At 38.4% G+C, this 72,089-nt stretch overlaps 2 long non-coding RNA genes across 2 annotated transcripts; both read left to right on the top strand.

Moving 5' to 3' along the window:
• Positions 1-43,289: 43,289 nt before the first annotated feature.
• LOC145807469 (uncharacterized) lies at positions 43,290-47,718 on the top strand. The gene is made up of 3 exons (XR_014350598.1): positions 43,290-43,642; positions 43,926-44,042; positions 45,887-47,718. It is a non-coding gene; the product is annotated as an uncharacterized LOC145807469 (long non-coding RNA).
• A 452-nt stretch (positions 47,719-48,170) lies between these two features.
• On the top strand, positions 48,171-50,464 carry LOC145807558 (uncharacterized). The gene is made up of 3 exons (XR_014350771.1): positions 48,171-48,254; positions 48,468-50,248; positions 50,351-50,464. It is a non-coding gene; the product is annotated as an uncharacterized LOC145807558 (long non-coding RNA).
• The last annotated feature ends 21,625 nt before the right edge of the window (positions 50,465-72,089 follow it).

Genomic DNA, 72,089 nt, shown 5'->3' on the forward strand with positions numbered 1-72,089 from the left:
ACATTTCCAACATCACAAAGACATTGTTATAAAGTTTCTCTATTTAAACCTGCTTCATCATCTTTTGACTGGACAAAACATTCAACCAACCATTCAGTTATTACAGTCAGCTTATTCTTCTCCTTCATTGTCATCCATTCCCAAACTGTTAGTTACACATATCAAATGTTTATGTGTATATATTTAGATCTCTCTATGTATAGAAAATATACAGGGGACTTTTTAATTCTTTTACTTTAGAAGCAAATTATTAATATTAGAACTACAAACAAGAAACAAACAAGATAAGGACTCAGTTCAATGACCCTAGACATACAACAGAAGTGATCTTTTTCACAATCTGGACAGTTTTAGATGAGGAGAGGCAACATACACTGATCTCTTTTTTAGTAAGTGGGGCAAAGGCGGTATCGTCTTTCACACCAGCAATTATGTAGAGCCGCACCCTCTGTTGTCCAAATATCATCTCAATATCGTCATCTTTATTTAGGAATTTTGAAACATCAAAACCTATTCCCTCAAGGACCTACGTCAAAAGAGAGAAGTTAGAATGCAGCATCAGAATCTAAATTTGTAAATCCATTTTTTTTAGTAGGTTTTTTTTCATTAGGAAATTATGGTTGGGCTTTGGTTCTTAAGTGCAGTTAAGTACTCATTTCAGTTTGAAAATGGATTTTAAGATTTAATTTAAAACAGAAATTGAAAATTCAAATGATGAAAGGTGAATGGTAGTGTTCCAAATGAGATGTAAAAAATGAGATAGCATTGAACTAGAGGTGAAGGAAAACAATGTTGGTGGCAGAAGACAGTTAGTGTGGCATATTGAAGCAGTTATTTGGGGTAATAGTGATGGAAAAATGGTGATGGTGCTGCTGGAGGTAGTGGTTGAGCGGGCAATGGCAGTACTAGGGATGTCAAGAAATGCATGATGCTGGTCATGGTTGGAATGTTGGCAGTGGTGATGGCAACATTAATGGGAGTGAGGGTGGTGGTAAGTAAATTGTAAAAATTGTAACACCCATGGCAGCATGAGTGTTGGTGGCAGTGCCTATAGTTACAATCCTTCTAGTGGCAATGACACCTTTCTTTTTCTTTTTCTTTTTCCATTACTACACAGCAGTCCAATTATCAATCGAAGAATCGGTGAGTTAAATCTATTCATTGGGATTTATGTATCGTCATTATATCTAGAATACAATTCTCAGATTTATGATGGAATTCCAAATCAAAACCACAAGCAATGGTTACTAAAAGGCCCCAAATCCAATTCCACCCCCAACTACTTGATCAAAGAGAAGCCTAAAAGGCATTGACTAGGTCATTGCAAGCCTCGATAAGGAACATTATTGTAATTTTGTAACCAACTTACATGAAATGCAAACTCACCATTCCAACTTCAAGTGGTAGAAAAGTTAAGACACCTTCGGAATGGCTTTCTTTGCAGGGGCAAAAGGGAATGGTTTAACTATTGCTTGGTAAGTAGAAGAGCACAATTTTAAAAGTATCTAAAAGGAGGTCCAGACTCTGAAGATTTTATCAAGGGTTTCGGGGGGGAAAACGTTCTGGAGATTCATTTCTTAGTAATAGAGAAGAAAAAGTAACAGTGGAGAGTAAAAAGAAGCCAGATAGCTAGTGAGAAAGAATCATCATGGCATGTTAAGTTGAATTTCAATGAGGTGACTGTTAGCTCAGCTCAAGATTGTAGATCCAAGAAGAGCAATGTGAGCAATCCAAAGCAGTCATACAGTCGTTTACAATGAGTGGAACTATCAGTTTCATTTTGTTATTAGAGATGGAGACCCCTTCATGGGGATCCAAATTGATCAGTCAGCACTCAGCACCCGCCCAAAAAAGAAGCCTTAATTGAAGAATATTTATTCAAGGTTCAAGAAAGGTGCTCTAGTTTCAAGGCTGACAGCTATTTTGTTTGATTAATAGTATGCATCCCATGGACAACCTATTAGGTAAGCTTGATGCACTGTAGAAATGATGAATCAGCAAATCAAGCATATTACCCTTTCATCTCTTCCACAGGCGTTTAGGAAACATGGAGGATTTCAAAACCGGCATCAGCAACAGCACATTTCATATATAAATAATAATTAAAAAGAAAATTATGCCCTCTCCGACATTTTGTTCAATTTTATATTAATGGAATAAGTTTCTACATCGATTAATTAATTAAGTTGAACTCTTTCTGTTTCTGGCCTAAAGCTAAAGAATAAAGAATGTCAAGAGAAAGGAAAAAAAGTTCTCCTTAGTGTTCAATACGAATTGTTAATTACTATAAATATGAGAACAACTAAGAATTCCATAAGAAACAAGAATATTTACTTCTCTAACAGCACATGCATGGTCTTCCTCATCTTTGTTCTTTTTCCCACGGGGAAAACTCCATCTTGTTCCCTTCCATCCTTTCACTAGCAAGCACTGCAGATTGCACAAATTTAGCATATAGGTAACAAGTTAAAACAGTTGCAGATTGAAAATGAAAACACATGCAACATATTGAATAACATTTTCATGACATATAGTTTAAGTTTTACAATGGAATTAACATAACACTTCTAATGATGTTAATACCCAACAAAAATGCCACCTACAACATTTTGAATTGAATAATGTGTAAATTCTTTTCGAAGACATCACTAGTCGAAAATCAGGTGCATTTTGGGGTCCATACTAGTTGAAAAGTGTAGTATATTTTTGTCTTCATCTTCAGAATCCTCTACCTTTCAACACCCATGTTTTAATCTGCTATCTCGGAGACATCACAAATGAGTTGGACACACCCATGTTTTAATCTACTATCCCGGAGACATCACAAATGAGTTGGACACAACAAGTAATTTGAGCGCGACTCATATTTGATACATTAAGAGCATATTTAAATGAGCAAATTATAATATAGAAATAAAATTATTAAATTATAGGACTCACATTTTAGTATTTGATTTCAATTTCTATTATTTGAATTAGATTCCGATGAAAATTTCATTCAATAAAGTTGACAATTTTTTAATCATACAATTAATAACACAAGAGAATGTCCCACTGTAAAGTTGATTTATTAGGTTGAAAGTTAAAGTTGATTTATTAGGTTGAAAGTTAAGATATAATGTCCCACTGTAAAGCACCATAAGAGAACAAATATAGACAGCACAGAGAACAATTCCACTGTCATTGTTTCTATATAATGGGTTAGGCTTGTGGCTTAGAATTTTGGAGAAGCCTAACAGACATTTTATCAAACAGTTTGAAGGCAAGAAAAAAAAAACAAAAAAAAAAAAACACAAATCCTTTGTTATTAAAGTTTTGCTTTTAAAAAAATGTACATACACAATCAATTTAAGTTGGGGCTTTTAAAAAAGTGTACATATTCAGTAAAAAAATGGTTTGAAAGCACCTTCTGATCGTCCAAGAAGACCGAGATGCTAATCTTTTAAGCGAGTTCGACGCATCAAGATTGTCTGGGATGTGAGTGAAGAAGATCAGGACGGGAGAGTGGATTCCCATATCTCTATCCTCATCTGATTGTTTGAGATAGAGTGAGGGTGAGAGTGAAAGATCAATCGATTGATCGTGAGAACAAGAACATAACAACAAAAGCATGAGAATGCAACTGAGAGAGAGGGAGAGTTGACTGTTGGTGACAAAGTTCAGAGATCGTGAGAGTTGAGAAGAAGAGGCACTGTGAATTTGTTAGAGATTGCCGATTGATGAAGGGCAAGTGGAGAAGAGATGGACTGTTGCACTCAAAAAATTTTCAAACAGAGAGAGAGTAAGAGCGGGAGATATTTTATATGGATGGTTATTGGATCAGCTGTAAAATGATCTTATTTTGCATATACGGACACATTTCAGAGTCTCCTTATGATGAGTGTGGTCTGAGGATATGAGGATCAACGAGAGATCAATGTGGTCGTAGGTCGAGTGTGGTCTGAGGATCTGTGTGAGAGAAAGACAGAGGGGAATGGCAAATTTCAAATTCCCGCCCCACGTTTCAAATAACCCCCCAAATTTTTTGCGATCAAAAGACTAAATTAGTCGTAGAAAAAGGATGTTTCGCCGACAAACGTTTTTAGTCGCCAAATCTCAATCAACAACGACTAAAATAGTAGTCGCTAAAAGTACTAATTTGGCGACTAATTTTTTTTGGTCGCCAAAATGTGACCTTCCGCGACCAAATTTATAGTTGGTCGCCAAAAGCATATCACTTTCTGCGACCAACTCATTTTTGGTCGCCAAAATATGACCTTCTGCGACCAACTCATTTTGGTCGCCAAAAATAATGATCATTCGCGACTAATTAATATTTTGGTCGGCAAACGTCATTTTTTTGCAACCAAAATTTTTTTGGTCGGCAAATGTGTAAATTCTTGTAGTGCTCGTCTATTTTTGAAATGAAAATGTTAATAAAATTATCTAAACATGATTATCAGATTAATTCAGTTTTTTTATTTTATTTTTAATGTGAATGATCTATATATATGATCACTATAAAATGAATGGATCAAAATCTACAATGAGCTTCACTGACCCCAATAATATCGTTTGTGGACCGGAGAGAGGTTGCTTTCTTTTTCTATTATTACTAGTTGCAAAATATTGTGTAATTTCCTTCTTGATGAAATGTTGATAAGAAATATTATATAAAATGAATTTTTATTCCAGTAATTATTTTCAATATTATGTGTATAACTAGTTGACTTGGTTGGTGTTTTGTCTGGAGATGAAAAGATCACGACCATATTATTTGATGTAGAAGTTCTCTTTATATTATAGGATACAGTAGTGATTTAGACTTCCTCAAATTTCAACCCCCACTACCCCCACACACACGTGGCGGGTGGTGATTGAAGGAGGAGAAAAAAAAAAAAAAGTGACCAATCAAAAAAGAAAATGGGTCAAAAGGGGTGGGGGAAATGGGGTCTCAATCTTTATTCACAAATACACTTTTGAAGTTTATTTAAAGTACAAATTATCTTCTGTGATTTGAAAAATTATAAATACTTCATTGTTAAAAAAATTTATTTAACAAAATTAATTAAAAAATTAAAATTCATAATTGTTCTCTTATATAATAATAAAATTACCTATTAATTGAAACATATTTCTAATATCATTAAAATTTATTAATTGATTTGATGATTTATTAATAAAATGAGCGATTTGTTATAAAATTAAAAATCTTAGAGGGTGGAATGTAATTTTTAGAATTACATGAGGTAATTTGTATTTTAATCAAACTTCAGGGAGTGTATTTGTAATTTACCTTATATTATATTACATCGGTTGATATTATGTATTCGACTTATCAATTTTTTTTTATTTTATTTGATTCAATTAACAATTCAAATTTAATCTAGATTTGATCTTAAAATTTTGAAATACAATCTAATAATCCAATATACCTGAATCTAATAAATTTGATATGTAATTGAATTATTGATCAAAATCAAATTTGATCCAATTTATTGTTCTGATTGTTTTTTTATGCTTCATCCTTAATGCTCTGTTTGGTTGGAGGATTTGAGAAGGGATTTGGAAAAAGAAATGGAAAAGGTAGGTGAAATGTAAATAAAATATACTTATATTACACATAGTTTCACTCACCTTTTTTCTTTCTCTTTCCAAATCCCTTCTCAAATTTTCCAACCAAACACAGCATAAATGAAATAAGTTGGAGCAATTTTTTGGGAAAAAAATGAATTGGTGTAGACACCCCATTTTTGATCGCCCTTAAGACTTAGGCACCACCGATGGTTTACTTGGTGGAGAAAGGTGTGCAGGGCAAATATTCAGTTTCTTCGGCAAGGAGAGAGGCAAATCTTTCAAAACACTTTGTTTAGGGGTTTGGAGTTGAAGAAGAGAGGAAAGGAAAGGAGAAAACTAGTTTGGGAGAAGTTCGGCATGGATCCGGGTAGAAGCGAGTTGAGCAGCCCTCGCTGAATCGGGCTCATCTGTCTGTACACTTGGCGTTAATCTATGAGGCCACCACCGTTGAAAACAAGACTTCCGTGGCTTCATTTTTCATTCAAGAATCTCTTAAATCCGAGTCCGGAGGGCGGAGATATGATTGGTTGAAGTTGGGCATCATCCTGGTTGGACCGAAACTGAGCAGCCTTCACCAAAACAAGCATAACTTTTTTCACAGTAGGAATTTTGATGCACGGCGGGTGCCATTGGAAAGCTTACTTCCGGGGCTTCAATTTGGACAGAAGATTGACATAAAAAGGAGTTCATATGAAGAAGTTATGCCCGTTTGAAGTTGGACCTGCAGAGCAGATTTTTCCTGCCGACCGACCAAATATATGGCCGACCGGCCAAATAGATGGCCGACCGGCCAGAACAGATGGCCGACCGGCCAAATAGATTGCCGACCGGCAGATTAAAGTAGCCGACCGACCTTTTTTGCTAGCCGATGACCTTCCGGAGTATTCTACAGATTGAATGGATGCCAGCTGTGGCAGCTGGAATGCACAGACCCTGCTCCCCATGCACGTGTGTGGCTGTTTTGCACCCTTTGCACACCCTTTGAACCCCCTAACCTTCTAGAAGCTTGAACCCTTTGGCCAAGCTTCTTGGAGAAGCTTGGCCAGCTGTTTTAGCTTCCTCTAGAAGCCTTGCACCCCCCCTTGAACCCCTTTGACCCCTTTCCCTTTACTTAGCTTGTAAGTTAAGTGCTTCCCTTGCCTTATATAAGCACCATTCCTCTCCCTTTGTCTAGGTTGGATGGTTTGAAGCAAAAAAACCAGAGATATACCATGTATATCTGATATAGATACATACAACCCTCGATCTCTCTCCTTATCTCTCTCATTCAATCATCAAATACCCTTGTTCTTGGGCCATTTCTTCACCAACCCATAGCACCACACCCCTACACTTCATTCCAGCACATTGGAGGTCATTTACAGAGGCTAGGAGCACCCAAACTTCAACCAAAAGCTGCTGGTTCATTGGTCTACAAAGGTGAGTCATCTTCTTCCCTTTTCTAGCCTATTCTTGCATCATATCTAAGCCATAGTTGCTTGTATATTTGAGCTCCGGCCAAACCTGAAAGTAGCCTTTTTTTTAGCTTTATTTCATCTTTCACTAAGGGTCTTACCCTGTTTGAGCCCCCCATCTTGCACTTGCTTCAATATCTACTTGTATGTCAATATTCTTGCATGCTTCACTAGCCTATCATTTTTCTATTTTTGGACCATGATCAGAACTGAAAGTGGCCTTATTTTGACCTTCTTAACATAATTTATTAAGGGTCTTTGCTTGTTTGGTGAATGCTTTGTATACCTCATGTTATAGCCACTTTTGAGCCTCATTTTGCATTGCATTTCTAGCATGTTTGTATACTGATTTCGGGGCTGCCATGAACTGTAAATGTGCATATTTTCGGTCCCTCTTAAATGTTGTAGAAGGGCATTTTTCAGTTTGGGCTTTGCATATACCACTTGCTTCTTTGGCCACCTTTTGGCCCATTTTCTTGCATCAGAGCTTAGCCATATCTATGTTTGTTTTTGGGGTTTTTACAGTTCTGTAAAGTGGCTTATTTTGGGCCCCTCTTCAATGTTGTTGAAGGGCCCTAACATGTTTGGGGTCAGCAACTGTCAGTTGCTTCATAATCTCATGTTTAGGGCCGTTTTTGTATGCCATTTTAGCCCTATCTTTGCTTGCTGTTTGGCCATGTCATAAACTGTAAAAATGCTTGTCTCAGAGCTGTCTTGCTTCTGTCTTCATGCTCCATGTCCATATTGTGCATGCTTTGTATAGCTGTAAGCCATTTCATGTGCCTAATCTTGCACTTCGGGATTTATTCCATGCGTTGAGTGTCGTTTCGTTATGTTTCGGGGCTGTTTTGCATCACCTATCGCCTCTGAAATTTGCATGCAAATTGTCCATGTTTGTGCCTTTCAAATGGGTCGAAAAGTTGCTTCATTACGCTTAAGTCTTGGACCATGTATCTATGCATGTTTGCATGTCATTTGCCTCCATGCACTTAGCATTTTGGCCACTGTTTTGGGCCTAACTAGAGCTGCCTAATTCATGTTTAAGACCATCCTTTGCTTATTTGCATGCTCACCTTGCATGTTTGCTTGTATCGGCATGTTGCATCCTTAGCTCGTATGCCTAAGTTGCATTGCATCTTGCATGCATCACCTTGCCTCTTGAGATGAGTATGATAGAGGTTAGGCCCCCTTGTGTGTTTATTTGGTTTGCATGCATTTTTAAATTGAAGTTGCACACTTGATTCTTTGGGCCATCATGCATGGAAATGCGTGATTGGTGGTCCGAGAATCGGGGCACATCCTCCTTTGAGTCATTAACATGATAAGGAATGTGATAGGTGCATAAATTGCTTGAATTGCATTGCCATGCAAGATTTTGCCCTCTGCTGCTGTGAGTTGCAGGTTCTGCAGGAATTTATTGTCGGCCGGCAGTATTTAGTGCCGACCGGCAGTTAATCGATGGCCGGTGGATCTATTTTGTGCCGGTGACTAAATACTACTGCCGGTGGAAATTCTGCTCAGCCGATGATATCCCCCAGTGTCCTGAGAGGCATTCTTGAGACTTTGGCAGTTTTCAGAGGAGCAGAGCAGGGAAAACAGAGGCAAACTATGCATGGCAATGCGATTCCGAGCCAGTCCCAAGCATGTGTTGCATCTAGCCCTCGCCTCGAGGCGGTTTACTGTTTTTCTTTAGTTTAGTTAATTTGTTAATTAATTAAGCAATTTGTAATATTTAATTAGCTTGCGTAGTTAATTAATTTGTATTATTATTTTGGTCCCTCCGAGTGAGGGCATATTTGTAATAAGTGTGCGTGCGTGTGATGTATGTCTTCCAACCCCACTTCTTTCTTCCCTTTTATTTACCTGCTTATGATGGTAGATTAGGGCACATTTATTTTAGCATACCTTATGCTATGCATGCATGCATTCATGCATTTGTTGACATGCATCAGGCTCGGCACATCATGCTAACTGTATTTGTACTTTAATTTCAAAATTGAATACGTGCATCAATTGATTGCATCTCACATGCCATGCTTAGGTTAGCCGAGCCTACTTCAATTGCATCCCGTATGTGTTGCATTAGTCAATCTAACATGAACTGGGACATGCATGTTTGCTAACTAGTTTATTGTTTTGGCACGGAGTACGATGTAAGTGTTTATGCTTTAGCATCCCGCATGCGTGTGAGTGTTGCCATGACAGTATGCTTGCCATGCGGCCAAATGCTTACATGATAAACTGTTTGAAATGCCTGTGGGTGGAGGTTGGATTGTTTGAGTTGGAAGAACTCATTGAAATCCGTGTTTTAGCCTACTTGCGAGTAGCAAATCCAAAACATTTTCCAAAACAAACGGATATGCAATGCTTATTTCCAAATTAGGCAATCTAGTCTATACTTGTTTGTTGCGCGCATAACATAGTAATTCTAGGCTAATAAATGGAATAAGAACACGTAATGTTTTCAAAATCGGATATCACGGTTAGTAGAGGCCGGTCTCCGGACCGGGCGAAAGGGGGTGCTCATAGCTGACCTTCCCCGATCGTACCAAAGCTCCCGAGCCGAGACAACTCTGGTGATGACGGACATGTGGCCTTCGGCACCGAGTCAAGGTTTCCTAAATTTCCCCATTTTAAAAAAATATTTAGGTGGCGACTCTGTATCTGGCAAAACAGTCCATGTTTGGCACTACTTTTTCAAAAATCTGTTTCTCAAAACGATTTGCCAGATTTGGACTCTTTGGTTCAGATTAAGAACCGCGACAACAAAAATCGCGAGTCCGAACTGTAGTAGCGAGGCCCCCTCGCGGGACGCGTCTACAGTTTCTGGCGACTCCGCTGGGGATATTTAGAGAGCTTGACTCGAACTCGTGATATCCTGTTTTGATTTCACTTATGTGTTTCTTTGCATTGCGTGTGCATTGGTGCGCCTAGGAACACAGTGTTTGCCATCTGCCATTCCTGAACGGTTTGCCGGAGGCTTGTCTTGTCAAGACATGACCATAAGGCTGACCGGTTATGGGCTCTGACAGCATGGGAACACAAACCCCGGTTTTTCCAGGGCACCCTTTTGACCATTCGACCTAGTGCATATTCGGAATCCATAGTGACCATTCCAAGCTAGGACAGGTTGCTTACCCGATTATAGGTTATTTGAAACCGCTGCGTGCATAGTGAAACCCTAGCTCCTGACAAAATAGGACAGGGAAACCCTACCCCAACATAGGGGTGTTTTGGCTCTCATTACTTGCTATGTGCTTTAGAGTGTATCTCTACAGGAGCGTACATACCAGTTTGCAAGTCTGGGGCATCAGGCCTAAGGGCATTGGTATCAGAATTCGAGAATCAGTTATATCCGCGGGTATCAGATTCAGTATTTTGGGAACAGAAATTTGGGGAACAGTGATCAGTATTGAGTACAGTCATTCCGCTATGCTCATATCCGTTCCAGTGAAATTGAGCTGAGATGCTGTTTTCTCTTTTGCAAGGTCGTGGAACTATAGCTTCGGAGGGCTCCAATATCCCCCGAGGTTCATTGGATTTGTACTGATAGACTTTGTCAGGTCAGAGACTCAGTTCAAGGATAATCAGGGCCAGAGAAGGCTAGTCAGGCACAGACCACCTGTACAACAGCTACCACATCAGTGATCTTTGAGCAGTCGGGCTGAGATTTCCAAGCCTGCTACTGACACAGATATACCGGTTGTTCAATTAGATTAGAACAATATGTCGAGTCTGGAAGAGATGGTGTGCCAACTCCAGGATAGTATGAAAGCCATGCAGCAAAACGCTGTCCGTCAAGCGGAATTCGCCAAACAACAGGCTGTGGCCATAACCCAACAGGCAGAGACAATTGCCAGATTAGAGCAGCAAACTGGAGTATCTACTTCGCACCAGACTCCTCCCCCACCAAGAGTTCCCATACTCGGGGAGGCAACCCACGTCCAGGAGGATACCGACCTTCCAACGGGGCCAGCTCCGCCCCCGATCCCGCCTCAACTATCCAAAGCACCCACTCCTATCAATCAATCGGATTCTCCCTTTGAGTCCGAGGTGGACCCCATGGCATTAAAAATGAGCAAGCTTGAAAAGCTGTTTAAGAAATCTCAAGGCGTGAAGTCCATCCCGGACATTGGGGACGGATACACTGACGCAGCCGTGACGCTGCCAGACCGGTTTAAGATGCCACAAATTGATCGTTTTGATGGATCTGGGGATCCTATGGTGCACCTACGACTGTTTTCAGACATCCTAAGGCCAATGGGCCTCACTAGACTACAGAAGCTGTCTTTATTTGGCCGGACCCTGTCGGGTGTAGCGGCCACATGGTATGCCAAATTGGAGGATGACATCAAGAGAAGTTGGGACGAGATGGCTGAGGCCTTCATCCTGCAGTACTCATACAATACGCAAATCGAGATCACGACCCGGGATCTCGAGACAACGAGGCAAGAACCCAAGGAGAACTTTTCAGAATTTGTAGCCAGATGGCGGGCTAAGGCCTCGATGATGACCACTAGGCCCACTGACAAAGATCAGATTCGGATGATTGTGCGCAATCTCCAGCCCAAGCTCATGCAGAAGATGATCGTTCTTCCCTTCCCCACCTTTTCAGATTTGCATGAGATAGGGGTACAAATTGAGGATGCTATGAAGCAGGGCCTCATTGACCAGGAGAAGGAGCAGCCCAGGAGGGCGTTTTCCCGCAGTTCGAATGCGACCACTAGTGGTGATGCAGGTGCAAGATCTTCTGAAGTAGACATGGTTACCACCACTGCATCAAAAATAGCTACCCCATTCACCGGTGCATCCGGAAGTAGCTCACAAAAAACCAAATATCCACCTCGAGTCAAGAGGGTCTTTACTCCACTTCATATGCCTTTGTCAAAGGCTCTAGAGGTCTTACTCTGGAAAGGACATCTGAAACCGTTGGAACAACGGCCCCTACCCGATCCTATCCCTGCAAAGCATGACCAGACTAAGTACTGTGCGTACCACCAACAAACCGGTCATGAGACCGATAGCTGCTTTCGCCTGCGCCATGATGTACAGGATTTGTTTGACAACAAGGTCATTGCCGCACCAGCTCAGTAAAGTCTATCACCACTGGATCAGTGAACTCGGGGGATAGTACGAATATGTGATCAGGGGATGAACCACCTGTGGGCGGCACTCAGTTTACCCCAGATGTGGCGTGTGGCACGCACTGTTTTGAGCATTTGCGAATGCTGGTTTTTGTAGCTTCTGACTTGGGTGTTGAGTCAGTTTTGTGGTTTTGTTTTGAGTCTGTCTCTTTGTTTTGAGTCAGTCTTTTTGATTAAAGGTCTGTCTTGTTGTATCGAGTCAGTCCTATTGTACAGAAGTCGGGTGATTCCGGGGGTGTTACTTCGGACATCACTATTTTGCTTTGTGTTTTTCCTTTTGAGTCTGTTTCTGCCAGGGAGCCAGTTGTGCCAACAGATTTGAATAAACAGCAGTGATTTTCACACTCTTGTATTTGCTTCTACCGTGTGCCAGTTGTGCTAGAAATTCTAAACGAGATGGCAATATTTGACTAGAAGCTGTGCCTTTTTCTGTGCCTTGAAGTCATTGTAATGACCTAAGCTTTTCAAAACCTTTTTGAACACCGTGGTGATAAAAATGAAGAGGAAGGAATTCCTCAGATTTTGCAAAATTTGATCAAACTGAGGGAAAGAGAGGCGTGCTAAGCCCTTAATGAATGAGATCATGTTTGTTAATGTGAGTACTGAGAAGGATCCTGGCTTGATCCAGATTGGTCCCACACTGTCTTCAGCGCGAGCAATTTGTCGCTTTCTTAAAAACTTTCGAAAAATGTTTTGCGCAGTCCTGTGAAGACTTGTGTGGAATCGCTCTTGAGATTGTGCAGCCTAGGATCGCTCTCAGCCTCAAGATTCTGTCCATTTGTTTTCAAACCCCGGACTTAAATTCAGAATGTTCAATGGTCAACCGCCATATGAGGCCTGTGTGGCCAGATTCGAAGCAGCCCTCGGACAAGAGGCAAGAAAGTCAGATCAAGAAGATTAGACCTCATCAGAAGAAGCTTGCAAAGCTAGAACAGAAGTACCCTTCAAACTAGGGGCAAAGATGTCAGACGTGCTCGAAGAGCCGAAGATGAGTCCTCTTGCAAATCAACAGCCACTTTCCTGGATACGGATGGCTTCAAAATCCTACTACCATTTGGCATGGACCAAACTACGTTTTTACCCTTTGAGAGGCTTGCTGGGCCGAAAACCCGGAAGGGCGACCCAGGCAAAAGTTAGAGCAAGAGAAAAATACAAAAAAGAAAAAATGCAAAGAAAAGAACAAAAAGAGAAAATACAAAAAAGAAAAAAAAAATGAAAAGAAATGAAAAGAAAAGAAATGAAAAGAATTGAAAAGAAAAGAAAAATAAAGCTCGCAAGGTCGAAAACCCGCATCGGGCGCCTTGGCAAAAGTTAGAGCCTAAAAAGGAGAGGTTAAATACCCGAGTGTACCTTAACCCCGAACTACGTAAGGCTTGATTCCCATCTTTGGGATATGTAGGCAACTTCATTCTGAAGTCCAGCCGTAAAACACTTCAAAATCAACTGTGTCCATGTAATGGTTTTGATCATCTTTGCCTTCTCTGTATCCGAGAGTTCGGTTGTCATCGTTACTCTGAAGAGTGATTGCAATGCGCTGCGATGCTATCCAAACAAGGGGCAACTTTCCGTTGCCATGCAGCTCTCTTCGAGCAAAGGGGGCAATTTTCATCCAGATCCGAGGTTGTACGTCTCAAGAGTAGGTTCCGTGCTTGTTAAGCATTGGCTGTTTGCAAAAATAGTTTTTGAGAATTTTTACTGAAGTTGACTAATTTTCTCGAAAATTGTTCTATTTTTTCAAAAAACTGGACCACTTCTTGGACCCAAAATAGGAAAATTTTCAGTGCTCATAGCCTGACTTGCATGATTTCAAATCAAAAATCGAACAAGTGCATTAATCTAACTCTCATATTGGTCAAAAATTGTTTTCGTAGAAAACCAAAAAAAGATGGTCAAAATGATGAACTAGGGGCACAGTTGAGTCAGGTGTTTTGTCTTTCCTCCGTCATCAACTACCCGCTAAGAAGGGCACCCGACCTGCCAAGAAGGGCACAACTGAAGTCAACAACAAAGGGCTAAAAGCTCTCTCATCCTCCAAGCAACGAGGAATCAAGTCAAGTACGAAGCACGAACTGGGATGGGGCGAGATATTCCACTCCCTCATCTGGACAGATCTAACCACGTCCGAACTCCCCAGCAGGGCATCATCAACCAATGTTAGCTGCAGATTCCCAGTTCTAGCACAACCCCTCTATAGGAGAAACTTACTGTTGTGAACAAGAGTCTAGTGAAATACCAGGGGCAAGAGCCCACAATTTCCAGCTTATCCATCAACCACTCAGGGGAGGGATGAAAAACGAGAGATTAAAGAATAGAGAGATGTGCGCTGAGAGAAAAAGCGAGAAAAGGGTTTTGAGAGAAAAACCGAGCTTGAGAGCCGAGTGATGTGAGAATCACAAATAAGAAAGGGTGGGAATAATACCCGGTGAAACAGGCTCCCTGTGCACGTCTGTGTGTCGTGTCTTTTGTTTTGTTTGTCTCGATTGTTGCTTTGAGTCGTTCCGAGCATGTCTCGACGTGTTTAGGTTGTTTACCTTTTGTTTTCTGTTGTTGAGTCTTTCTCGCTGTGTTCAGTCGTAGGCTCAATACCTGGTCGAAAACTCATCTCTCAATTTCAAAAATAAATCGTTTTGTGCTCAGAGTGCTGTGCCATCCTTCACGTTTGTGCAAAACAAGATTCTTTTTTCCATAAAACTGCAGGGTCCACCCCCCGATAAGTGTGAACGGTGAAACCAAGACCTATCTGAAGCTATGATGGTTCCAGACTGCAAAGCAAAAACGAAAGAGCGAAAATTCAAGTATCTGAGTTTGTGTCAACTTCAGAAAATTCCGTGATTGTACTCCGGACGTATCTCTTCAGGGCCTTGTCAATGCTCCGAAATATGAGTGTACCTCTACCTCAGGCGCAAGATCAATCCTGCTTCAAGGTTATGCACTCTTCCACTTACATTGTTATGCACCCACTTCACTTGCATTGTAATGCATTATACCTATCAAGTTTCTTCCTCAGTCATGCACGATATTGTATGCACGGTTCATTCAAAGAAGTTCTGTTTTAAGGTCATTCACTTTCGTGTATCAATCACACACACTCACTTTAGTGTATCAATCACACTTCATTCGCTTAGTGTATCAATCACACTCTAATTTCAATTACACTCTAATCTACTTAGTGTATCAATCACGCTTCAGTTACGCTCTCATTCATATAGTGTATCAATCACACTTCATTTGCCTTAGTGTATCAATCACACTTCACTCGCTTTGAGTATCTATCACCCACATTCTCATTTAGTGTATCAATCACACTCTCTTCACTTAGTGTATCAATCACATTTCTTTCATTTTGTGTATCTATCACACACATTCTCGTTTTCTGTATCACACTTTCAGTGTATCAATCACACTTCATTGATTTAGTATATCAATCATACTTGTTCACATAGTGCATCTATCACACTTTGTGTTCACTTTTAGTGTATCAATCACACTCTGTTCACATAGTGCATCTATCACACTTTGTGTTCATTTTCAGTATATCAATCATACTTTGTTCACACTGTGCATCTATCACACTTTGTGTTCACTTTTAGTGTATCAATCACACTCTGTTCACATAGTGCATCTATCACACTTTGTGTTCATTTTCAGTATATCAATCATACTTTGTTCACACTGTGCATCTATCACACTTTGTGTTCGCTTTTAGTGTATCAATCACACTCTGTTCACATAGTGCATCTATCACACTTTGTGTTCCCTTTTAGTATATCTATCATACTTGCTCACTAAGTGCATCTATCACACTTCGTGTTCGCTTTCAGTATATCTATCATACTTGTTCACTAGGTGCATCTACCACGCTTTGTGTTCACCTTTAGTGTATCCATCACACTAAGCTTACCTAGTGTATCCATCACACTCTCTTCACTTTTGTGTATCTATCACGCATGTTTGTCCACTTACTGTATCTATCACACTTCGTTCACTTTTGTGTATCTAACGCACATGTTCGTGAGAATTGCATAATTCTCTTACATCCTTTCTGCTTGAGATGTAGTTTGGTTCATGTCTACTTGCTGGCATAGCATTCGCTTAAAATGTTGCATTTATTTTGCATAATTGCTTCATCACAGCTACATTCGCGCTATTTTGCGCATCGCACTGTTTTGTGCAGTTTATCATTCGCGCTATTTTGCGCACCTCACTTGTACTTGTTAGTACATTGCATTGTTTTGAGTGCAAACTGGCTTCGCGTGGTGTATAAGTCCAATTATCAAAGTTTTCTTTCATATCATTTGCATCCTGCCCCTGAACTACGCTGGTTTGATTCCTTGCAAAGGGATACGTAGGCAGCCTGCGGGCACAACCATTCATTCATTTCTATTTTGTTTTGTTTGTCCAAGTCTTCGGCCTTGTCAAAAATGGGTCATCTTTGGGCTTTGACATTCACTCCCGTCATTGTTATGACTTTCGAGTTCCGTCAAAGAGGGGCAACTGTAGACACCCCATTTTTGACCGCCCTTAAGACTTGGGCACCACTAATGGTTTACTTGGCGGAGAAAGGTGTGCAGGGCAAATGTTCAGTTTCTTCGGCAAGGAGAGAGGCAAATCTTTCAAAACACTTTGTTTAGGGGTTTGGAGTTGAAGAAGAGAGGAAAGGAAAGGAGAAAACTAGTTTGGGAGAAGTTCGACATGGATCCGGGTAGAAGCGAGTTGAGCAGCCCTCGCTAAATCGGGCTCATCTGTCTGTACACTTGGAGTTAATCTATGAGGGCACCACCATTGAAAAGAAGACTTCCGGGGCTTCATTTTTCATTCAAGAATCTCTTAAATCCGAGTCCGGAGGGCGGAGATATGATTGGTTGAAGTTGGGCATCATCCCGGTTGGACCGAAACTGAGCAGCCTTCACCAAAACAAGCATAACTTTTTTCACAGTTGGAATTTTGATGCAAGTCTGGTGCCATTGGAAATCTTACTTCCGGGGCTTCAATTTGGACACAAGATTGACCTAAAAATGAGTTCATATGAAGACGTTATGCCCGTTTGAAGTTGGACCTGCAGAACAGATTTTTCTTGCCAACCGACCAAATATATGGCCGACCGGCCAAATAGATGGCCGACCGGCCAGAACAGATGGCCGATTGGCCAAATAGATTGCCGACCGGCAGATTAAAGTAGCCGACCGACCTTTTTTGCTAGCCGATAACCTTCCAGAGTATTCTACAAATTAAATGGATGCCAGCTGTGGCAGCTGGAATGCACAGACCCTGCTCCCCATGCACGTGTGTGGCTGTTTTGCACCCTTTGCACACCCTTTGAACCCCCTAACCTTCTAGAAGCTTGAACCCTTTGGCCAAGCTTCTTGGAGAAGCTTGGCCAGCTGTTTTAGCTTCCTCTAGAAGCCTTGCACCCCCCCTTGAACCCCTTTGACCCCTTTCCCTTTACTTAGCTTGTAAGTTAAGTGCTTCCCTTGCCTTATATAAGCACCATTCCTCTCCCTTTGTCTAGGTTGGATGGTTTGAAGCAAAAAAACCAGAGATATACCATGTATATCTGATATACATACATACAACCCTCGATCGCTCTCCATATCTCTCTCATTCAATCATCAAATACCCTTGTTCTTGGGCCATTTCTTCACCAACCCATAGCACCACACCTCTACACTTCATTCCAGCACATTGGAGGTCATTTGCAGAAGCTAGGAGCACCCAAACTTCAACCAAAAGCTGCTGGTTCATTGGTCTACAAAGGTGAGTCATCTTCTTCCCTTTTCTAGCCTATTCTTGCATCATATCTAAGCCATAGTTGCTTGTATATTTGAGCTCCGGCCAAAACTGAAAGTAGCCTTTTTTTTAGCTGTATTTCATCTTTTACTAAGGGTCTTACCCTGTTTGAGCCCCCCATCTTGCACTTGCTTCAATATCTACTTGTATGTCAATATTCTTGCATGCTTCACTAGCCTATCATTTTTCTATTTTTGGACCATGATCAGAACTGAAAGTGGCCTTATTTTGACCTTCTTAACATGTTTTATTAAGGGTCTTTGCTTGTTTGGTGAATGCTTTGTATACCTCATGTTATAGCCACTTTTGAGCCTCATTTTGCATTGCATTTCTAGCATGTTTGTATACTGATTTCGGGGCTTCCATGAACTGTAAATGTGCATATTTTTGGTCCCTCTTCAATGTTGTAGAAGGGCATTTTTCAGTTTGGGCTTTGCATATACCACTTGCTTCTTTGGCCACCTTTTGGCCCATTTTCTTGCATCAGAGCTTAGCAATATCTATGTTTGTTTTTGGGGTTTTTACAGTTCTGTAAAGTGGCTTATTTTGGGCCCCTCTTCAATGTTGTTGAAGGGCCCTAACATGTTTGGGGTCAGCAACTGTCAGTTGCTTCATAATCTCATGTTTAGGGCCGTTTTTGTATGCCATTTTAGCCCTATCTTTGCTTGCTGTTTGGCCATGTCATAAACTGTAAAAATGCTTGTCTCAGAGCTGTATTGCTTCTGTCTTCATGCTCCATGTCCATATTGTGCATGCTTTGTATAGCTGTAAGCCATTTCATGTGCCTAATCTTGCACTTCGGGATTTATTCCATGCGTTGAGTGTCGTTTCGTTATGTTTCGGGGCTGTTTTGCATCACCTATCGCCTCTGAAATTTGCATGCAAATTTTCCATGTTTGTGCCTTTCAAATGCGTCGAAAAGTTGCTTCATTACGCTTAAGTCTTGGACCACGTATCTATGCATGTTTGCATGTCATTTGCCTCCATGCACTTAGCATTTTGGCCACTGTTTTGGGCCTAACTAGAGCTGCCTAATTCATGTTTAAGACCATCCTTTGCTTATTTGCATGCTCACCTTGCATGTTTGCTTGTATCGGCATGTTGCATCCTTAGCTCGTATGCCTAAGTTGCATTGCATCTTGCATGCATCACCTTGCCTCTTGAGATGAGTATGATAGAGGTTAGGCCCCCTTGTGTGTTTATTTGGTTTGCATGCATTTTTAAATTGAAGTTGCACACTTGATTCTTTGGGCCATCATGCATGGAAATGCGTGATTGGTGGTCCGAGAATCGGGGCACATCCTCCTTTGAGTCATTAACATGATAAGGAATGTGATAGGTGCATAAATTGCTTGAATTGCATTGCCATGCAAGATTTTGCCCTCTGCTGCTGTGAGTTGCAGGTTCTGCAGGAATTTATTGCCGGCCGGCAGTATTTAGTGCCGACCGGCAGTCAATCGATGGCCGGTGGATCTATTTTGTGCCGGTGACTAAATGCTACTGCCGGTGGAAATTCTGCTCAGCCGATGATATCCCACAGTGTCCTGAGAGGCATCCCTGAGACTTTGGCAGTTTTCAGAGGAGCAGAGCAGGGAAAACAGAGGCAAACTATGCATGGCAGTGCGATTCCGAGCTAGTCCCGAGCATGTGTTGCATCTGGCCCTCGCCCCGAGGCGGTTTACTGTTTGTCTTTAGTTTAGTTAATTTGTTAATTAATTAAGCAATTTGTAATATTTAATTAGCTTGCGTAGTTAATTAATTTGTATTATTATTTTGGTCCCTCCGAGTGAGGGCATATTTGTAATAAGTGTGCGTGCGTGTGATGTATTTCTTCCAACCCCACTTCTTTCTTCCCTTTTATTTACCTGCTTATGATGGTAGATTAGGGCACATTTATTTTAGCATACCTTATGCTATGCATGCGTGCATTCATGCATTTGTTGACATGCATCAGGCTCGGCACATCATGCTAACTGCATTTGTACTTTAATTTCAAAATTGAATACGTGCATCAATTGATTGCATCTCACATGCCATGCTTAGGTTAGCCGATCCTACTTCAATTGCATTCCGTATGTGTTGCATTAGTCAATCTAACATGAACTAGGACATGCATGTTTGCTAACTAGTTTATTGTTTTGGCACGGAGTACGATGTAAGTGTTTATGCTTTAGCATCCCGCATGCGTGTGAGTGTTGCCATGACAGTATGCTTGCCATGCGGCCAAATGCTTACATGATAAACTGTTTGAAATGCCTGTGGGTGGAGGTTGGATTGTTTGAGTTGGAAGAACTCATTGAAATCCGTGTTTTAGCCTACTTGCGAGTAGCAAATCCAAAACATTTTCCAAAACAAACGGATATGCAATGCTTATTTCCAAATTAGGCAATCTAGTCTATACTTATTTGCTGCGCGCATAACATAGTAATTCTAGGCTAATAAATGGAATAAGAACACGTAATATTTTCAAAATCGGATATCACGGTTAGTAGAGACCGGTCTCCGGACCGGGCGAAAGGGGGTGCTCATAGCTGACCTTCCCCGATCGTACCAAAGCTCCCGAGCCGAGACAACTCCGGTGATGACGGACATGTGGCCTTCGGCACCGAGTCAGGGTTTCCTAAATTTCCCCATTTTAAAAAAATATTTAGGTGGCGACTCTGTATCTGGCAAAGCAGTCCATGTTTGGCACTACTTTTTCAAAAATCTGTTTCTCAAAACGATTTGCCAGATTTGGACTCTTTGGTTCAGATTAAGAACCGCGACAACAAAAATCGCGAGTCCGAAATGTAGTAGCGAGGCCCCCTCGCGGGACGCGTCTACAATTGGATTAGGATAGAAATTGGGAGAGAGAAGTGGGTGAAAAAAACCAGTACTAGACTGTTTATCCACCGCGTTCTATGGCCCTGTTTGGTAGAGCTGTGGGAAAGTGCTTATAACTTATATCTTAACAGCTTATAGCTTATAACTATGAATATAAACTGATTTCTGACTTATAAATTAAGCTTCTCCTGCCCCACTCAAAGAATAAATTGATTTCTAACTTACAAAAAGTTATAAGCTGTATTGTTAAGGTAAACCAAACACATCAAAATAGCTTAAATTAAGCTGAAAGCTAAAATAAGCTAAAATTAAGCTATACCAAACAGGGCCTATATATCAAACAAAAAAACACCCGTACCAACCGTCAAGGTAATCCAGAACTCTCAGTTCTTTATGCTTTTAGCTTTGGTTCATCTTGCATATCTGTGACAACTAATCAATTCATGCACTTACTATCCGCAGATCACCTGGTAGCCTTGTGTTCTTATTCTGGTTTATTAGCTAACCTTTACTGTGTGATGCGCACAGCAAATAAGTATAAACTCAATCACACGGATTGGAACCATATACAACCTTGTCTTACCATCCTACAGCCTTGGTTGATCTTGGAGAAGTGCAATTCAAGCTTGAGAATACATTGAAACCAAGTTTGAAACATCAAACTGCAGTGCTTTCAGCCTCCTCTCGTCAAAGAGCATGAGTTCTTCGAACCTGCTTTGCTGTCTATCTGCCTCAGCTATCTGACACTCAACCAATACTTGCAATGACAGAACCTCGACTTTGATTCGCTAAAACCTCTTGATTTCCTTCATTTTGAACTGACTGAAATTTGATTTCGGTGCTTTTCTCTTCATTTTCACCACTTGAAGCTTGTTTTCCTCGAGTTTCTCTCAAAATATCATCTTCTTGGACTGTTATACGCGCAGTACGCTCGAGCGTGGAAAACCCCGCTCAAGCGTCAGACACAAAGTTCTGCTCGAGCATGAAAGTTAGTTCCTATTTGTCATGAGGAAGCTGGCTGTGATATTCGTATGGTGGTTCGGGGCCTGTTTCGTAGTTTCGCCCGATTAACGCTTTTTTCGGTGAAGTTTAAGGCGTTGTTGTGCATGCCCTTCTTGCATTGTTATGCTTGTTTCAAATTGCATTGTTATCCATCCCACTCGGCTTGCGTTGTCGCACATGCCCTCCCCGCTTTTCCTCTTGCCAGCCAGTTTTCTAGTAAGGAAACTGGCTTTCTTGGTCTTTGGGCCACCTTTTCTGGCCGGCCCCCATACCATTGGTTTGCTTTCAGTGTGTAGACCCTCTGTTCATTTGGCATGTAGCTCTGAACACAGCATTCGATTCATTTGGCACACAGCTCATACACAACAGTCTGTTCATTTGGCACGCAGCTCTGAACACAACATTCGCAAATTTTATGTCATTCCTAGATAGTTGGCCCTTGTTTCTATGTCATTCCTGTAATTGAATGATGAAATTCTAGGAGTTTCATATCTTACAAAGCGATTCATTCAAGACTTCTCAAAATTGGCCAAACCAATGACACAATTAACTCAAAAGGGGGTAAAGTTTGAATGGAACGAGTCTTGTTAATTTTGAGATAAACCGTCTTATGAATTGCACTTTACCCAGAAAGCCTCGCACTTCCTTTCAGTCCTTGGTGGTGGCATTTCTAAGATGTGTTGAAACCAATGTTACCCAATGAAGAAATTGATGCATTTCAAGTTCTTGAAATAGTATTGAAATGCACGAAAACTGCCCCGGCAGAGAGGCCATCTTCTCGGGAAGCGAGTAGCAAAATTCAAACTATTTTCCAAACAAACGGAAATGCGATGCTTTGTTCTGACTTAGGCAATTTAGTCTATACTTTTGTGTTGCGCGCATTGTATGTGCATCCCTTGTCTCTTGATCAAGCATGATAGAGGTTGGGGCCCCTTATATGTTATGTGCATTTCATTTGATATTGAATTGCACACTTGGCTCCTTTGGCTATCATGCATTGAAATGCTCACTCAATCATTCACTATTTCATTTACTATAAAGTAAAATATAAAAACATAATCAAACCAATAATTAATTAAAAATCCAGCAAATTAGTATAGGGTTTAGGGTTAAGATATTACTCACAGTGATCGGTTGGTTGGTTTGCCCTAGAGCTCGACCCTACACATTCCATGAACACTAAAGGGTCATGAACAATTCAATCCGTTGAGTTGAGCAAATCATCAACCCATTTAGCTGAGGTAAATCATTTCGGCCAAAACCCCATAGTTGAGCAAATCATCAGCCCTTTTAGCCGGGGTAAATCATCTCGGCTTTAGAGGCAGTTGCCAACTCTGGAACACACTGTGCAAATTTCATTGGTGGCCGACAAGGGTCCTGTCAGCTACCAATGGTAGCCGGTTGGACTTAACCTTCTTGTTGAAAGCCAGGGTAATTCTGCGCTGATAACCTTGAACATGGTACAATGCTTTCAGTCTTCTTTCATCAAAGAGCATGAGTTCCTCAAATCTGCTCTGTTGTGGGTTCGACCGCGTCCCAAGCCGTTGGGCGACAAGGACTTAACTGGCTTCGCCCTACTGCCACCCCCAGTAGACCCGTTGAAGGAAAGGGGCAAGCAGAGTGGTGGGAAGAAACCTAGTTGAGGAGAAGTTAGGCATCAATCCGGTTAAGACCAAAACTGAGAAGTCTTCACTAAAATAGGCATATCCTCTTGACCCCGAGGTTATTTGTCATTAGCTCAATGTGGACAGGTTGGCGAAGCCTGTCATCCAGTGGGCAAGAGGGCCTACGTTAATAGATGTGGAGGTAGTCAAGGAGTCCGAGGACAGTTCCTTACCATATGGTCCATTTTTTAGGTTATAAATAATGGAACCTCCATACTCAAAAAAGGCAAAACCCTTTCTCATTTTATCAATCAGAACAAAAGTCTAGTAGTTTATTTGCGACGGCATATTTCAACCGTCGTAAATGAGCATGATTCCCAAATGAAACAACGTCGTTTTGAAAATTCTTGATTGGTGGTTTTGGACCAAAGAGTGCCACTCCTTTGATGTTTTAAGATGACAAGGAGGGGCACAGTACAAACATATCCTTGGAAAACCTTCCATTTTCCTTTGTTTGTGCTACGTGCCAAATGAATAGAGTGTTGTGTTAGAGCTGCGTGCCAAATGAACAAAATACTGTGTTCAGAGTGAACAGATGTACCGTCTGTCCCTACATGTTACATTTGTCACTAGGAAGCTTCCCGTTATGTTAAAACAGAGGTTCAGAGGCTGTTATGCATTTTCGCCCCCCAAACCCCTTTTTCGACTATGCATATAATGACCTCTCTTAGAGTGTGTAATTGTTTATGGAAACCTGTGAGCTGAAATTTGAAATTTGAAATCTGAAATCTAACTCTGTCATCTATAATCTGTTTTGTTATGTGTAAATTGTAATCCGTAATCAGGATTTCTTAACCTTCTTGTTGAAAGCCCTGACAATTCTTCGTTGATAACCCTGAACGTGATACAGTGCTTTCAGCCTTCTTTCATCAAAGAGGCAAAGATCCAGAACCTACAAGTACATAGTAGTTCCATTGAATGCACTTCAAGAAGGAAAGAAGAGATGCTCAAAGATATATATGAAATGCACTCATAGTTGAAATTTATAATTATTTCATTAACGATTTAAACAACTGTTTGGAATTGGATCAATTTGACTCAAATTGACAATTTTATATACCAAAATGACTAAAATAAAGCATGACAAGGGATGAAAGATGGCATGGAATAGCATAAATTACAGCTCTAAAACAGCATGAAATATGGTCCCGAAACATGCAAATATGGCACACAATGCAAGCTAGGGGGCGTTATCCAGACAAGGGGCAACTTTCCGTTGCCATGAGTCGCCATTCAAACAAGGGGCAACTTTCCGTTGCCATGCAGATCGCTTCAGGCAAGGGGCAATTTGTCAACACCATTGCTGGGTTTATGATGATTGGGCCTTATTCGTTCTTGCTGGTTTGGCCAATTTTTTGCTACCATAGCGGAAGCTTCAGTGTTTTCGGACTCACCTTTCAGAGTGGTACATTGTTTCAATAGGGATTAAGTCCCTGTCATCCCTTGCCATGCTTTGGTAGAGTGGCATTTGGTGCCTTAGGATCGGTCCTTTGCATCCGTGCATGTTTGCATGTATTTCGGTTGTCTCATTTCCATCATATGGCCACTGATGTGGGTGGAAGGAGGCCTTGGGCGAGACATCTGTAAATTAAACAATGATTAGTAGCAGAGATTTACAACCAGAAAGAAGATCTAAATAATTCTAGTCAGTCTGGGGGTTGATGAAGAAAGTAAAGGAATACTGCAAAGTGGAAAATGACGCCTTGCGGGTTAAAGCCGGACACATGGCCAACAAAATGGCCCCTCCTGAAATTGCTCAGCCAATAAGGTTTCATTTATATAGTTCAAAGAATTTGAAGTTAAATTTTACAAACAAATAAGAGGTTTATAAAATATAAAAGAGTCAACTATTATACATCAGAAAAATAAAAGAATAGGGGAAGAAGAGAGAGAGAGAGAGAGAGAGAGAGAGAGAGAGAGAGAGAGAGAGTAATCAAGAAATAGAGCCGAGAAAGAGAGAAACAGTGGGGAGAAAGAGAGAAAAAAAAAGAGAGGAGAAAAAAGAAAGAAAAAGAGAAAGGAAAAAAAAGATTAGGGTTTTGTTTTGGTGGCCAGAGAAAGAGACTATCGGCCAAATAAATGGCCGGTCGACCACACAAAGAGCCGATACACCTAACAGAAGTGCCGACCGACAAAATATTTGGTCTGTAGCAGAAAAAGCAAAGCAGACGCCCCGGCTTGCTGCTGTAGCCTTATGATTAACTCTGCTTGTTCAGTCATAACCGTGGCCTGTTGCTTGGCGAATTCCACATGTCGGACAGCATCTTACTGCCGTTAATGTATCTTTAACAGCGGTTTCATTACCGCCGTTAAAAAAATCGCCGCTAAAGTATCTTTAACGGCAGTAATGAAACCGCCGTTAAAAAAATTGCCAGGCACTACACCCTCAAATTCCTTCTTTAGCTTCATTTTGGCTGATTCTAACCTTAAGAGAGAAGAGAGGGCCGGCTAGAGAGAGAGAGGGTTGAAGTTGATCATTGAAACTTGAATATTTGAAGGCCAACTCTAGATTTGACCATAGATTGGAAGAATTGAGCCTAGAAATAGATTTTGGAGAGTCTTAGACACAGGACTGCGGAATAGACACACATAACACTTTTATAGTATTTATAATTCTTTTCTCAATTCGAGTCAATTCCATTCATTCTAGACAACCAAACTGAGGACACAGCTCAGTGGGTCTCAAATCAACATAACTATCATACAAATACTTCCATTTGCCATTTTACAAAAATTTCATCCGCGAGAATCGGCACCCATGTATATGCTGTTCAGAGTGAACAGATGTATTCAGTTCAAAATGAATCGAATGTTGTGTTCAGAGTTGCGTGCCAAATGAATAGAGTGTTGTGTATGAGTTGCAGCACTGCTTGTGCCTGCATTTGTACTGCAGTTGAATGCCCTCTTGGGTTGTTCTCTGTTATGGTCAATCAGACACTGTTTGACGGACACGTGGCCTTAAGCAACAAGTCAGGGTTTCCTAAATTTCCCAAAATAAAATACCACAGTGTCCCTCTAGGCAGAGGCAACAAGGCATGGTTTAAAAACCAAGCCAAACGGAGAACATTAAGCGGTCCCGGGACAAGGCACGCGGCCGAAGGCTCCGAAAACCCTCAATTTCACAAAATAATCACATGCATGACTCAAATTACACCAAACTCATTTTCATCATAACACATTCATGTATTCAAAGCTCCTATTCTCATAAATTTTCGAAGCCGTGATGTTGTGTTTCTTGAAGACCAAACAATTGAAGACTTTGGCAAAGGTGATCAACCGGAGCCAAAAACTAGTGATCTCATTGACATGTTAAAAAGTATCTTAGACCCACAAAGGTGCCCTACTTTTATAGCCAACAGTGCCCGCGTCCCCTAGAAGTGTTACGTCATAGGACTCTATCCTTTGCAAGGATATCACTTATCCAAGACTCCTCTAAATAGCCTAAGTCTAAAGGCACGCACAATGATCCAATCATGGAGCATAAAACACCAACCTTTTAAAGTATTAAAGGAGTGATAAGATGCAAGCATGTGAGCATGAAACAAGGACTAAAATATCATAACTAATGGTGCCAAACCACTGAAATGAGTCATCATTGAGGCCTTCGCCCTCCACCTGGCTACGAACTCCGAAAAGCTCTCCTTAGGCTCCTGCCTTGTTGTCTCAAGATCACGGGTTGTAATCTCGATTTGTGTGTTGGCAAAATAAGCACAAATACTACTTAAGACATGGCCAATATGAACTCAAGAAAGGTACTCACACATGAGGCTAAAATGGCAAGCCTCATACTATGGGGAAAGAGCTGTTAAAAACTACACTAAATGACCTTGTTCCCGAAACTCAATATAAGCATCTAGAACTTGATCATCAAAGGACTTGACGTCAGAGACGAAGATGAGTTAGTCCGGGGGGAACCAATGGAAGAACTTGTTGAGGTCCCTATCGACCCCACCAACCCAACAAAAACAGCTAAGATGATCTCTCAACTTGCTTGTTTTGTGTTTGGTTTTGCACCAAACACTTGTTGCTTTGCTTCTGAGGGCAGGGAATGGCTTGTTGGTCATCCCCACACCTCACCAAACAATGTGTTGATCGGCCAACACTTTTGGCCGATGGCAAGAAAACAAGGCCGACGGCTTCAAGCCCTGGCCGATGAGTTCAGGGGATGGCAAACAAGCCACCATCTAGGTTAATTAAATCTGTATTATTCTTTCGGTCCCTCCGAGCGAGGGCAAATTTGTAATAAGTGTGGGTGCGTGTGTGCATGTCTTCCAACCCCCACTTCTTTCTCCCTTGGCTGAATAGCACTGCTTAGCACTGTAACCAGCTCTTCTCTTAGGGTAAAGATCTTAACCGAACTTTTAGAAAAAGAACAGACAAAGATGACCTGATTAAACACATGGACATGACAGTTGAGTTGGAGTGGGATTTGGGGAAGATGAATGGGTGGTGATGGATGTTGGTGCTCTCATAAACCCTATCTTATGATTTAGTAGATGTGTGGGCTCAATTGTGCGATGGGGTGCCCCAAAATGATTGTTGAAGGCGTCGCACGTTGCAAAGTTTATCAGAAACAACATCATCTGTTGTTATGGAGTCCCAAACGAGGTCATTTCAAATTAATCAAAGCTCATAGGTGTGTATCTATTGTTGAACTCATAGGATTTAACATGAGGAAGGTGAAATCAAATTTAAAATGTACGTAGAGAACAATGTTTAAAATTCTACATAAGGCTTGAATATAAAATATCACCAAAAACCTACTGAAATGGACTCAACACAAGTTAGGCAAACATGCTACGTTGATGAGTTACAAATGGGATTACACTACACATACAGGATGCATGCAAAAGGTGACCAAACCAGCCACGCCCCTCTTTTTCGTTGAAAATCGCGTCGAACACGCGGCCTCGCTTTTGTGTCAACCGACCGACAAAAGCAGCTCTCCTCGATTGTCGCTCGCCTCGGCTATCTCTCCCTCCTTGTCTTCTTCTCTTCAGCCTTCTTCTTAATCACATATCGCTTTATCGAGTGGGTGGGAAACAAAAAACTATGCAGTTTGTGCACTAGGGTTCTACATATCAAACATAAATAAATAAAGATTTTAAAAGGAGGAGAATAGAATCGGTTCATCACCAAAAAGAGAACCGGAGAAGAAAAGTTTAAATTAAAAAGCAATTGAGATATCAATTGATACATCATAATAAAATAATAAAATTTAAAAAAAATAAGAAAAAATTGAAAAAAAGAGTTTCTGTTAAAAAGAAAAAAAAATTGGGAAAGAGCTGGAAGGATTTTTTTTTTTTTTTTTTTTTTAATAGTACTCAATCCATGCTTTACATACCAATAATATAAAAGTAAATTGTATAAAGAAAATATACTTGACAATGTTTATCTTTATACTTTTATTTGAGAAACAATCACTTCCAAAATTAACAAAATAATTGAAGTTGAAAATGAAAAATACAATAATTTGATTAAGAATATTAAAGTGAGTTAGGAAAATTAAAGAAAAAGATAATAGAAATAATCAAACCTGTCAATGGTTTGATGGAAAGAAAGGCTTCGAAAAGTATGTGGGCCTGCAAAGTTGATTTTTAAAAATCATAACAGTTGTGACCGTATGTAATGTAGAGATTTTTTATTTTTATTTTTATCAAGAATGATTCATTCTTTTAATTTTGGAATATTAATTGAGCTTTAGGGAGCTCTACACTTTTAGGGAGTTCTAAACTATGAACTTTAAAGGAGCTTTAGGGAGTAGGCCCCATTCATTGATGTGATGTTTCGTCTTTAAATTTTTTTTTTTTTTTTTTGAATTTCTACCTCATTAGTGCTCCCAAATTAGAGGGATGAATCATTGATGTTTTTATTATCGTCCAATTGAAAAATGTTTGGACCCCATGAAAGAGGACCCCATGACCCCATTGATGTATTGACCATAAATGTGTTTGAATTTTTTTTGAAAAATTGTGTCTGATAGTGACATGAATAGTTGGCATTAAAGTTGTATCTGATCATTTTGAAAGTTGTGAGAATTATATTTTATAGGGATCTCTTCAATTTACACATGACAGAGCTTCATTATATTAAATTTGAGTTTCACTCAATATAATAGTATAGATTCTATAATCAAATGGAACAAAAACATCTCATTGAAAGTTAGTTTAACAACGGTTCCCAAAAAAAAAAAAATTGTTAGTTTAACAAAAGAAATTTCTCTCTCGTTTCTTTACGCGTGGTTGGCATTAAAGACGTGTCCACATTGAGAGAAAGAGAATTAGGGAAAAGAAAATGTTTGGGAGTTTTTTTTTATGAGGTTTCATGACTCTTAATTTACTTTTGGCTTTTAATTTGTGTGTGAAATCTATTTATATATGTGTGAGTCTCACATTATGAGTGATTGTGATAAAAGTGTAGGTTGTGGGAGTCATGTATGTATGGAGGTCTCTATCACAATTGTTAGGCAAAATAAACTACTACTTCAAAATAAGGCTGACAATAAGGGTGGACATTGGTTAGCTCATATTTTTAGAGTTTGGGAATGTTATTTTAACCCATAACGTTAAGCTGACCCAATATTTTTAGCTTGAAATATCAACATTGTATTTGGTTAAAGGATTTGGGAAGGTATTTGAAAAAAAAAAAAAAAAAAAAAAAAAAGTGAAATATGAATAAAATATACTTACATTTCATCTACTTTCACATACCTTTTTCCTTTTCCTTTTCAAATGTCTTCTCGAATCTCTCAACCAAACAGCGTAATGGGTTGGGTTTATGATTTATACTTTCAACGGAGACTAGCCCATTATTAAATTAATTAATGAATTATTCATTTATTTATTTATAAAACATTAAAAAATATATTTTTTTGGGGATCTAAATTTAATATTTATTGATTTTATTGAAACTCATATTTATGGTGATGTGTGATTGAATTTATTTAACAAATTCTTAAATTTATATACAATTTTTTTTAATTTATAATGATGTCAATATATTTATTTAAGAAATATAATGTGTGATTGAATTTAATTATAGAATAATTAAGATTGTGTTTCCAAACGCAAAATTTTTAAATCACTTTTCAAAATTCATAACCAAACATACAACTTAAAATTACTCAAAACTCAATTTAAAAATTAATTTCAAAACTCATAACCAAGCACACAACTCAAAATTCAATTCAAAACTCTTTTGATGATATAGTATTGAAGATGGTTAGTGATGGTATTGTTAAATTATTTTTATAAAAAATCTAAAATAAATAATTCCTATACTTAAAAAATATCTAAAACAAATATTTTTTTCTTTTCAAATAACATGTTGCAATTGCAAAAATAAAATAAAATAAAAATTGCACTGGTCCAGTCAATCGGTCAGACTTCCGGGTAGACCTAATATGATCTTTTCAAAATTTAAAATTCAAAAATTAATTTCAAACTCGTAACCAAGCACACAACTCAAAGCTCAATTCAAAATTCTTTTGATGATAGTATTGAAAGTGGTTAGTGATGGAATTGTTAAATTATTTTTATAAAAAATCTAAAATAAATAATTTTATATTTAAAAAATATCTAAAACAAATATATAATTGTTTTTTCAAATAACATGTTGCAATTCAATCGGCCGGACGTCTGGGTAAGCCTAATATGCTCTTTTCAAAATTTTAAATTCAAAAATTTATAACCAATCAGATTTTCTCTTTTTAAAACTCAACTCATAATTTCACACTCAAATCATAACTTCAAAAAGATAATCACAATTTCATAACTAAATCACACAACCTAAATTTTTTTTTTAACATATTACCTGATGAATGAGTTTGGGATGTATAATTAAGTTTAAATGACCTAATGTTAGAATTGGATCAAATTTAAACAAACATAAAATCTTTGATTATATAGTACCGAGCCAATCCGAATCCGGGCTGACATTTGTTCTGCAGTGCGCACCCTAGTTTTTTTCTTTTTTTTTTTTGAAATTCTTTTTTATTTTATTTTAGTACAAGATTTTGTATCCATCCATTAAATAATAAATAAACCGAAATATGAGACGAAGCCGTGGAAGAAAAGCAATTGGGGCGACAGAAAAAAAAAAAAGTCTCGTCAAAATTAGCTGCGCGTCTTTAAGATTAGTTTGTCGAGTATATTTTTAACATTTTTTTTTATTGTTTTTTATTTAAATAACTTGTCGATCTTGCTACACTAAAGAGTTGTTTAGAATAAATTATATAAGTGTATTTTTTTAATTTTTTATTAAAAAAATAGAGAAAAAAATATATATATTTGAGATAATTTTTTTACTTTTTATGAAAAATGTATATTAAAATATTGTATCAACTAGCAAAATTATCTAAATACCCTTTTGAGCACTGTGCTGCGTCAATGCACTGCGATGCATCAGTGCACTGTGCTGTGCTCTTTTCTTTGCTTTTTTTTTTTAAATTTCCGTGCATGTCAGCAAGGGCTTTTTAGTCTTTTTGCCCTCTGTGTAGACTGACTTTTTTGATTAGTGAATAGTGTTAAGTTTTTTTGTTTTTTTAGTAATTTTTTGACTTTTTGTCTATTTAAGAGGATCCCAAACAAGCACTAAGTTTTCGTTTGTATGTGAGTTGGCTTTTAATTTTTGAACTTTTTAGTTATTTTAATTTAGAGTTAAAAAGTCTAGTTTAGAATATTTTTTTGACTTTTTAAACTTTTATGAGAGAAAAAATAAAATAATTATAATTTTAGAGTTAAAAAGTCTTTTTGTTTTGATTATTTAGGAGAATATATCATTGTTGATTTGTTATTTTTTTTAACTACTGCCACTTTTTGTTCGTGATTGAACACTTTGTCAAGCGTATATGTTATTTTTTTAGAAATGCTTGGTGCCTCGACACTTCCGAGGCTCGAATGCCTTGAATCTCAATCAACTCGTGGATGTGGTGTGGATGATGATTAATGGGTTACAAATTAACATACAGAGCAAATCTGTTCAAAAGATTGACGAGGAAAAATGGGATCTCAATTTAGAAAGAGATACTGTGAGCAATTGTAAAGAAAACTACCATGAAAAAGCCCATAAAGAAAAAAACAAAATAAATGGGTGCATACGTACATACATACATACATATATATATATATATATATAGAGAATCTTTTAAAGTGTGTTTTTGACACATTGTTATTGATTCATCTTTGCTTGTATTGTGAGAAAAAAAGAAGAGAACAAAGGACTTGAAAAAGGAATGGAATCTTTAATGCTATGGTTTTGTTCAGCTTGAAACCTTTCTTTTTCTTTCTGATTTGTTTTCTCTTCCGGTTTCTAGGAATATGAAATCTACAAGGTTTGGTGCAAATGGCCGACGCATGCAAGAAGGGACCCCCAGCTCATTTGAGCCATTCACGGCAAACCTTATTCGAGGTCTGTAGCAGAACTGATTTTAAAAACAGTTCTGCTATAGACCTCAAATAAGGTCTGCCGCGAATGACTCGAATGACCTGGCGGTTCCTTCTTGCACACATCAGCCATTTGTGCCAAACCCTGTAGATTTCACATTCTTAGAAATCGGAAGAGAAAACAAATCAGAAAGAAAAAGAAAGGTTTCAAGCTGAACAAAACCACAACATTAAAGATTCCATTCTTTTTTCAAGTCCTTTGTTCTTTTCTTTTTTCTCACAATACAAGCAAAGATGAATCAATAACAATGTGCCAAAAACACACTTTTAAAGATTCTATATGTATGTATGTATATATGTACCCATTTTTTTCATTTTTTTCTTCATGGGCATTTTCATGGTAGTTTCCATTACAACTGCACAAAGTATCTCTTTCTAAATTGAGATCTCACATTTCTTCTTTAATCTTTTGAACAAATTTGCTCTGTATGGTAATCTGCAACCCACTAATCATTACCCAAACCACACCCATCATAAAATACTCATTATTCAAACCATTCCATTTTGTACCCATCACACCACTTTATCATTAAACAAACAAATCAAACCAGCCCAACTCTTTCTTTGTTCTTCAAAATAGTTTTGCTATTTTGCTCTTTTTTTTTCTGGTAGATCTGAGGTCTCTCTCTATCTCTGCAACTATTAATGGGTTTTGAATAGAGGAGAGAGAGAGACAGAGAGAAGAAGAAGAAGAAGAAGAACGATAGAGAGAGAAGAAGCCCACGCATTGGTTGAGATTTGAGGCATTCGAGCCTCGAAGTGTCGAGGCACCAAGCTTTTCTGAAAAACAGTTCTGTTATAGACCTCGAATGGCTCGAATGAATTGGCGGTTCCTTCTTGCACACATCAGCCACTTGCACCAAACCTTGTAGATTTCACTTTCCTAGAAACCGGAAGAGAAAACAAATCAGAAAGAAAAAGAAAGCCTTCAAGCTGAACAAAACATTAAAGATTCTATTCCTTTTTCAAATCCTTTGTTCTCTTCTTTTTTCTCACAATACAAGCAAAGATGAATCAATAACAATGTGCCAAAAACACACTTTTAAAGATTCTATATGTATGTATTTATATATGTACCTATTTTTTTCATTTTTTTTTTCTTCATGGGCATTTTCATGGTAGTTTTCATCACAACTGCACAAAGTATCTCTTTCTAAATTGAGATCTCACCTTTCTTCTTCAATCTTTTTGAACAAATTTGCTTTGTATAGTAATCTGCAACCCACTAATCATTTCCCATACCACACCCATCATAAAATACTCATTATTCAAACCATTCCATTTTGTACCCATCATACCATTTTATCATTAAACAAACAAATCAAACCAGCCTAACTCTTTCTTTGTTCTTCAAAATAGTTTTGTTATTTTGCTTCTTTTTTTTTCTGGTAGATCTGAGGTCTCTCTCTATCTCTACAACTATTAATGGGTTTTGAATAGAGAAGAGAGAGAGAGAGAGAGAGAGAGAGAGAGAGAGAGAAGAAGAAGAAGAAGAAGGACAGAGAGAGAAGAAACCCACGAGTTGGTTGAGATTTGAGGCATTTGAGCCTCGAAGTGTCGAGGCACCAAGCATTTCTGTTTTAAAATATATTTTTCCCTTTTACCCGTTTTCCTTATATTTGCCCTAGTTCTAGAAAAATGAAAACACTGATTGATCTCTCTCTCTCTCTCTCTCTCTCTCTCTCTCTCTCTCTCTCTCTCTCACGCATTACAAACCTGCATAGCTCTCTTCCGCTCACCATTGTCGTTTGAAGATCTCCATCGATATGAATTGCTCTCTCAATCTCACTCTCTCTCTGTCTCTCAATCTCCCTTCCAATCTCTATCTCTCAATTGCTCTCTCTCTCTCTCTCTCTCTCTCTCTCTCTCATTTTCTCGAGTTCTTAAGCTTGTAATGTACCTGTCAATTTGATGAATTTTCAGGTGATTTCATTGCAAATTAGATGATTTCAGCGGTGTCTTGTGAGAATAGAAGTAAATTTGCAATCCTCAACATCCGCTATCGCCTCTGCTTCTCTCTGTCTGACTTAGGAAATCTAGGTTTTCAATTATTTGCAATTCTTTCTTTTCTCATCTAAAATGTTTCTATCTATTTGCAATCTCTATCTTGATTTGAGAACTTGTTTAGCTCTTTATGCAATCAGATTGATCATAAACTTTTGTTTTTCCTCAAGTGAGACTTGAATCTCAGTTTGTTTATTGTGAAAATGTAATAAAACGAGAGCAAATAATGTCTTTTTATTTTTTTATTTTTTATTTTTTCAGAGCCAAAAACAATACTATAACCAGATTTAGAATTTATTTTTTCTTTCCTATTCTTTATTCCATGTATTTCAGGAATGCTGAATAAAATCGATAATTTTTTCCCATTCTTCTATCAATGCTATAGCTATATAGACATACATTATATATATATATATATATATATATATATAAATACACTTTAATGCACACCAGATGCTGTAATTGTTTAAAATGCTTGATTTTGTTCACTGTTTCTACGTTCTAACTTGAACATCTGCATTCTGTTATGTTCAAATTATGACTTTTTTTGGCCCTAAATGTGACTGTTATGCTAAAGAAAAATGATTTTTTTTAAAGCTTTTTATTTTCATTTATAGAAGGGAAAAAGAAAAATAGTAGATAAGGAAGCAATTCAATTAGTTTTTCTTCTGCGATTCATAGTAATTCAATTAGTTTTTCTTCTGCGATTCATAGCCACGTGGCATTTCTGACAAGTGTCTCTGCTTCCTAGCTCATCCTAGTTTCTATTAGACCATCCTTGCACGTGTTGAATCTTGAAAAATTTAGGAATTGACCTTTGCTTTGTATTTTTATTTTTTTATTTTTTTCCTTTAAATTACTTGTGTGCATGGTAGTCTATTTTTATTATCTTATAATTGTTTCCTCATTTGACATCTTGGGGATGTATTTATAATGGTAGATTATTAGTTAAATTTATTTGATAAGTGTGCCTCAATTTTGTGTGATTCTTGAAGAAAGTTTCTTAGATGTTTCAAAATAAAAATTTCAGGTTGTTTCTATATACAATAACTTAAATGAATGCTTTAGATGTAATGACAAATTAATCCTTTTGTGAGAGTTAGGTGACTTTGTGTTACATCCTAATTATGTCTTCACTCATCATTTAAGAATTGCATGCTCTGTTCAACCTATCCCTCTCAAGATTCAATCTCATTCATTCAATCAAACAAATAAAATTTTAATTCTTATTTAGGGAAGTGCTTTTAATTTTTTTTTTCTTTTTGTTGGTGTTGGCTACATATTTTGTACAAGCCAGTTACAATTCGACGCGTGGCAAAGTAAGGGTAGTACGGGGAGACCATTCAAATCTTCGATCCTGATTGTACACGCGGCAGTTAGTATTGGTTGTTATGAGATCTGAGTAGCAGTGGATCCATAAAGAGATACAAGGTGATGTGGAATCAATGGTTACTTATATTTAAATTCAAATTTAGGAGGGAAGCCTAACTGCAAGTGATGGCGTAGTGGAGCTAATCTCGAGGCAACATGATCAACGATCATGGAGGAGCAGTTCGACGGTTGGAAATACAGTTTGATGGTCATCTTTGAGTAGTATAAATAGCAGAGAATGCCCTAGAAAAAAGCCCCCAGACTCAGATCCAAAAAACCAGTCTTATTCTACTTTACTTAGTTTTACATGTCCTGTTCTTTACATTCCAGTACTTTAAATTCTGCACTGCACTTCATTCATAGGAGTAATTTTCAAGTAGATTGTCGTTGTAAACCTCTACGAGGCTGAGTTTGAATCATTGTAAGTTTTTCATTCTAATGAAATGCTTCAGTTGTTCTTTATTTGATTGGTATTTTGTTTAATTCTCCTAAATCAAGCCACCGGTAAAAGTACTATTCATTGAGGCTGAGAGAACTAAAACGCAATCGTCTGATAATTGGTTGGCAATTAAATTTCTGTAAGGACTGATTGATCCTTGCTGACATGCTTACAATTACAATAATAACCTTCGAAAGTCAAAAAGCCAACAGTTGGTCTTTCTGTTTTTGTTTCCTCTAAATTATAGGGGTTGTATTTGGTCAGGGAGGCTTTGAAAAGTTGCCAGATATAAAAGAGAGAGGAAGAGATCTCAAATATCCCTCTCAAACATCCCTCTTCTACTGCCTATCTCTAATCTAATCTCAAACATCCTTATCCTCTTTTTTAATTTTTTTTTTCCTTTTTAAGAGAGGAAAAATCTCTTCCATTTAACACACTTGTGTTGTGTCTTGTTTTCCCTCTCTCCAAACCCAAATAATCTTTGTTAGATCATAGATTAATCTTCTTGAGGAGTTGGTGGGTGGGTGATATGGCTTTGATTTCTGCTTTGTTTGAGATCTTACAACGACCCACAATTTGGGATGCATTGATAGAACTCATGATTTTCATTGCCCCTCTCTAGATTGATGTTTTTATTGGGGTTTTAGTCAGTTGGACATGGAAACCCAATTGGGCTAATATTACTCCTCATTCTTCATCATCACCTTTCAAAGCTTCTAGATTAAAATTAAAATTGAAATTGCAATTGCCCAGCTTCATTTCTTGGGTTGCCAATACTGGATTTGAAAAGGGAATTTCATCTCCATCTTCAATCTCAATTTCTGATAGCAGGTTGGTTCAAAATTCTCAAATTATCCTTTTTTTTTCTCTTTAACTGTTTTATGGGTCAAATTTTGAAAATACCCTTCTCCTTGTTGGAACTTATTACACTTGGAATCAAAAGTCAAGAGTGTTTGTTTACTTAAAATATAAATTGAAAGATGGATTTGCAAAGTAAAGTTAAAATTTCTAACAGATGAATTGTTGTTGTTGTTGTTGTTGTTTCAGTTGTTCATCACATCTAAAAGAAGCAAAACCAGTTGTGGTGGGGGATAATGACTTAGACCATTTATGTAGACTTGTAGAGGAGAAAGATGGTGGCCCTGCTTGGATTCACATGATGGATCGATCCACGCCCATTATGTGTCACGACTCGCTCCCCGTACTCAAGGGTTAAGCATCGTGATGGCCAGTAACTTAAGTTACCTACGGCCAATTCTTGAACGAATTAATAAACGCAAGCGGAAGTAATATTTAAGTAAGGGTACCAAAATAATCATCGGAACTTCTATTTTTATTACAAAATTTATTGACCAAAAGGCCTATATTTACATATAAAAATATCATAAAAGTGTTGTGTGTGTCTATTCTATAACTCCACATCTAAGACTTTCCAAAAGCTATCTCTGAATTGCATTATTTCCTGAAAATTGGTAAACAACTATAAGCACATGGCAGAGTAAGAAATATTATACCAAGAGTATAAGGGACACGAAATAACCATGGATAGTTAGTTAGGCCAAAACATTTACATAACTCAGTTTGGTAAATAAATCATTGGTAAACAAATTATTTAAGTGGCAAAAACTGAAATATAAAAATTATGTAAATAAATAACCGTAACCACGGTACAGAACATAGCAGAACAGAGGTCACAGAAGTGACAATCAGAACAAATGTACGAACTCAAGTGGTGGCTCATACGGACTATAGAGGTGGCTCCCACAATAGTGTAACACTTATCTCCTCACAGCACTTTACTCCGCACAAAACAGATGTCAATGGATTCATAACAATACAGAGGTACGGATTCAAGAGGTGGCTCATACAAACTCTAGAGGTGGCTCCCACAACAATGTAGCACTTAGCTCCGTATAGCACTTTGCTCCGCACAGAACAGAGGTCAATAGATCAGAGGGCCACAAAGTGACCAAACAGAGGTCAATAGTTATTTAAGTCCTCCAAGGCATGAGACTCCCGTAGTGATACTTACAAAACATAATTGTTTATAAGGTCATAGTCAAATATTCTTTAAAATATAAACAAATATATCCATGGGTTTCATTTTCATAAATATGGTTCAGAAATTAAGTCACGTAGCTAAAATATTAATATAGTTTATAATAATTTATAAAACATAACTTGTATAAAATAAATAATGGTAAGTCAAAACATACATAAAATATATTATGGTAACTCAAGGTATAATATAACTCACCTTAAATTTAATACATCACTCTTCCTTTCTACTATTAAAGACCCTCTCAATTTCTACTATTTTTTTCCTTCCTTTCCTCTCTTTTCTTTCTCTCTTCTTTTCCTTTTCCTCTCTTCCTTTTCTTTCTTTTTCTTTCCAGGCACCTCCTCCCTATATAGGGAGGGGAAACCATCACCTGGCCAGGCCGAATCCCCTCCAGATTCAATCACAGATTCGATTAGATTTATAGTTATATATTAACAAATATTTAAGATAATTACACTTTGACCCAATTTTTTATATAATTATATAAATAATTTAATTCTTAATTAAATTACAGTTTATCATATACCAATAAAAAATTATTTATTTATTTTAATACCACACCCATTATTATTATTATTTATTTATACTTTGACCCCTAGATTCATAATAATTATATTATTTTACAAAATTACACATAATAATACAAAAACAATCGTATATTTTTCTAACTGTAATTAAATAATATTAATATAAATTTTACATAATAATTAAAAATTTGGGTTGTTACAATCTTCCCTCCTTTTAAAATTTCATCCTCGAAATTTGTCATTAGTGTAAGCTATCCGTTGCGCACTCTGATAAATATATATTAGATGATTAATCTAATAGAAAATATTACCAAAAAAAAAATTTACCAAAAACAACTCACCGTTTAGTTGTCAAAAATTATTTTGGACCAAAATGAAAATTAATTGGTGACTTTAAAAAATTTTTATTAGTTTTGTAATAAAATAAAATAAGAACACAATTAAACAAGCGACTGGAAATAAAATGACGGAATCACATGCAAGAATTGAAGGAATTTGAGATGAGTTTCCATATCTTTTATCCGTGAACTTTCCACTGATGGAAAATAGTTTCAAAATTAGTATCTTTATAATTTGAACCCACTTTTAAAAGTCAAAATAATTTTTTTTTGAATACCGAACTGAAAATTTTATGTATTTAATTATATTATAATTTTGGTGGGTGCTTGAGTCTGACACCCTTTTATTTTTTTTCCTTCTTTTACTATAACAAATATAAATTATATCTAATATTTTTCACAAATTATACACAAAAAAAAAATTAATATATTTATATAAAATTATAATATAATTAAATCGACTAACAAAATATAATATTTAGGTGCTAATTACCAGCTATCCTTAAATGTACGTGTGTCCTATGCTCCAATGATAATTTTTTTTTTCTTACAAAAAACCATTGCTCTTATACCATTTGTCACGCCCCGCTCCCCATACTCAAGGGTTAAGCATCGTGATGGCCAGTAATTGAAGTTACCTACGGCCAATTCTTGAACAAATTAATAAACGCAAGCGGAAGTAATATTTAAGTAAGGGTACCAAAATAATCATCGGAGCTTCTATTTTTATTACAAAATTTATTGACCAAAAGACCGATATTTACATATAAAAATATTATAAAAGTGTTGTGTGTGTCTATTCCGTAGCCCCGCATCTAAGACTTTCCAAAAGCTATCTCTGAATTGCATTATTTCCTGAAAATTGATAAACAACTATAAGCACATGACAGAGTGAGAAATATTATACTGAGAGTATAAGGAACATGAAATAACCATGAATAGTTAGTTAGGCCAAAACATTTACGTAACTCAGTTTGGTAAATAAATCATTTAAGTGGCAGAAACTGAAATATAGAAATTATGTAAATAAATAACCATAACCACGATACAAAGCAGAACAGAACAGAAGAGAACAGAACAGAGGTCACAGAAGTGACAATCAGAACAGAGGTACGGACTCAAGTGGTGGCTCGTACGGACTATAGAGGTGGCTCCCACAATAGTGTAACACTTATCTCTGCACAGCACTTTGCTCCGCACAGAACAGAAGTCAATGAATTCATAACAATACATAGGTACGGATTCAAGAGGTGGCTTGTACGAACTCTAGAGGTGGCTCCCACAACAGTGTAGCACTTAACTCCGTACAGCACTTTGCTCCACACAGAATAGAGATCAATAGATCAGAGGGCCACAAAGTGACCAAACAAAAATCAATGATTATTTAAGTCCCTCAAAACATGGGACTCCCGTGGTTATACTTACAAAACATAATTGTTTAAAAGGTCATAGTCAAATGTTTTTTGAAATATAAATAAATATATCAATGAGTTTCATTTTCACAAATAGAGTTCTGAAATTACACCACATAATTGAAATATTAATATAATTTATAATGATTTATAAAACATAACTTGTATAAAATAAATAATAATAAGTCAAAACATAAGTAAAATATATTATGATAACTCAAAATATAATATAACTCATCTTAATTTTAATATCTCACTCTTCTTTTTTATTATTAAAGACCCTTTCAACTTCTACTATTTTTTTCCTTAATTTCCTCTCTTTTCTCTCTCCTTTCTTTCTCTCTTCTTTTCCTTTCCTTTTCTTCCATTTCTTTCTTTTTCTTTCCAGGCACCTCCTCCCTATATAGGGAGGTGAAACCATCACCTGGCCATCCCCCTCCAAATTCAATTACAGATTTGATTATATTTATAATTATATATAAATAAATATTTAAGATAATTACACTTTGACCCAGTTTTTTATATAATTATATAAATAATTTAATTCCTAATTAAATTACAGTTTATCGTATACCAACAAAAAATTAATTATTTATTTTACTACCACACCCATTATTATTATTATTTATTTATAATTCATAATAATTATATTATTTTATAAAATTACACATAATAATACAAAATCAATCGTATATTTTTCCAACTGTAAGTAAATAATATTAATATAAATTTTACAGAATAATTAAAAATCTGGGTTGTTACATTATGAATTATCAAGCTTGGCGCAAAGATCCTGAGGTTTTTTTTTTTTTTTTTCGAGGTGTTTTACTTTGAATACTAGTAGTTAATTTGAAGAATAAAACTGGGTTATATAAATTGCACTTGTATAATTATGTTCTTGTACCAAACAACTTGTGATTGATTGCATTAGATTTTTCATGGCATTTTCCGGAATGGAGCCCCTCAGTATTGTAGTAGTACAGTGTTTGAGGAAGCCACACCTGAGATGGTGACCGTTCATGGGGGGGAAAAATTAACTTAGTGCTTTGTATATTTTGTGGATAAATGATTGCCTCTAAGGAACTGGGTTTACCATGTTAAACTCTATGCATTGACTAAATCATAAAATACTAAAGCAAATTTTGCTTTAACATGCTACATGAATAGGTGTTTCTCCTGAAGAAGGCACAAGGGCAACAATGGGGGTATTTGAGAAGAAAAAAAATAGCCTAGTTTAGGCTAAAAATCACAAAAAGACAAAATAGGCTAAAATAGCTAATGAGACAAAATATCACATCAAACCCATAATCATTTCACTTTTTCTCTCACAAACATCACATCCAATAACAAAAAAATCCAATCATCTTCTCAAACACAAAAATTTTAGCCTACTAAAATAGCTAAAAACTAAAATAGCCAACTAAAATAGTCACTTCCCAAACGAGGCCAATATTTGATGATTATGATGATCAAGTAGATAGCGACACCAACATTTTCAATGGAAGTTTTGATGAATAGGTAGTTTACTATTCTAGAACTTTAATTGATGAAATTGTTTCTCAACAAAAAAAACTGCTGTAGATATATATTTGTATAAATTATTTGTGTATCGAGCTATGAATTGATGCATATCGTGAAGAGGAATTGATAGATTGAATTGTCCTCTATTTTTGGTTTCTTATGCTTTTGTATGAAAATGATTAGATATTTGCTTTAAAGCCTGGATTTCCTTGAAATACGTTAGTTCATGATCACCCGTAGGAATATAAATCCCAATCTTTTTGTTCTATTTTCTTTTATTTATTTGATCATTTCCCTTAGTTTTTCCCAAGCCAAGCTCGCTTAAACTCTTGACATCGCTCTATTTCTCTTGCTGACTCATCATCTTCTGAAGAACACTGGTATGAATCTCTCTCTCTCTCTCTCTCTCTCTCTCTCTATATATATATATATATATCTTGATCTCTGTCTCTGTTTCTCTCTCTCTCCCTCTTAATCTCTCAGTGTCTCTCTCGATCTCTGTCTCTCTCACACAATCTCGTTCTCTACGTACACATATTCGTACTTTTTTTGGATAATTTTTCTTCTCCTAAAAGGTCTCTATACAAGTATATACACTACTAGAAAATTGGCTTTTTGCGTCTAGCTTTTTGCGACTGTTTGATTAGCTGTGGCAAAAAAAAAAAAAAAAAAACGCGACAGAATAATGAAACGCAAGCAGGTAGTAAAAGGTTCCTATTTTCTTTCATTTATTTGCGCCCTTTTGTTTTGCCCTAGCAGGCTCACTCGACTCTCTCTCTCTTGTTCTTGCTTTCTATCTTGCTCTTGCTCTCGCTCACGTACCCATCGTTGTCTGAAGGACTCCATCAGTATGAATCTCTCCCTCGATCTCTCAATCTCTGTGTTTCTGTCTCGATCTCTCTTTCTCTCTTGAACTCTCAATCTCTCTTTCGCACAATCTTGCTCTCTCTGTATCTGTGTACATATCTCGCTGTAATTTGCTCGATTCATCGCAGAGAAACCCTAACTCTACTAGTAGACCACATTGAAAAGGTCTCTTGGAGTTCTCAAATGCAGCAGAGTAAGCTCACCTATCACGCATTGTGTACAAATTAGGTACCAACTCTCTTCAAATTTCCTCTGTTTTTTGTTTTGATTTGTTTCATATTTGTACTTGATCTGGTTTTGTATCTGAGAGTTCCTTTGTTTTTATTTTTTGCACTATAATAATACATTTTTTTGTTGGTTTGTTCTCATTTGAGTTTGAAATTGTGTTTGATCTGGTTTTGTAGATCAAAGTTCTTTGGTTTATTGATATGGATCACAATCTTACGATTGCAGTTCTTTGTAATTTTATCTAGCGTTAGTCAAATGAAGTTATCTATGGTTTTTCTTGCAGGAGATTGCAAATTCAATCTCACTATTAAATCCATTTGATGTTATCAAACTTTTAGACTCACTGATATCTATAATCCATCTGATGTCTCTGTAATCCAGCTCTCTTCTCTGCTCTTCGGTACTCTCTCTCTTTCTCTCTCTCTCTCTATATATATATATATATCCATGTAATGTATAACTATATACATACATATATTCCATTTCTATGTCCATCAAACGAATTAGATTACTCTGAGACGACGAGTACAGTATTATCTATTGTACAATCGGTATCGAGCAAGCTTTTTTAAACTGCGAGAAATCTCTCTTTGTATGCTTGACTAAGCAATCTCAATGATTGTGAATTTTTCGAATCATGTGATTACCATTAGTTTTGTGATTTTACTTGTTATCGTCCATTCTTCCACGATTCAATCATCATGTTTTGTAAATTCTTCGACTACAATGTGAATTGTCTTTGTGATTGAACTCTCATGTCTTGACTTAATTGTGCATTGAAGAAAATTGGTCTGGTAATTTGAGTTACTTGTCAAAAATAAAAAATAGTAAATAGGATGGAATCAAGAATTCTCTGAATTAGGTAATTTGAAAGGCTATTTTTTGTTTGTTTGTTTTTTTTCCCCCTTCCCTTTGATGATTTTAAAATGTTACATGGCTTGGAGGCACTTAGATTGTACTTAGACTGTGTATGAAATAGAGCTTCTTCTCATTATAAGTGACTTCAATCGGGATAAAATTTATGTGACAATAGTTTTATATATATGCATCTATCTTTTTTCTTCATGTTTTCTAATGGATGGTTGTTAAGATTACTAATAAAAGTTTATGCAAACAATTTGAACTTTGGCATGATGAATTTGATTGGCTGTACTTTGGCACTTCTTCACTTCATCTACTCCTTAAGATGTAGGTCCTTTATGATTGCTGGTAGTTCTAAATTTTGATTTTCAGCTAACCGAGCTCCGACTATCCGATATGTTTCTTGCTGGAAGTACCCTGATCTCATTGATAATGAGTGGGCCAAATAATTCAATCGGCTAGGTAGCTGAGCCATACCACATAGTTCTAAAAGAATGAAAGTTGCAAGAAAGGCAGCAGCAATATACTAGAAAGAATTTTTTCAATATTGCCCATATGCAATCCATTGTATAGATGTTGGGATGTGTGGACGCTAAGATAGAATAGACCTGCTAATAAAGATGATGAGAGGTTATTCCTCTCATAAGGAAAGGATTAAAACCTTCTACTCCCCATGTTAAAAAAGCCTAACTATAGAAGGGTGACCTTTGAGATAGACCCTAAGGAGTCGAGGCCCGGAGGCTATATTTTTCTTGTTAGTTCACAAGGATCAAGCACACGTATTCCATTCTTGTTGTGATCTTTGAGATAGACCCTATTGATGTTTGACTAGTAACATTGCCTTAGAGAAAATCTTGCTTCCCTTTCCTCTTGCTTTCTTGTGTTGATACTAGTCAAGCATTTTATGTAACTTGTGAAAAGCCGATAACTAGATATGATGGAACCAGGAGAGAGACAATCAGAACCTTGATTGGGTATTTAATAGTTTGTGAAAAGCCGATAACTAGATATGATGGAACCAGGAGAGAGACATCTTGAGAATTAGAATGCTGTTAATTTTAATTTTCTGCAAAACATCTAAAAATGAGCATATCACATTGTCCGTCATATAGTTGTGACTTGTAACTTTCTTGAGCTCTTACTTATGGGATTTGATTTAAAAAAAAACTTTGTTCTTATTTCATTATTCAATAAAATAGTTTAATTCCAGCTTTCTAAGAAATTGGTTTATTTAATCTCAAGATTTATAATTTGCCTCATCTGGCTTGGGAGTAGGGGTGAGAATTATTTTGTCAAATGAATTTGGATATGAACTTAAAAATTTAAGAGTGAAACGAGATGATAACAAGAAAAATAATCAAGTTTGCTTATGGCTTTCTTCAGGGACATCATCTTCTTCTCCTTGTCCTTGTACATTCCATTCTTTTCCTCTCTTATCAGGTCCAATCTCTTGGTAATCTCTCTCTCTCTCTCTCTCTCTCTGTTATATGTATGTGTGTGTGCTGTTTGTTCAATTTGGATCCCTTATATTGTTCAAGTATCAGTGAATTTGTATCTGTTTTGAGAATGGGTCTTTTTCTTGGGATAGAAATAGATATGGCAAGATCTGAACAAAGTGATATGTATAAAGGGTATGTATGATTATATACTGATTTATCTAGTAAATGAGTAAGACGTGTGTCCTATCGGAACTTGAACCCTGTCCATCCTGCTTTGGAGGTGACAGGAGATACCACTCAAGCTAAGATATGATTCATCATTTACCTAGAAAGCAAGTAACATGCATATGCATAAAGGGTATATCATTTGCTGCGGAATGAGTCCAGACAATCATTGTCTTGATCCATACATTTTAATGAGTAGTTATAATTATCTGAGTACAGGTTTGTATATGTCAAGGCTTGCTTATTTCTCTGTTTATGACTACTCATTAAAATGTATTCATTTTCCTATTTATAAATGGATAAATTCTAATCACCAAAACTTCAAAGCTTGCAAACTCTTCTTTCTCTCCCTCTCTCTTCTTGCATTGTTTGCAGCCTATTGGCTCAAAGATCTGTTTGGTTCTAGAGAAAAGTTGGGGCTGGGGATTGAACTAACCATTGTAACGGTTACAATCTTTAATCCTAACTTCTCTGGAAATCTAAATCTTTGTGTGTTGGCTCCTCGCCATTGATCTTTTTATTCATTGATGAATATGGGTATCTCAAGTGGAACCTCACATCTTTTTCTGTAAGATTTGTCTATTGATTAGGACCTAGAAATTGAGAATCCTGTGGAAGGTCATAATTCTTTTGTTGCAAGATTAGTTCACGGATTAAGACTTAGTTTCTAAAAGTCATGGTTTTACCATCTGTTAACAGTTTTCTTCTTTAAGAATCCCATGGAAGGTCATAATTCATTTGTTGCAAGATTTGTTCACGGATTAGGACTTAGTTTATAAAAGTCATGGTTTAACCATCTGTTAACAGTTTTCTTCTTTGTTTTAATATAAAAATCTTAGACCTTCAAACTGTATTCTGCACTGTTTTGTTTTCGTTTTCCAATTTGCAATGTGTAAACAAGTAGATGTAATTTTACTTGGAAAAGCTTATGCAAAAAATTTTCCTCGTCCATATTTCTGAGAATTGGTAACTAGCCTGGCATTATTAAATCTGTTTATCATTTCTTTTTGCAAAATCATTTGTGATATTATTCAAAATCATCTATTACAGGTGAGGCCATGAAATCAAGTTAGAGTAGATAATATTAAAATGATAGATATATAAATTTATTCACAACAGTCCCTCCAATTTGTTTATCATTTTTCTTTAAGATGTAACAGCCATATATTCTTGCCAACTGCAGATTCTTTGCCTAATTGCTATGGAGAAGCCTATTTCTCTTGCACCTGAGCATATTCGAGATGAGAAAGTGAAGATGCATCAATTAGTTTCTTATGTCTTCTACTGATAATATGTTGGTGGTCTCTTTCTATCAATCGGCTCAAGATTGAAAAACTCTTGGATGCCTTTTCTAGTCACTGTAAAGAATAAGTGAATATGAGAGACATCAAGATTTAAGTATTTCTTTTTTACTATGGAATGGAGAACAAATGCATGTAAATGAAGGAGCTTTTTTCCAGTTCATTGATAGAGTTTTGAGACTCAAATAGTTTTTTTCAAGTTTTTAGTTGTAATAACTTTTACATATGGCTCAAATTTTGAGACTCAAATAAAATGTTCAATAAAACTTTAATGCTATACTGTTTGAATTCTTGTCATTGTTATTCCTAGAGTGCTTAACTCTACATTTTTATTTATTTATTTATTTATTTTTATTTTTATTTTTAATTTTTTGCGACGGTAACAAGATGGTCGCCAAAGATCATGTTAGTGTTTTTCTTTGTTTTTTGCGACGGCAAAATAGCGGTTGCCATAAGTAGTTTAGGTGGTCGCAAATAATTTGTGACTGTTGTTTTGCCGTCGCAAAAAGTATTTGCCACCCCCATATTCGCGACCCCCATATTCCGTCGCATGGGCCGTCGCAAAAAAGTCTTTTGCGACTGTTTCTTATTATTTGCGACGGTTTATAGCGGTCACAAAAAGTGTTTTTTTTAGTAGTGATATATGAATTTATATATGTATCTCTATGTATTGATTGAATAATCATCCTTATTTTGTTTTCAGGTTCTTGAATGATCCAATCGTTAATCGGCGGCAACGGAAAAATTGACTCCTGAAAGAAAAGCACCCTAACTTTCTCATTGGAGGTAAGTTCTAATTTATTTGTTTACATGTTTGTTCTAGTTTTTATCTTGTTTAGATTTGTATTAAACAACTCTTTGTTAGCTTTTTGTTCACTGTTTAGGAATTGATTTCAATTTGTTAGCTTTTTTAGTTTGAATGCAGTGTTTATTAATAAATTTGTTTATTTAAAATACAGTTAATGTGTTGGTTATTGTTGATGTTGTGGTTAATTGCAGCAAATTACAACAAAGATGAATGGGAAATTAGTTTTTCTGAGGTAACAGAAAGAAAATCAGAACTGTAAGCTTTTATGAGGTAATTTTGCAATTATTATTATTATTTTGTTTCACTCTCTAATTCTCTCTCATTCCTGTCAATTTGAAATTTATAAACCTTATTTTCATCTCATGTGCTTACGCCTTTAAATTTGCTTCTTTACGTGTTGAAGGAAATGATTATTTTTTTAAAATTTGTGTCATAATATGAGAGATTTTCGTCTTTGAATGCATTGATTGTTGGTTTGGAGTTTGAAGTATATGTTTGGATTTCGTGGATTGATATGTATTGAAATATCTAAAATTGATTGATCTTCATATATTTGATAAATTGCCTACAAGAGATGTTTCATCTTCATGAATTGATTGCTTGATAATCTGCCTGCAAGAGATGTTTCATTCTCATGGCTAGTGTATGGGAGAGATGGACATTATGGAAAAAATTTGAAGAAAAAGAAAAATTAAGCATGACTTGGAACCAAAGCATGATGAAGATTGCTCTGTTTACTACTTATGGTTAGTCATGTAGTATTTGAATTCTCTCTCCCCACTCTCTATTTTCCTTTTTTTTTTTTTTTTTTACACAATAATATTTTGCTAGGATAGTTGGAAGGAATGAACCCATTGCTATGGATGACATACTAGTACTATAATGGTTGATGTTTGAGCTATATGACTTGGCTATTTCTAGGATAAAAGTTATGAAGAACATCCGCTTGGCAAATTTGAAAGAACATCCTCTTTCTGAAATTTTTATAAGGTTTCATGATTCTTTCCTTCTGAAAACTATGTTGGTTCCTTCAGATCCTTGTTTGTGATAGCACCTTGGCAAGTTTAGTGCTTGAAAGAATGGTTTTCCTGATATTTCTCTGTTATATATGTTATTTCTCTCACTACCTAATTTGGTAGTTTGTTTATTTACTTGACAGGCCCTAGACGAAATAACATAGAATTGTCAACTTATTTTTTAGGGAAAAGGTGTAGATTTTCGATAGAATTAGCAATGTTCCAAGGTCAAAATCATTAATAAGTTGGCAAGAGGAACTTTTGCAAATATCCGTATTGTCAACAAGCTATTAAATGGGGAAGTTGGCCCAAAAACACTTCATGTTCCTACAGGAGAGAAACTTTATGTGTTTGATGCAACAACGGTCAGTTCTTTAAATGTTAATTTTCTGCATGTGCTTTCATCCTGCCTATTCATGTCTTTGTCAGTTTTGTGCCAAACAATAAATTTGCCAACATCTATGATACTAATGCTTTTAATTTCCATAATGATGAAAGATGTAATCAGATTTATTGTAAAATTGTTTGTAGCTTATAAATACTATTCATCATTAAAAGATCTGTCATATTTTTTTTAATGACTTGGGTCTAGAATTCAGCCATGTTAAACAAAATTCGGTGACTTTGAACAACATTGCTGAGAAATGAACTTTCATATACCACAAATAAACAAAAGAAAAATCTTATTTGAAGTCATTTCCTGTAAATTATCTATTCCTGAAAGATAGTAATAATACCCTCTATTACAATTTACTCTTCATTACTAAATTTTTGTGGTCAATCCACTTTTTCAGAGGTACAAGGCTGCTGGACAGGATACTATTGTATTAGAATTAAGTATTTTCTTTGGTGGTGTGTAGGATATTATAGCAACGGGTGGGGCTGATACAAGTCTTGTACTCTTTGATCGGCCATTAGGAGAGATTTTATCTACACTTAATGGTCATTCAAATAAGGTCTAGTGCCTTCCTTTCTTTTGTTTATTGTTTGAATTTTATCTACTTATGGAAATCTTTTGGCTAAGTACACTTGTCTCTCTTCCTCTGCTCTTTTTGCAGGTTACAAATGTTAAATTTGTGGCTGAGGGTGACTTGGTTGTTACTGGTTCAGCTGATAAGGTAAACCATGCCTACTTCCATTGGATTTGAATTTTTTAATATATATGTATATATATATATATATATATTTTTTAATTCTGTTGCCTTCGTGTTCTGCTTGTTTGTTTGGTTTTCTCATTCCAATTACCAATGCAGTTGTTGTGGGTTGATTTAGGTATATGTGGGTTGGTATGTTTTGCGAGTATTGGGTTAAGTTTTATCAAGTTTGTTGTTTAAGATGTTCGTTATAATATGCTAAGCATTTAGTGATTAAAAAATATACTAATGTTGATATTATTACTGGAGAATGACATGCGCAACATATCTAGTGTTTGAAATTGTAAATGGCACCTGGATTGTGTTCTGGTTGTCTATTTTGTTTTCATAATTTCTTTACAATGTTTATTAAGTTTTCATTATTTCCCTGCAATCTCTGCCTTTTCTCTGCTCTAGTTGAGGCTTTATATCTAAAGAAAGATCTAGAAATTTGGTACTCTGTGTTCTGATCTATTCACCCTCATAATGTGTATTGATCAGGTGCAAGCTTGGATTTGAGGAAGATATATCTCCATGGTAACAAATTGAAACTCAGCCGGTACCTTGTACGGTGGTGAACACTAGCATTGTAAATTTTGACTGTACTAGCATTCTATTTGGATTGTATTTTTTTCATAAAAGAATCTTTTCCAAATTTTTAGTTGTAATAACTTTCACATATAGCTCTAATTTTGAGACTCAAATGGAATGCCTGAATAAACTACAACGCTATACTGCCTGAATTTTTGTATTGTTATTCCTAGAGTGCTTAACGTTACACTTTTATGCGTCTTGTTTATTTTATTTTATTTTATTTTTTTGCGACGGTAACAAACTGGTTGCCAAAAATCATGTTAGCGTTTTTCTTGTTTTTTGCGACGGCAAAATAGCGTTCGCTATAAGTAGTTTAGGCAGTCGCGAATAATTTGCGACTGTTGCTTTGCCGTCACAAAAAGTATTTGCTATCCCCACATTTGCGACCTCCATTTGCCGTCGCATTGCTACTATTTTTTTATTATTTGTGACGATTTATAACGGTTGCAAAAAGTACTTTTTTTTAGTAGTGACCATATAATTTTTTTACGAAAATGTTTGGTTGCCCAAAATTTTGTGACTCAAATGGCTCAAATCTGTCAAAATGAAGTCGTTTTACGTCGTTTTACACTCAAAACGACGTCGTTTTGAGTGATTTGAGCCATTTGAACTACAAAAATTTGAGATACCCAGCATTGTTGATTTTTTTATATGAATTCTATGTGTTTGACATTATTTTAACAATAATATTAATTATTATTTTTTATACCAAACACCCACCATATGTCAAACAAAAAAAACACCTGTACCAGCCGTCATTGTATCGCTTCACCGTGTGATGAAAAAAAAAAAAAAAACTAACTGTACACTTTATCCACCAGTGTTTTATATATTAAACATAAATAAATAAATTTTTTGAAAGTTAGTCATAATAAAATAGTTGTTAAAAATAATTTTTTGTGACTTTTTATATATGTAATTAAAATTTGACAATTAATGATATTTTTTGTCACGATTTTTATAAATTGTCATTAAAATTTATAATTAATAATGTTTTTTTGTAACAAATTATTTAAACTATCGCTAAAAGTTAAAAATTAATAACATTTTTTGTAACGATTTTTTTAAACTATTACTAAAACTTATAATTAGTAACTTTTTTGTAACAAATTTTTTAATTTGTTGCTGAAAATTAATAAGAGAAATAATTTTTTCCCCGAAAAATCATTCCCCCGAATCCCCCGAATCTGAAGAAATCGAAGGCAAGAGAGAGAAGGAGAAAGAGAGAGGTGAGAAGACAGGGAAACAGAGGGAGAGAAGAGAGAAGAGGGAATGGAGACAGAGAGAGGCCCCTGCATTCCGCCGATCGTCGCAGCTCGTCCGATCGCCTCTGCCTCCGCCCGGCCGCCGTCGCCTCCGCCTCTGCCTCTCTTCTTTCTTCTTTCTTCTTCTTCTCTTCTTCTTTCTTCTTCTTCTTCTTCTTCGTTTCTGATTGAACAAAAAAAAATATAAAAAAAATATAAAAACAACGTCGTTTTTCAAATTCGGGCGATTCGGGGGCTGGGTTTCGAGCTACCAATCACGGTTCAATTAATAATTAGCGACTTTTTTTTTAATAGTGTTTGATGACAAATATTGTTAATTATAACATAAATTGTTAGATAATAAGTCCACCTATTAAAATCTACACGTAAGTCTCGAAAATATATCAAAAACACAAGAGATCCTAAAAATTCTACCATTACTCAATATATATATATATATTGGCATTTAGAATATGAATCTGTAAACCACAACTATTTTCTGGTAACAAAATAATTAATAAATTTATATGGCTAATTGTTTTTACATATTACATAAACATATCACGTAATGTGTTCAACAATTACTCCTTTTATGCTTGTATTTAGCAGATGTAGAGCAATTGTTTACTTGACCGAACGCAACCTTGGAACTCCGAGAATTTCAACATCTTCAGTATCATGTCCACACTATCTCCATCACCAACCACTAAAACGAAATTCATTTGAAAATATGATTAATGTACTATGATTCTAATGGAGTTGACATTTTGGCTTGGCTTTCGGCTTTGCCTACTTGCAGCTCTTTTCCCTCCACATTCTCTCTTCCACTCCCAATTAATAAGTTTTTGAGAAAATTATTATAAATTTTTTTGATACAACTCTAATATACAGGAAGAACTTTCATCGAGCACAAAAAAAAAATTTGTTCGGTATGTGCACAAAATTTATATCACCATAGAAATATAAATAATTTTTTTACTTTCAAACTAATTTGTAATTTTCTCATAACTCTTCATTTATTTGTGATGCACACACAATTTAAGATTGTATTGAGAATTGACCTATTTAGTGATTTTTTAATTTTTAATAAAAAAATATGAAAAAAGATAAAAAGAATAATTTATTTTTTTATAATAATTTTTTGACTTGTTAATTAATTAAAGGTGCGACTTTAAAAAATAAGCGTTGCCACTTAGCTTCTAAGAAAATACTCAATAGCATCTTTTCATTTGGGCTGCGCCGTAAGTTTTCTATTATAGTGATGCCTCATTTGGGAAGGAATTATTTTAGTCAAAAAGTTAAAAAATCACCACATAAGTTGTTACATTATTTTTTTTATTTTTTTGCATATCTTTTCATAAAAAGTTAAAAAATTACTAAAACAACTTGTTCCTAAATGAGCCCTTAGTAATTGAAAAAGAATAAGAATTATTAAAATGGTTTGATTTCCCTCTAGTCCGATCACAGACTGGAGGGTACTGTTGGGCTCGTGGAAGCTCACCACAAGTCATGTTTTGATAATTTGAACTGTGCAAAGTGTAAAAATCGTCAAGTCTTATAAACTTATAAAACATTACATTGATCGGATATCGATAGGTATGTGATCAAATCAGTTTTGTATAAAAAAAAATAGACGGTAAAAAAATAAACAGTTGACAGAAATCTAATCCGATAAAATAACTATCAATATCCGATCAAAATAATTATTTATAAATATATAATACTTAATAAATTTTACATATTAAACGATCTAAATTATTGAAATAAAACTCGTAACGGACATCACAAGTCCAAGAGGTTCCAATTCAATTAGACTTAAAAGAAGCTGATCCCTTATTGAAAAGTCAACACGGTACGTAATACGGATTACACTAACAGTCCAAGTGTAATTTGATCTACGCGTTAATGAAAATTGGGTCCCGAAATCAGTTTTGGGCCCATTTTTTTGCTCGGCCTCGAAGTTTTAGACCCAAAATTGTGGGCTGAAGCTGAAGGCTCCAATTGACAGTCCAAGATATACAAAAGATAATGCAATTTTTTTTTTTTTTTAGTGAGAAACTTAAGAAGAACGGTGATACCAATAAATACCAAATGAATATAATGAACTCTCACATAAATATTTCTGCCAATTATTTATACACACATAGTAGTTATTAGATTTATTGGTTCATTCACATAATTATTAAGGTTTTTTTGTGGGAGTAGACTTTTTTAGTTAGATTTATTTTCGTAATTAGTATTTTTTTTTATTTTTTATTTTTTAAGTTTTGCCGAATCTTTTTAGCATTTTATATCCGTCTCGTTTAGTCAATTCTAAAAAAAATTTGAAAATTATTTTACTTTTTTGAAAAAAAAAATTAAAAAGACAAATAGACCAATTGTTTATACATATAATTTGGCTTAGTTTTATTTTGGGTGATGTGAGGGTAATTTGTAAACAAATTAGGCCGAGTTAGGAAGAGTCTTCTTTGGGAGTTGGACCGCGTAATGGGCCGAGAAAAGGGCTGGTGTAGCTCGGTCTTAGGCCAAGAAGACATCTCATATTTTGGGTTTGGGCCGAACTATGGACCGAGGTATCGGTATAAAGAGGACCGAGCTAAACGATAACTCTGCAGGGCGTCATCTCAAAGTCAAGACTGGTAATAGTGCTTAAAGTATCACAGAGCCGAAGTAACTTGGTTAACCGCAATGTTAGCCGAGGTAAAGATGTCAGCCGAAATAAGTAGGCCTGGTGGTTAGCCGAGGTATTGGTGAGAAAAGATGTCGGTCTTGGTATAACTCGGCCGGGCGCCATCTACATCATTACTTAAGCATGTGACCGAGGTAACTTAGCTCGGTGTGGTTGCAGCAGCTTATTAAAAGGAGGTAGCATCAATGGCGAGGGTCGAGCTGTGTATAGCTCGACAGGGTGGCATCCGTTAGATCGGCTTTCGATCACGCGGTCCGAAGGGCAGGGGACCGAGATAAAGCAGTTCGGGCAGGAATGTATAACTGAGGTAAAAGGTTTAACTATCTCACTTGGTTGGTAGTGAGTAGGAGTGTGACTCCTAGGAGGACTCTGCTAAGGAGAGTTAGAGTCCTACTGGGATTGTGTAAACCATCTCACTTTGTTGGTAGTGAGTAGGGTGTGTGATTCCTAGGAGGACTCTCATAGGGAGAGTTGGAATCCTTCTAGGATTATGCCAAGTAAAGTCTATAAAAGCTCATGATCAGACCTATGTAGAGGTATCCCAATTCTTACTCTAGAATACACAGAGCTTTTTGTCTATTTTTCTGTTTTGCTGACTTAGGCATCGGAGAGGTATCCGGCACACACCCGCCGGTTAGCTCACGTTTGTGTTTTCAAGTGGCAAAGTGACGACGTTTTGAGGAACGCGGACTTGATCAACAGGATTATACGAGAAGGTTTATTTCTTTCCCGTACAATTGGCGTCGTCTGTGGGAATTCAGACAAGAACAAAACCTCTTGATCAAGCTTTTTCTCTTTAGAAGAAATGGCGCACAACGAAGATTTGCCGCAGTCCCCCATCGACGGACAAACACCAGAGGGGGGTGCAAAACGCGAAGGCCTACCTTCTGTCCCTCCCATGGCGGACTTAGAGCCACAGCGACAAAATTCCAGGAGGGATACAAGGGGGAGGAGGCGGACTAACAACCCCCGTCACTCTCGCTCATGAAGTCCTGACAGACAAAGGCGGAGGATTGATTCTCAAGTTCTGTAGGACCGCGTGAAGGAGCAAGACGAATTAATAAGGAAGATGGCGGCGGACATGGAGGCCATGAAGCGCCAGATGAAGGGAAAAGGAGTGGCGACAGGAAAGGGGCGCAAAAGCAAGACGCCTCCTCGCCGTTCAGAAGACCGTGGAAGGCATTCCACACCATCACAAGCAGAGAGTAGAAGCCTCAGGACAGGCGATACTCAATCCAAAACCTCCAAAACTCGTTTCTCCAGGTCTGAGAGAACGAGATCATTGAGGTCTTACACGGAGGGAAGTACCTATCGACCTTCGCGCTCGTACCAAACATCATCCAGACAGACGGAGTTACCAAGATCATCCGATTTGTGGAACATGTTGGAAGAAAAGGCACGACGAAAGGATGGTACTAGGGCGCGCAACCCTCACAGGGTATCTGCCCTTCAACGGTTGGCTCCTCGGACGCATGGAAGCATCGAGGTCGAAATGCCGTTACCACGCCCTACCTACGAACCAACGGACAAAGCATTAGCAAGGCTGCAGATATCCCCGTTCGTTCCAACAATAGAAAACACACCCCTACCTTCAGGCTTCCTTTAGCCCAAATTCACCACGTACGAGGGGAAGATGGACCCCTATATACACCTAAGCCACTTCCGCCAGGTTATGGCGGTATATCGGCGAAACAAGGCTTTGATGTGCATCCTCTTCCCATCAAGCCTTGGTGACCTAGGTTTAACTTGGTTCGAAGAACTTCTAGAAGGTAGCATAGCCTCCTGGGCACAATTGGCGGAGGCGTTCATCACGAGGTTCAGAACGAACACCAAAACCCCGGTGGAGATTAACCAGTTACTCTCCATTGACATGGGTGAAAAGGAGACACTAAGATCCTACAATAGCCGCTACTGGGAGACATTCAACCAGATTGGGGACTGCCCCACCAATCTCGCCATTGCATAATACAAAAGAGGCCTTCCAGTCGGAAACAGACTAAGGGACTCAATCACCATGACACCACCCCTCACCATGGAGGCCTTGATGAAAAGAGTGCATCAGCACATCAAGGTGAAAGAGGATGACGCCCGTGCCAAAACAAAATCTGGCACGACCATAGTACCAGATAAAAAGACCACAGCAAAGATCAACACGGTAGAACGTCCGAACAAAAACGGACGAGACAGGCGAGACAACGGAGAAAACCAGGATAAAAGATGGTTGAGAATCCGCACAGCCATAACCACGGTATTCAAGAAACCGATCTACAGGATTCTGAGCGAAATACGCGATGAACCTTTCGTCAGATGGCCAGCAAAGCTAGGAGAAGCACAGAAAGACTACGACGAAAGGTCGCGATGCACCTTCCACAAAGAAAAGAGGCACTGCACTGAAAATTGCATGCCATTAAGACAGCACCTGGAGGAGTTGATGGCAGCTGAACACCTGGATAAATACATTGAAGGAGGGACGCAACTAGCCCCCTAGGACCACAATAACCCCAATGGAATGCCAATTGGCGCCCCACCTCAAGGAGTAATCAATGTGATACATGGAGTATTCGAACCTAAGCGTGTATACGAGCTCAGAGGGTCGATCAAGAAGGCTGAGCACTTAAGGGAGGTACTAAGTGCCCAACCTACCATCAAAAAGGAGAGAACAGAGGCCACGAACGTCATGTCTTTTTCAGACAAGGACTTGGAAAGAATATATTGCCCCCACAACGATGCACTAGTCGTCACCCTCCGCATCAAAAACTACGACGTCAAACGAGTTCTGATAGACCAAGGTAGCCCGTGTGAGATAATGTACTACGACACCTTCAAACAACTGAAATTAGAGGACAAAGACCTGGCACCGGCTGTATCCCCCCTAATCGGATTCAACTCGATGCCAGAATGGCCAGTCGGAAAAATCATTCTTCCAGTCAAGGCAGGAAGCGTGACAAAAGAAGTGGAGTTTTGGGTGTTAAAAGTCCCTTCCACTTATAACATAATCTTGGGAAGAACATGGCTGCATGCCATGCGATCTGTAGCGTCATCCTACCATCAAGTAATGCGGTTCCCCAACGGAACCGGAGTAATTGAAGAGGTCTTTGGAGACCAGATTATGTCCAAACAATGCTTTGTCACGGCTAACGGCAACCGCGCTGCCAAGGGATATGTACATTCGGTGGAAGAACCTGAGAGCAACGAACTATTCGCAGATGTCGCCAGAGCAGCTGATCAAAAAGTGGTGGAAGATTTGGTAGAGGTAAGAATAGATGAAAAGAACCCGGATAAGTTCTTTTTGCTCGGTTCGTCGTTGTCCAGCACTGAGAGATTAGAGGTCTTGGAATTCTTGACCTCTAACATCGAAGCGTTCGCCTGGACCAATCATTCAGCGCACTCGCAGATCGGCACTCCACCACGCCGAGATAGTGACGGAAGAGGTGGGAAATCTGCTAGAGGCAGGAGCTATCAGAGAGGTGCACTACCCCAGATGGATTTCCAACACAGTCGTGGTACCAAAGAAGAATGGCAAATGGCGTGTCTACGTCGACTATAAGACAGTCAACAAAGCATGCCCAAAGGACAGCTTCCCCCTACCACGGATAGATCAATTGGTAAACCTAACAGCGGGGCACCATCGGCTTAGCTTTCTAGATGCGTACAGAGGCTACAATCAGATCGCCACGTACGAACCAGACCAGGAGGTCACGTCATTTACTACTCCAAGAGGACTGTATTTCTAGGTCATGCCCTTTGGCCTAAAGAACGCTGGGGCAACATTCCAGAGAATGGTTATCAAGATGTTTGAGCCGTTGTTAGGCAGAACAATGGAAGCTTACATCGACGATATGGTGGTCAAAAGCAAGGACGAGAACGACCATCTAAGGGACCTAGGTGAGATGTTCCAGATTTTGAAGAGGCACAAATTGCGCCTTAATGCATCTAAGTGCGCGTTCGGTGTAGGATCTGGCAGATTCCTGGGCTTCCTAGTGACCAACCGAGGTGTAAAAGCAGACCCCTCCTAGATCAAAGCTATTCAGGACCTGGAGAGGCCTAACTCAGTAAAAGAAGTACATCATCTCACCGACATGGCAGCTGCACTCAACCGATTCATTAGCCAGTCGTCAAACAGACTACGACCATTTTTTCAAGCATTAAAAGCTAAGTTCGAGTGGGACGAAGAATGCGACCGCGCTCTGGAAAGCTTGAAAGAATACATGTCTTCTCCACCACTACTGGTAACCCCAATACCTGGAGAAGAACTCTTCCTGTACCTGGCAGTCTCATCTCTCAGCACGTAATTAGCACAGTGTTGGTCCGCGCAGAAGGAATCCAACATCTGCCCATCTATTATGTCAGCAAGACATTACTGGGTGTCGAAACAAGGTATTTGCTACTGGAAAAAATGGCCTTAGCCTTAATGATGGCATCAAAGAAGTTGTCGCACTACTTTCACGCCCACACCATAGTTGTCCTCACAGCTTTCCCATTAAAAGCTCTGTTTGAAAGAGCAAACTTTTCTGGGAGAATCTTGAAGTGGGCAGTAGAGTTGGGACAATTCGACATCAAGTTCCAACCCAGAACCACGATAAAGGCCCAAGCTTTGGCAGACTTTGTCGCAGAATTTATCCCAGGAAGTCATCATATATGCCCAGTTGACCTGACTGACACAACCGAACAAGGGATAGAAGTTGACGCCGGAATAGCGCAACCCTTGGTGCAGGATACTCAGTTAGACCCTATGGTAGACCAGAGTAAAGACAGCAAGGAAGAAGTGAACCAAGCTACACTAAGCCAAGACTCGCCAACAAATAAAGACTTGGTACAATCAGATAGCGAGGGGCAGACAGCAAGCATGGATCTTGAAGAAAACACCAGCAACATTCTTAACCCCACGACACCATCTGACCCTTCCACTTGTTGAAAGTTGTTCGTTGGAGAGATGTAGAAGCTCTTTGTGGATGGAGCATCCAACCGGCATGGTATAGGACTTGGCATAGTCCTCATCTCACTAGATGGCCTGGTTGTGGAGCAAGCAATCAACCTTGGCTTCCCAGCATCAAACAACGAAGCGGAGTATGAAGTACTTCTTGCAGGACTTAAATCAGCATTCTACATGAAGGCCATTGAATTAATGGTCTACAGCGACTCACAGCTGGTGGTAAATCAAATTTCTGGCGACTATGAAGCAAAGGATGACAGGATGGCCAAGTACCAAGAATTGGTCAGAACAGAGATCAAGAAATTTGAAATAGTAAGGATTTGGCAGGGAGGAAAACAGCAAAGCAGACGAACTAGCAGGCTTTGCATCAATGGCAGATACATCCATCCCTCACCCGCTACTAATTGACTACCTACCGAGATCAAGCATTGAGGACCCTGAAGTAGAAGAGGTGTGTTGCGCCGAATTAGGCCCCTCATGGATGGATCCCATCATACTGTTCTTAAAAGATGGCATCTTACCAGAAGATAAGAAAGAAGCCAACAAAATTCGAGCAAAGTCGCAGCGATTCTGGCTCTTCCCATCTATGGCATTGTACAAAAAGTCATTCTCAGGACCATATCTAAAGTGTGTCCACCCCAGTAAAGTAGAAGCATTCTTGTTCGAAATACATGAAGGGGTGTGCGGAAGCCACCAAGGAGGAAGATCGTTAGCTTACAGAGCCATTTCGCAAGGATACTGGTGGCCATACATGTAAGCAGACTCAGAGAAGTATGTGAAAAAGTGCGAGAAATGCCAGAAGTTCGCACATCAAATACATCAGCCGGCCAGAGAACTCCTACCATTGACAAGCCCATGGCCCTTTGCAATGTGGGCTTGGACATAGTAGGACTACTTCCAACAGCACCCGGAAACAAGAAGTTCTTTCTCGCAGTAACAGACTACTTCATAAAGTGGGTGGAAGCAGAAGCATTGGCATCAATCAAGGAAAAAGATGTGAAGAAGTTCTTCTGGCAGAATATCATTACTCGATTCGGCATACCTAAAGCCCTAATATCAGACAACGGCACCCAGTTTGATGGCAAAATCTTTAGAGGCTTTTGTGAAGAATACAAGATAAAATTCTACAATTCTACACCAGCATATCCTCAAGCAAATGGCCAAGCAGAAGCATCAAACAAGGTTGTCTTGGATGGATTGAAGAAAAGGTTAGAGAAGGCAAAAGGCAAGTGGGCGGAGGAACTTCCTCATGTTTTATGGGCTTACCGCACCACACCTCAACGATCAACAGGAGAAACACTATTCTCCTTAGCCTACGACATGGAAGTAGTAATCCCACTGGAAGTTGGCCTTCCCACAATTAGAAGCGAAAATTTTGATCCAGACTTGAATGGAGAAGCCATAGCATTGGAGCTCGACCTCGCCGAAGAAAGAAGAGAAAGAGCACTGGTTCACATTGCCTCATACCAACAAGAGTTATCCAAGAAATACAACAAAACAGTGCATCCAAAGCAATTCAAGATCGGAGATTAGGTGCTGCGCAAAGTAATGGGAAACACCTTGGTACCAAGAGATGGCAAGTTAGGGCCTAATTGGGAAGGACCTTACAAAGTGGTCGGATTAACTAGCAAAGGGGCGTACCACTTGGAAGATGAGGACGGCAAAGCCATTCCTAGGCCATGGAATACTGCCAATCTCAAACTATTTTATTTTTAGCTTTTTTTTTTAAAGTATGTGTAATTTTCCTTTTTCTTAATAAAACAAAGTCGATTCTTTTCAGCATAGTTGTTTTTTGTAAGAGATTGTATTAAGAAGTTAAGGACATCAAAAGCAAGGTTGGCTGGAAAAACCAATCTATAGGTTGGCTGGAAAAACCAACACCCCTCCTAAGCCCAGGATAAGGATCCAGGCTGCAGGGCGTTTGGTCGGAATAACCAAACACTTTACTCTAGGTTGGCCGGAATAACCAACTTAGAGGTTGGCTGGAAAAACCAACACCCCTCCTAAGCCCAGGACAAGGATCCAGGCTGCAGGAAGTTTGGTCGGAATAACCAAACACTTTACTCTAGGTTGGCCAGAATAACCAACTTAGAGGTTGGCTGGAAAAACCAACACTGCTCCTAAGCCGAGATAAGGATCTAGGCTGTAGGAAGTTGGCAGGTTTGACCAACAAGTCTTTGCCTGACGGAGGGGCAATCAAGAAGTTTGGCAGGAATGGCCAAGCATTTAGCTCTTCTTCAAGCCGAGATAAGGATCCGCGCTAAAGAAGGTTGGCAAGAATAACCAACATTTAGCTCTCCTAAGCCAAGATGAGGATCTAGGCTGCAGGAAGTTGGCAGGTATGACCAACAAAATTTTTGGAACTCTTTGGCCGGGATGATGGTTACCTCGGCCAAAGCAGGTTGGCAGATTTGACCAACAAATTTTTAAACTCTTTGGCCGGGATGATGGTTACCTCGGCCAAAGTAAGTTGGCAGGTATGACCAACAAATTTTTGAACTCTTTGGCCGGGATGATGGTTACCTCGGCCAAAGCAGGTTGGCAGGTATGACCAACAAATTTTTTTGGAACTCTTTAGTCGGGATGATGGTTACCTCGGCCGAAGCAGGTTGGCAGGTTTGACCAACAAATTTTTGGAACTCTTTGGCTGGGATGATGGTTACCTTCGCCAAAACAGGTTGGCAAGGTTAGTATAAACCGAGTTAGTCTGTTCAGCGAGACACAGAAAGAACGACTCGACGTATACAAACTCGAAGGATATATACGTTAAAGGCAAAAATCAGGGCTATTCAAATTTTTGGCATGACGATGGTAACAAGGAGAACAAGGATATTAGGGGCACGCCATATATCCTGGGAATAACGTCGTACCAGATTAGTGGAAGGACATGCTGAGCAACTGACAAGGCTTATTGGGACCGAACAAGCCGTAAAACCGAGCAACTTTTTAGCTCGGCTGGAGGAAAAATAATCCCAATCATGCTACGCAGATGGAATTAAGGGACAATTAAGAGGGTCATTTGTAAACAAATTGGGCCGAGCTAGGAAGAGTCTTCTTTGGGAGTTGGACCGCGTAATGGGCCGAGATAAGGGCTGGTGTAGCTCGGTCTTAGGCCAAAAAGACATCTCATATTTTGGGTTTGGGCCGAACTATGGACCGAGATATCGGTATAAAAAGGACCGAGCTAAACGATAACTCTGCAGGGCGTCATCTCAAAGTCAAGACTGGTAGTAGTGCTTAAAGTATCACAGAGCTGAAGTAACTTGGCTAACCACAATGTTAGCCGAGGTAAAGATGTCAGCCGAAATAAGTGGGCCTGGTGGTTAGCCGAGGTATTGGTGAGAAAGGATGTCGGTCTTGGTATAACTCGGTCGGGCGCCATCTACATCATTACTTTAGCGTGTGACCGAGGTAACTTAGCTCGGTGTGGTTGCAGCAGCTTATTAAAAGGAGGTAGCATCAATGGCGAGGGCCGAGCTGTGTATAGCTCGGCAGGGTGGCATCCGTTAGATCGGCTTTCGATCACACGGTCCGAAGGGCAGGGGACCGAGATAAAGCAGTTCGGGCCGGAATGTATAACCGAGGTAAAAGGTTCAACTATCTCACTTGGTTGGTAGTGAGTAGGAGTGTGACTTCTAGGAGGACTCTGCTAAGGAGAGTTAGAGTCCTACTGGGATTGTGTAAACCATCTCACTTGGTTGGTAGTGAGCAGGGTGTGCGATTCCTAGGACGACTCTCATAGGGAGAGTTGGAATCCTTCTAGGATTATGCCAAGTAAAGTCTATAAAAGCTCATGATCAGACCTATGTAGAGGTATCCCAATTTTTACTCTAGAATACACAGAGTTTTTTGTCTATTTGTCTGTTTTGCTGACTTAGGCATCGGAGAGGTATCCGGCACACACCCGCCGGTTAGCTCACGTTTGTGTTTTCAGGTGGCAAAGCGACGACGTTTTGAGGAACGCGGACTTAATCAACAGGATTATACGAGAAGGTTTATTTCTTTCCCGTACAGGTGACTATGATTTTTAAATTGACTGAATTTTTTTTTTTAATTTTAGAATATAAACCCAAAAATGGAAATTATAAAAAAATTGACAGAAAGGCTATAAAAGATAAAAAGTAAAAAGAAAGCTTAGTTTTTTAGCTGCGACCAATCATGGAATAAATCAGTTTGAAATTGCATGGAAAATACATTAGCCTACAAGCTGCCATATGTAGACTGTGTACGTCAACCCTACAAGTCTTATATAATTACACAGTCCTTTCGGGGATATATTACACTAAACTCTTTAAAATTTTAATTTATATAATATTGAATTCATTTAAATTAGTAATTTATTAATAATGTGTATATATTAATTCTAAGAACTAATTTGCCTTGAAATTTTCTATTAGATTGTATTTATATGATGTTGTCTGGAAACTCATATGCCTCCGTTTGGGAAGTGGGTTGGCTTTTTGGCTTTTTGGCTTTTTTGGCTATTTTAGCCTGGGCTTAAAAGCTTGGTTTGGGAAGGGCTTTTTGACTTTTTGACTTTTTTGAGTTTTTTTTGTGAGAGAAGAATGTAATGATTATGGGTTGGATGTGATGTTTTGTTTGTTATGGCTAAAATAGCCTATTTTGTCTTTTATGGCTAAAATAGCCAAAAAAGGCCAACTTGCAACTTGCCAAACAGAGGCTATTCATGGAGTTGTAATTACCCACGATTCTGTTTTATATATAAATTTTAATTGCGTACTTATAAACATTAGAAAGTGCAGGGTTGTTGGGCTGGAAAGCCAAAAATTGTTTCCATCAATATTACAGAATATACCACAGGCATATAAATATATGTATGCCATTGTGTTATTTTTTTAATATTAGTAGCACTAATTTAATTTATATTGTTTTGTTCATGGAAAAATTACAATGATGTGTTAGTAATTGTTGTTAAATTATGTTACAATTGTTGGACAATCTTCACTGTATTTTAAAAAGATTAAATTCTGGTTGGGTACTAAACGACAAACAAAATATAAAAGAAATATAGGAAATGAGAATGAATGTTTGATTACAAAAATCAAACTAGAAAAAGAATTAAATAAATAAATAACAGATTTTATTTTGTTACAAAAACAAAATTAAAATCTGATTTAAATAAATAATAAAAATAGAAAAATAAATAAATAACTTACTTGATTAATATCTTAGATATTATTCTGATCAAGTCCAGTGTTTGACACTGTGTCCTTAAGACAGATTCGTCCTCTCCACAGTGCTTTCAGAATGTGGACGTCTATCTCTCATGATGAAATGATCAACAACAAACAATAGCAGCACTACAAATTGTTTGTCTAACGAACACACTAAGTGTTTATACTCTTTCTCACAAAAATTAAATGCAGCAAAATGAAGAATAAATTTGCAGAGGTGAAGTACGAAATTTGTGGACAAGCCCAACCCAGCCCGGACGGTGGCACGCGCATGTGATTTTTGGGTCCAATGAGTCTAGCCCATTTTGCCCATAACCTCCCTCTCTAAAACACTTGGGTACCCCTTGGGGCACACCCCAAGTTCCAATCCCATGCCTTATAAACCCATTCAAAACTTCCCATAAAATCAATGTGGGACAAGCCTCATTCAAACCTTTAAGGAGTTTCTACCAAAACTCCATTTTCATAGAGCATACTTTAACTTCAATTTTTCATTTACTCGGTAATGGTTTTGAGCAACCAAATATATCACGTGAATCACAACGCGGCATAGAACGCGTTACTAATTTGACCCGCGAAAATCGACACACAGATTCTACCTAAATATTAGACCAAGTGAGTCAAAAAATCTGTTTTTTACCCAGATTTTTCAAATCATTTTCCAACAGCAAGAAGGAGTGCACTCTTTAAATGAACTTCGGTTGTGTTGACAGAGCTAGACTCTTCTAGTACAATCACAAATTCATTTGCTTATAAAATGCTCAAATTTATTTGAGCCAATCTCAATCAACCTGATATACTTACTCCAACATACCTGCTGTACGGGGAGGAAATAATTCTCCTCGTATAATCCTGTTGACCAAGTCCACGCTCCTCCGTACGACGTTACTTTATCACCTGAAAACACAAACGTGAGCTAGCCGGCGGGTGTGTGCCGGAAACCTCTCCGATGCCTAAGTCAGTAAGCTTGACAAATAGACAAAGATTTATGCTCTCAAAAAGTATTGTGTTCAATTACCTCCTCCAAGGTGATGTTTGTAGGCTTTTATAAGTTTCCCGTGGCACAATCCTAGTAGGACTTGTACTTCTCCATGCAGAGTCCTCCTAGGATTCATTCTCCTAAGGATAATGCTTATCCTTTTACACCCTCCCCACTGCTTAAACCAAGTGGGATGGTTTTCTTCATGGCCGAACTACAACATGACCGAAATAACACTGGCTATGCTGAGCCACATAGAAGGCCGAACTATCCTTAGCTCGGTCTTCTCCTCTAACTCATTACTTCGGCTACCCTTGTTCAACCTTGGTGTGCTTAGGTCAACCTTTCCAGTAACAAGTTCTGACCGACCTAACCATAGTATGTGACGACCGGACTAATCCCGAAACCGGCCTTCCCTGTACATATCGCGACCGGACTAATTCTGAGACCGGCCTAACTCCAAGTTGCCTCCGACCGGAGTAGCTTTATTTTTCCTTAGGCCGAAGTAACGTTTCTTCTTTGAGCCGGAGTAATCTCACCTCTTTGGGCCGAAGTAACACTACGGCTTTTTATCGATTCCTTCACACTTTGGGCCGCAGGGCCCAACTCACAGCTTGGCCCAATTCTTTCCCGAAAATTACCCTCTCAATTGCCCCTTAATTCCATCTGCATAGCATGATTGGGATTACCTGTCCAACAGCCGAGCTGGCGTCATTTCGAAGCTTTTCCGGCCGAACTAAAAACTTTTGAACTTTCAAGCCGAGTTAATTCTACTCCGGGCCCCGTTTTGTCCGGTCAAAAACGTCTCTTCAATCATAGCGTCTGTAACGCTTCCCATTCCAGTGACACGTGGCAGGTTCTGATAAGCCGTGGCCAACTGTTACGCCGTCCTGCAGAAATTTCGTACAATTCCCGCCTCTTTTTGCCGTCTTTTTTCTCTCTCCCTTTTCACAAAACAGCCTTTCTCTTTCTTGAATTACTTCACCTTCTATTCTTCACTTTCTCTTCTCCCTTGCTTCCTGAGTCTTTGAGTTTGCTGTGTTCGTGCCTCCATTGCTGCCACCGCCTCCATCTCTAGCTTCTCTCTTATACAGGTAAGCAAGCCTATCCTTCTTGCTTTCTTTGTTTTCGTATTTTGCTTTCCATGCTCTGTATGTTTTTTGCAAACAGTTTGTCCATTTCTGATTCACTTTTGTACTTTTATGGAGAAACCATTAGAACTCTATGTATATGTCATATACCCTAGAGAGAAAAAATTTCGATTTTGATCCAGAATCACGTCCCGACCGATCTTGGATACTGTTTGTGTCATATATGTGAATAGATTCAGAACATAACCGAACTAGAACTTAGGAATATCAGTAGTTTCTTCTGACCCACTCTAGCCAAGATAAGATCACCGAACAAGCTTGCTCATACCGAACTAGGTACTTTGGTCTACAACCGAGCTAAGATTTTGGGGCCAAGCCGGCTTTCTTAGTTCTTAAACCGAACTCAGACCAGCTTTAGGCCTCATACTGTAACCGTTTTAGGCCTTGGGACTAGACCAGCTTTCTTAGTTTTTTAGACCGAACCCAGAAAGCTGCCCCTAGACGTTAAACCGGTCTAATGTGCTCCAAACCGAGCTAACAAACATTATGAAGAGTCGAGGTAGAACCAGCCCACTAAGCCGAAGTAGGATTTGTATATCTTGCTTATAATTTGTAGCGCGGTCCAATCGATCTGTGCTTAACCCCTTTGTTTTCTACCTTGCAGACTTAGGTTGCCCAGGCACTCCTGCGTGTGCTCAACCGAGCTACTGAGCCAAATTTTGGTACCGAAATAATTTATTCATAAATTATACAATAAATGGGTAAGTATAGATATTTAGTCGAAACCCCTGGTGGCCTGGCCGAATTTAGGCAAGATTACCAGATTCCTGATGATGTCCATCTGGCGCTGGCCAAAAAAGATGCTACCCCCTGGAACAATGAAGGCTTTGTGCCTTTTACCCTTCAATCCATAATAGAGACCGGACTACGGTTTCCTGTCCAACCGCTAATCTGCGAATTTCTTAGACAGACTAGGTTATGTCCCACCCAACTATCCACCAATACGTACCGTATTATCATGGGGATAGCCGCATTAAACCACCAAACCGGACTGAATCTTGGTCTAGCCGAGATCTTTCATCAATACTCTATCGGCTCAAAGAATGCTGGGTGGGTCTACTACCTTAGAATTCGCCGCCGCCGAGAGAAGATAATCAAGCACACTCCGGACAAAGATCTTAACGATGACGATTTCTTTTGGGTCTCTGGGAACTTTGAGGATTTTCAAGCTCAAATTCCTGGCCGACCTATAAATTGGAAAATGGGAGAGCCTGGTAATTTTACTTCGGTCTTCTGCTTTGTAAGTTATTTCGGTTGTTTAGTCTGTTAGCCGAACTAATACTTCTCTCTTTTTTGCAGATTTTGCCCATCTCCATTCCCTGTATAGCTATCCTAACCTCGGAGTCTTGCGAGCCGCTTTTCGGGTTAAAGAAAGGGATTGGGCCAAGCTTCTGAATTTCGAACCGACCTACCGTTACAGCGGTCGACGGAAAGCAAAGGTAACCGATTTTCTTCTCGAGGAAGCACCGGAGCCGGACCCAACTTTGCCCGAGATAAGACTTGTTCCATTAACCGCTGAGGAAGAAATGGCAAAGAAGAGCAGAGTCAGGGCCCTTCTAACTTCAACAACTAGAGCCGAAGTAACACCAACTACTGAGGTGCAGCCTGCCGTCGTGGCCCTTCCTTCACAACGGCCTTCTTCATCTCGCCCTTCAAAACGCGCCCGATCTACGTCAGCCGAACAACAACTTGTTGATGAAGTCGAAACCGTCCCCCAAAGTCCTCATCCTGCGTCCCAACCAGAGCAAACTGACCGAGCTCGTTCTCCGAAGTGGGCTCCGCCTTTGATCTTCAATGACCGAAACATCAAAGCCACTGATTCGGTCGTGGCTGAAAAAGACCACCAACTGGCCTTTAACCTGGCCAAAAGTGTGTGCCTCCCCAAGGACATGGAGCACCACTTGAAGCAACTGAACACCGAAATGAAATCAATTCAGTCTGCTTCCAAGTCCATGATTTTGGTAAGTAGCTCTGTCTGTTATTTCCTGTCTAAATTTTTCTAACTTTTACTTCGGCTGAGATGGGATTTTTGTTTTGCCAGGCCTTGCAAAAGAACAATGTCACTTATAGGAAAGTCCAAGAGCTCCGCAAAACCACAAGGCAGGCAATGGCGGAAGCCGAAGCCAAGTCGGCCGAACTACTACAAGCCGAAAAGAGAATGGCCGAGCTAGAAGCAGAAAACGGCCGTCTTGCCGATCTAGTTAATTCGGCGGAAGCGGAGAAGCAGAAAGCTGCCATCGTTATGAAGGATAAGTATTTGCGGGAGTTGGTGAAGCTTGAGAGGAGGAAAGACGCCGAAATAGGTGAATTAAGAAAAAACATGGTGGAGGCCGAAAAGGAGGGCTATAAACAAGGTTACAAGAAGGCCGAAGACGCCTACGTCCCACAATGTGACGCTGCAAAGGAGCTGTTCTTTAAATGCGGCTGGAGGGCGGCAGTGGAGAAGCTCGGTCAAGATCAACAGACCGAGGTCTTCAACCCTCCAGATTATTTTATACCGAAGTCCCTGGCGGAGTACGCGGCTGCTCTGCAACAACAGTTTTTGGAAGATGACTCTGATGATGCCTCTGATGAGGATACTCCGGCCGAAAATGTGGACCAGCCAGTTCGGTCGGTGCCCACTGCTGAAGACCTAACTGCTGAACCTCCCAGTGGAACCGTAGCCGAAGTGGCTTGCCCTAGTGTGGATGAGCTCCCTCCGGAGACCGGTCTTCAAGTTGATGCTGATGCGGTTTTCGATGCTGAAATTGATGAACTCTTCTCTTGATTTTTTACTTTTTCTCCTTTGTAACCGAACTAAGCCCCCTTGTAATGACTTCTCTCTGAATGAAAATTTTACTTCTCTTATTCCGGTTATTGTGTGTATGCTTGCTTTTGTAATGTCTTCCTTTCACCCCAAGTGTTATTTCGGTTTTCGGTTGGTTAAACTATACTTACCAGCCAACTACTCCTTAGCCGACATAATTACTTCGGCTGAGGAGTATTAAGTGTAATAAGTGTTTGGTTTATTCCAGCCAACCATTCTTCAGCCTTGCACTTACTTCGGCTGAAGAGTAACAAGAGTTGGTTTATTCCAGCCAACCACTCTTCAGTCATACACTTACTTCGGCTGAAGAGTAAGAAGAGTTGGTTTATTCCAGCCAACCACTCCTTAGTCATGCACTTACTTCGGCTAAGGAGTACAAAGTGTTGGTTTATTCCAGCCAACCACTCTTCAGCCTTACACTTACTTCGGCTGAAGAGTAACAAGTGTTGGTTTATTCCATCCAACCACTCTTCAGCTTTGCACTTACTTTGGCTGAAGAGTAACAAGTGTTGGTTTATTCCAGCCAACCACTCTTCAGCCTTACACTTACTTCGGCTGAAGAGTAAGAAGAGTTGGTTTATTCCAGCCAACTATTGAAGTTAGTTTTTCCAGCTAACTTCTAGTTTTTGGTTATTCCGACCAAATGTCCTGCAGCCTGGATCCTTATCCTGGGCTTAGGAAGGGTGTTGGTTTAATCCAGCCAACCCCCGAGTTCGTTTTTCCAGCTGACCATAGAATGCTTGCAATAAACATAGTTTCTAAAACTAACTTTTACAAAGAATATTTTGTGCTAAAAAGAATTGCTCATTTTATTGAAGGAAAGAAAAAATTACATATGTACAAAAAGAGAAAAGCTAAAAGTAAAATAACTTGAGATTGGCCGTATTCCATGGCCTAGGGATTGCCTTGCCATCCTTGTCTTCTAGGTGGTATGCCCCTTTGCCTGCTAACCCAACCACCTTGTAAGGACCTTCCCAATTTGGGCCTAACTTGCTGTCTCCTGGGATTAAGGTGTTCCCCATTACTTTGCGTAGTACCCAATCCCCAATCTTGAACTGTCTTGGATGAACCTTTTTGCTGTATTTTCTGATTAACTCTCGTTGGTAGGCGGCGATGTGAACCATTGCTTTTTCTCTTCTTTCTTCTACAAGGTCGAGTTCTAAGGCTATGGCTTCTCTATTTAAGTCTGGATCAAAATTTTCGCTTCGGATTGTGGGGAGGCCAATTTCTAGTGGGATTACTGCTTCTATTCCATAGGTTAAGGAGAATGGCGTTTCTCCTGTTGATCGCCGAGGCGTGGTGCTGTAAGCCCATAAGACGTGAGGAAGTTCATCTGCCCATTTGCCTTTTGCCTTTTCTAGCCTCTTCTTTAGTCCATCCAAGACGACTTTATTTGATGCTTCTGCTTGCCCATTTGCTTGGGGATATGCCGGTGTGGAATTGTAGAACTCTATCTTGTATTCTTCACAAAAGCTTCTAAAGATCCTGCCGTCGAACTGAGTTCCATTGTCTGAGATCAGTGCTTTTGGTATGCCAAACCGAGTGATAATATTCTGCCAAACAAACTTCTTCACATCCTTCTCTTTGATTGACGCCAATGCTTCTGCTTCCACCCACTTTGTGAAGTAGTCTGTTGCTGCGAGAAAGAATTTTCTGCCACCGGGCGCTGTTGGAAGTGGTCCTACTATGTCCAAGCCCCACATTGCGAAAGGCCATGGGCTAGTTAAGGGTAGGAGCTCTCTTGCTGGTTGATGTATTTGGTGCGCGAATTTCTGGCATTTTTCACACTTCTTCACATATTTTTCTGAGTCTGCTTGCATATATGGCCACCAATATCCTTGTGAAATAGCCCTGGAGGCGAGCGACCTTCCCCCTTGATGACTTCCACATACCCCTTCATGTATTTCGAATAGGAAGGCTTCTACTTTGCTGGGATGAACGCACTTGAGGTAAGGCCCAGAGAATGACTTCTTGTATAATGCCAAAGATGGAGATAACCAAAATCGCTGCGACTTTGCCCTTATTTTGTTGGCTTCTTTTTTCTCTGCTGGTAGGATGCCGTCTTTTAGGAAC

The sequence above is a fragment of the Camellia sinensis genome, chromosome 14, assembly GCF_055761805.1.
Source record: "Camellia sinensis isolate YWXY chromosome 14, ASM5576180v1, whole genome shotgun sequence".
NCBI classification, from domain to species: Eukaryota; Viridiplantae; Streptophyta; class Magnoliopsida; order Ericales; family Theaceae; genus Camellia; species Camellia sinensis.